The sequence below is a fragment of the Elephas maximus genome, chromosome 7, assembly GCF_024166365.1.
Source record: "Elephas maximus indicus isolate mEleMax1 chromosome 7, mEleMax1 primary haplotype, whole genome shotgun sequence".
In the NCBI taxonomy this organism is placed as follows: domain Eukaryota; kingdom Metazoa; phylum Chordata; class Mammalia; order Proboscidea; family Elephantidae; genus Elephas; species Elephas maximus.
In genome coordinates this window covers 131,932,337-132,003,701 of record NC_064825.1, presented here as the reverse complement: position 1 = coordinate 132,003,701, position 71,365 = coordinate 131,932,337, and the positions used below count along the sequence as shown (strand labels likewise).

Genomic DNA, 71,365 nt, shown 5'->3' with positions numbered 1-71,365 from the left:
GATTTCTTCGCTGATCTTCCATGGGTGTTAATTATGAATCTGAGTAGAATGAAAGCCTTGACAACTTCAATCTTTTCTCTGTTTATCATGATGTGGCCCATTGGTCCAGTTGTGAGGATTTTTGTTTTCTTTATGTTTTTTTATGTTGAGGTGTAATCCATACTGAAGGCTGTGGTCTTTGATCTTCATTAGTAAGTTCTTCAAGTCTTCTTCACTTTCAACAAGCAAGGTTGTGTCATCTTCATAACGCAGGTTGTTTACGAGTCTTCCTCCAATCCTGATGCCCTGTGCTTCTTTATATAGTCCAGCTTCTTGGATTATTTGCTCAGCATACAGATTGAATATGTATAGAAAAGATACAACCCTGACACACACCTTTCCTGACTTTAAAGCACACAGTATCTCCTTGTTCTGTCTGAACAACTGCCTCTTGATCTATGTACAGGTTCCTCATGAGCACAGGTAAGTGTTCTGGAATTCCCATTCTTCACTATGTTCTCCATAGTTTGTTATGGTCCACACAGTTGAATGCCTTTGCATAGTCATTAAAACCCAGGTAAACATCTTCTGATATAAGAAGAGGGATTTGGAGATTAAAAGCTTCTGCCAGCCTTCTTCCTTTCGGCTTACATTTTCGGCTTCTACCCAGTTATACCTTCCCGTCACATTGAATTTTGCATAATCAATAATTCTGAAGAAATGTGCAGAGGTGACATGAAATGAAGGCAGGTGCAAAAGTAATTCAAATGCATCTTTTCACTCATTGCTGCATTGCAGGGAAAAACCTGCTCGGAGAGCCGGATGCTGTTCCACGCGGTACCCTGGTCTCTTGGTGAATGTGTGAGGACATTCCGTCCTCGTCTGTAGGCCATTTCGCTGCATCGGGGCTGTGCTGCTACCAGGGTGGCCACTGAGAGGAGAAGAGGGAAGGGAAGGTCCCCAATCCTTATCCAGACACTGTAATTACTGAGATGAGGCTCAGCAAACATGCCTGGTAAGGCAGGTGCTTTGCAAACCCCCTCTGACAAAACCTTCTCACCCTCTCCATAAGACAAGCTGTGGGTATTTCTCTCCGTGCCTCTCTCCTGGAGGAGCCTGTGACCTGCACAGTGGCTATGCTGGTGGGGGGGTGGGGGGGTGGAGGAAGGGCCCCGAAGCTCCTTGCCACCTGTCCTCAGGGAGGAATGTATCACTCTCAGGGTACTTCTCAGAAATTCTCAAGGAGAATTTCTGGTGAATAATATTCTCTGCTTTGCTGTATAACACTGGGTTCCTGAGAGGAACTCCTCAGAACCCGTATATAAACATGTTTTAGTAAGGTACTGTGTAAATATCCTTGAGAGGGCAGTGCATACAGCCTTTCTGAAACTTACCTGACGGTGGCACCTATCTGTTTACAGAACCTCAAAGGATAAGGGTTCTGAAGAACACACTTTGGCAAAAGGTCACTACTCAGTCTTGGCATTCCAGAGAGCTCTGTCCCAAGAGCCCCCTGAATCCTACAACTGAACAAGCACCTGCAATCATATCATATCAAGGTGTCCTGTCTGTATCCCCACCCCACAGGCCAACCCCTTTCCATCCTTCACTTGGACTTTATCATCACACTCACTGTCATGCACTGAATTATGTCCCCCCAAAAATCTGTGTATCAACTTGGTTAGGCCACGATTCCCAGTATTGTGTGGTTGTCCTCCAGTTTGTGATTGTAATTTTATGTTAAGAGCATTAGGATGGGACTGTAACACCAGCCTTACCAGGTCACTTCCCTGATCCAGTGTAAAGGGAATTTCCCTGGAGTGTGGCCTGTACCACCTTTTATCTCTCAAGAGATAAAAGGAAAGGGAAGCAAGTGGAGAGTTGTGGACCTCATACCACCAAGAAAGCAGCACCAGGAGCAGAGCGCGTCCTTTGGATCCAGGGTCCCTGCGCCTGACAAACTCCTCGACCATGGAGGATTGAGGACAAGGACCTTCTTCCAGAGCTGACAGAGACAGGCAGCCTTCCCCTGGAGCCAACGCCCTGAATTTGGACTTTAGCCTACTTGACCGTGAGGAAATAAATTTCTCTTTGTTAAAGCCATCCACCTGTGGTATTTCTGTTATGGCAGCACTGGATGGCTAAGACACTCAGTAATGCCCCCGTTCTGCTAAACCGCTGCCCAAGCCGGGGCATCACGGTTTGGCTTTGTCTTATTTCCAGTTCTTTTTTGTTTAACTTCATATTTGAAATAATTACAGAAACATTGTGAGAATAATACCGGCGATACTCGTATAGCCGTTGCCGACTGGATTCGCCAACATTCATTTTGCCAATTTGCTCTTCTATTCTCAATCTCTCTACATGCACACACACGCACACACACACGTGTATATATATATATATATATATTTTTTTTTTCCTCTGAACCATTTGAAAGTAAGCTGCGGACAGCTTCTTTACCCCTAAATACCCCAGTGTGTGTCTTTTAAGAACAAGGGCATCTTCTCACAGAAAAATGACTAAACTCAGACATTTTAACACTGAAACACTAATGTTACTGAATACACAGTCTCTACTCAAAGGTTAGTCTGGAAGCTCAGCTGAAACCTGTCCTCCATGGGTGACCCTGCTGGTATCTGAATACCGGTGGCACAGCTTCCAGCATCACAGCAACATGCAAGCCCCCACAGTACGACAAACTGACAAACTAAGACAGACTAGGAAGCAGGACCCAGCAGTCTGCTTCTGAAAAGCATCAGCCAGTGAAAACCTTATGAATAGCGGCAGAACATTGTCTGATATAGTGCTGGAAGATGAGCCCCCCAGGTTGGAAGGCACTCAAAAGACGACTGGGGAAGAGCTGCCTCCTCAAAATAGAGTCCATCTGAATAACGTGGATGGAGTAAAGCTTCTGGGACCTTCATCTGCTGATGTTGTGTGACTCAAAATGAGAAGAAACAACTCCAGACATCCATTAATAATCAGAACCTGGGATGTACGAAGTATGAATCTAGGAAAATTGGAAATTGTCAAAAATGAAATGGACCGCATAAACATCAATATCCTAAGCATCAGTGAGCTAAAATGGACTGGTATTGGCCATTTTGAATCAGACAATCATATAGTCTGCTATGCTGGGAATGACAACTTGAAGAGCAATGGTATTACGTTCATCGTCAAAAAGAACGTTTCAAGAACTATCCTGAAGTACAACGCTGTCAGTGACAGGATAATATCCATACGCCTACAAGGAAGACCAGTTAATACGACTATTATTCACATTTACCCACCAATCGCTAGGACCAAAGATGAAGAAATAGAAAATTTTTATCAGCTGCTGCAGTCTGAAATTGATCGAACATGCAATCAAGATGCATTGATAATTACTGGCGATTGGAATGCGAAAGTTGGAAACAAAGGAGAAGGATCAGTAGTTGGAAAATACGGCCTTGGTGATAGAAACAATGCCAGAGATCGAATGATAGAATTTTGCAAGACCAACAACTTCTTCACTGCAAATACCTTCTTTCACCAACATAAACGGCAGCTATACACATGGACCTCGCCAGATGGAACACATGGAAATCAGATGGACTACAGTTGTGGAAAGAGACAATGGAAAAGCTCAATATCAGTCAGAACAAGGTCAGGGGCCAACTGTGGAAGAGACCATCAATTGCTCACATGCAAGTTCAAGCTGAAAGTGAAGAAAATCAGAGCAAGTCCATGAGAGCCAAAATATGACCTTGAGTATATCCCACCTGAATTTAGAGACCATCTGAAGAATAGATTTGATGCATTGAACACTAGTGACCAAAGACCAGACGAGTTGTGGAATGACATCAAGGACATCATCCATGAAGAACGTAAGAGGTCATTGAAAAGACACGAAAGAAAGAAAAGACCAAGACGGATGTCAGAAGAGACTCTGAAACTTGCTCTTGAACATCGAGCCGCTAAAGCAAAAGGAAGAATTGATGAAGTAAAAGAACTGAACAGAATATTTCAAAGGGCGGCTCTAGAAGACAAAGTAAAGTATTATAATGACATGTGCACAAAGAGCTGGAGATGGAAAACCAAAAGGGAAGAACAGGCCAAGCATTTCTCAAGATGGAAAAACTAAAGAAAAAATTCAAGCCTTGAGTTGCAATAGTGAAGGATTCCATGGGGAAAATATTAAATGATGCAGGAAGCATCAAAAGAAGATGGAAGGAATACACAGTCATTATACCAAAAAGAATTAGTCGATATTCAACCATTTCAAGAGGTGACATATGATCAGGAACCAAGGATACTGAAGGAAGAAGTCCAAGCTGCTCTGAAGGCATTGGCGAAAAACAAGGCTCCAGGAGTTGATGGAATATCAATTGAGATGTTTCAACAAACAGATGCAGCGCAGGAGGTGCTCACTCGTCTATGCCAAGAAATGTGGAAGACAGCTTCCTGGCCAACTGACTGGAAGAGATCTGCATTTATTCTTATTCCCAAGAAAGGTGATCCAACCAAATGTGGAAATTATAGAACAATATCATTAATATCACACACAAGCAAAATTTTGCTGAAGATCATTCAAAAGTGGCTGCAGCAGTATATGGACAGGGAACTGGCAGAAATTCAGGCCGGTTTCGGAAGAAGACATGGAACCAGGGATATCATTGCTGATGTCAGATGGATCTTGGCTGAAAGCAGAGAATACCAGAAGGATGTTTACCTGTGTTTTGTTCACTATGCAAAGGCATTCGACTATGTGGATCATAACAAAGTATGGAGAACACTGCGAAGAATGGGAATTCCAGAACACTTAATTGTGCTCATGAGGAACCTTTACATAGATCAAGAGGCAGTTGTTCGGACAGAACAAGGGGATACCGAATGGTTTGAAGTTGGGAAAGATGTGTGTCTGGGTTGTATTCTTCCACCTTACCTATTCAATCTGTATGCTGAGCAAATAATCTGAGAAGCTGGACTATATGAAGAAGAACGGGGCATCAGGACTGGAGAAAGACTCATTAACAACCTGCATTATGCAGATGACACAACCTGAAGATCAAAGACCACAGCCTTCAGTATGGATTGTACCTCAACATAAAGAAAACAAAAATCCTCACAACGGGACCAATGAGCAACATCATGATAAACAGAGAAAAGATTGAAGTTGTCAAGGATTTCATTTTACTTGGATCCACAATCAACAGCCATGGAAGCAGCAGGCAAGAAATCAAAAGACGCATTGCATTGGGTAAATCTGCTGCAAAGGACCTCTTTAAAGTGTTGAAGAGCAAAGATGTCACCCTGAAGACTAAGATGCGCCTGACCCAAGCCATGGTATTTTCAATCACCTCATACGCATGTGAAAGCTGGGCAATGCATAAGGAAGACCGAAGAAGAACTGGCACCTTTGAATTGTGATGTTGGCGAAGAATGTTGAATATACCACGGACTGCCAAAAGAACAAACAAATCTGTCTTGGAGGAAGTGCAGCCAGAATGCTCCTTAGAAGCAGGGCTGGCGAGTCTGCGTCTTACATACTTCGGACATGTTGTCAGGAGGGATCAGTCCCCGGAGAAGGACATGATGCTTGGCAGAGTACAGGGTCAGTGGAAAAGAGGGAGACCCTCAACGAGGTGGATTGACACAGTGGCTGCAACAATGAGCTCAAGCATAACAACAATCGTAAGGATGGCGCAGGACCGGGCAGTGTTTCGTTCTGTTGTGCAGAGAGTCGCTATGAGTCGGAACCGACTCGACGGCACCTAACAACAAAATAACAACAACTCAAAGGTTGCCAATTTTTTGCAACGTTTTTGTTTCAAAATACGGTCAGTCGTTTCATTTAACACCAACCAAAACCCACTGCCGTGTAGTGGATTCCAACTGATGGTGACCCTATAGGACAGAGTGGAACTGCCCCATAGAGTTTCACAGGAGTGACTGGTAGATTTGACCTGCCAAACTTTTGGTTAGCAGCCTAAGCTCTTAGCCACTGTCCTACCAGCGCTTCATTCATTTAGCGCCAGGTCTCTTTAATTTCGTTGATTCTGAACAGCTCGAAGTGCAAACCGATTCCAAGAGGGCATTGAGAAGCGAGCAGGGTGGAGAAGCCCTGGAGTCCGGCTGCCTCTTCTGCTTCCCAAGAAAAGGAGAGATTTTCACACCAGGATACAGAGAGAGGAGGCCAGGCCCACTTCACCCTGTCAGCTGTCTGGAGCTTGGCAGGACAGTTCATCTCTGAGCCTGTAAAATAGGGGTGAGAATTTCAACTCTGAAGGAGAATGGATGGGTTGGTCCAGAGGGTGCTCCACAGATCAGTGTTCCCTTTCTTGGCCCTAGGAGGGAGGTTGGGCTCCTTCCAGAATCAGTTCCCAAGACTCTAAGTGCAAGCGCATTGCATTGGGCAAATCTACTGCAAAAGTTGTTGAAAAGCAAAGAAGTCACCTCGAAGACTAAGATGTACTGACCCAGGCCACGGTGTTTTCATTTGCCTCACATCCATGCAAAAACTGGAAGACGAATAAGGAAGACCGAAGAAAAATTGATGCCTTTGATTGGTAGTGCTGGCAAAGAATATTGAATATACCGTGGACTCCCAAAAGAATGAACAAATGTCTTGGAAGGAGTATAGCCAGAATGCTCCTTAGAAGCAAGGATGGCGAGACTACGTCGCACATACTTAGGACGTGTTATCAGGAGGGACCAGTCCCTGGAGAAGGACATCATGCTTGGTCAGCAAAAAAGAGGAAGACCCTCAACAAGGTGGATTGACACAGTGGCTGCAACAATGGGCTCAACCATAAACAATGATTGTGAGGATGGCTCAGGACCAGGCAGTGTTTCGTTCTGTTGTACGTGGGGTCACTATGAGTAGGAACCAACTCAACAGCACCTAACAACAGCAAGTGCAAGTGGGTGTAGCAGGCTTGGGCTCTCTTCGGGTGCTCTTTGCCGTCATGCTTTCCTTACCCCTTCTTTCCTTCAAAACATATACAGTCACCAGGAGTGGGGAAGGGCTTCTAGAAGGGCTTCATACCCAAACCCCAGAGCTGCCTTCGCCACTGAGAAGCAACTTCTCTAACCTCCTTGGCTTCAGTGCTGCCATCTTGAAATGAGGCATTGGTGGAAATGGTTAAACTGACCATTGTGAGGATGAGACAGAGTGTACAGGGCCAGCACTGTGCCCCCCACCCACACCCAGGCCTCTGGGCCCCAGTTCTGCAGAGCCAAACAGTCCAGGACAAGACGATCTGCTTAAGTCAAGGGCATGACACTCGAAGCCACTAGAAGAAACTCCTTTCTCAGGCCTCCAGCAAGAGCAGTGACCTTGGGCATGGGTACGAGGTGGGTGGATGGGGAGGGGTGCCCGGGTTGAAGCCTAGGCCTGTGGAGTGCTTTTGGGAGCTTCCTGATGCTAGCCCAGTGGATCCCATAGCCAAGGCTGACCATTGTCTGGAGAATCCTTATCGGTAAAGGTAGATGGCCCTTTACACAGACATCTGCCAATGGGTCCCAGTCTGGATCTTGGGTTTCCACAGGAGGCGAAGGCTGGCATTGGGAGATGGGGCCACACCAGAGGGGCAGGCTCTGTTTACACACAGCTGGCCAGGCGCGTCCCCCACGAGATCATGTGTCCATGTGCACAGGTGGCTGGGTGGCTGCACAGTGGCTCACAGACTGCTCCCACCCTCACCACTTTCTTTCTCCCTCCGTCTACCCTTTCCTCCCTCCTCCCTTCCTTCCTTCTTTCCTTTTCTCCCCTTTCTCTCCCTTCCTTCCCTTCTTCTGTCCTCCTTTCTCTCTTTCCTTCCTTCCCTCCTTTCTCCCTTCTTCTTTCTCGCCTCCTTCTATCTTTCCTTCCTTCTCTCCTCCCTTCCTTCTTTTGTTCTTTTTTTCCCTTCCACCCTCTCTTAGTTCCCTTCCTTTCTTCCTTCCTTCCTTCCTTTCTTCCATCAGAAGTCTAGTGCCTTCTCTGCTCCAGACCTCTGCTAGGCTCCCACATTTTAACAGTGAATAAGTCTCTATTTCAGTCCTCAGGTAGCTCACAGACCAGAAGAAGATTCACTCGGGCAATCACAGTGCAAGACAACAGGTGAGGTGACAGGGGAGACAAAGGGAACATGGGAGCTCGCAGGATGCCATCAAATCAGAAGTCAGGGCCGGCTTCTTGCAGGAAGGGGCATAACCCTAACAGCAGGCATGGGACTCTATGTGTGATTGGTGGTGTTCAATGTACATTTTGGGATTGATCAAACCTCTCTCTTGCCATGGTGAGATGCCACATTACAGCCTCCAGAATGGTGATAATTAAAAAGACCGACCATGTTCTGGAAAAGATGTAGAGCAACTGAAACTCTCACACACTGCTGGTGGGAGTGAAAATTGGTACAACCACGTTGGAAAACTGTAAGGCAATTTCTGACAGAGTTCAACATATAGCGACCCTTTTTACCCATTGCCATTGGGTAAATTCTGACTCACGGCGACCCTGTGTGTGTCACAGTAGAACTGTGCTCCATGGGATTCTCGGTGGCTGAGTTTTCAGAAGTAGATTGCCAGCCCTTACTTCTGAGCCATCTCCAGGTGGACTCAAATTTCCAATCTTCGGTGAGCAGTCAAGCATGTTAACAATTTGTGCCATCCGGGGATTCCTATCTGAACTCACAATACCCTTTTTTCGGGGGGGGGGGGCACACCTATCAGCATTTCCTAGAACACATGCTGTGTAGAAAGAAATGCCTCGTTTATTATGCAGCCATTAAAATTGTCATCAAGGAGAGTATGCAATGAAATGGAAAATAGTATTTTTAATATAATGTCAAATGGAAAAACAGCAAAGTGGGCACCTGGTAAAGACTGTTAATTGATCATTGTCATCTAATTTGCCTTCCTTGCATATCAACTAATACTAAAATAAAGGAATTTTTAAAAGATACGATGCCAAAAGGATACAGAGAAAAAAAAAGGCAACCACAGCAACCAAATTTTAGAAGGGAGAAGAGGAATGACTGAAAACCCTGACTTAGCAGAATGACCTGAGAGAGCTGAATCTCCTGGTGACAAGAGGGGAAGTGGAGGGAGGAGGAGCTTATTTACACAGCAGAATCCTCAAGGAATCTTCTGGAACAGGAGTGAAGAGGCTGCCACAATAAGGACGAGTAGGCAAAACCTTTTGAGATGCAATTACAGCCCCAGACCCCTATCCATCCCCCCACAATGAGAGGCCACCCCCTCCCTATTTGGTTAAAGAAGAGAAGTTTATCTTCTGCAGAAGATAATATGGCAGGTTTATGGACTGAGGGATCCCAGGTACAGTTGAGGGGGAGGGGGATTAAGTGATCCTGTGCATCCTGCCACCTCCCCTCCTTTAGCTCCCAGAACCCGGGCAGCCAGACCCCCTCCTCCAGGCAGGCCACTAGAAGACTGCTTCCAGACCTGCTCTAGCCCAAGAGGAAATGCCTGTGCATATTGACATCAGGAGAACTTCCACTACCCCCCCACCAAAAAAAAAAAAAAAAACCCAGATCATTGCCCAATGAAGCACATGGTAGTCAAGCTCCACTCTTAAACTTCCAGTCTTCAATCCCCCACTCAGCCATGAGCTGACAACCAGGGGTTACCAGATGTCCATGTAGAGCCTTAGACATGGAAGACAGAAGCCTAGAGAACCAACAGGGAAACTCATCTTGGAGGAAACAGGGATGCTCAGGGAAAAGAAAACTTTAACAAATGTATCAACAAAAACAAGCTCTCATCAATATCCTCAGAGAGACATGACATCACATCGAGAATAAGAACAGAGTGCATCAAAAAGGAACATTCAGAGGGCAAAAAAGCGCTCCTAACTGCAAAAGTAAATATCACAGCAGAAGTTAAAAACTCTATAGAAAAGTTAAAAAATAAAGTTGAGAAAATACCTTAATAAGTAAAGGAAAAAGATTAGGAGAGAGAGGGAAAGGGACAGGAAGGGAGAGAGACAAGGAAGGATGAACAAAGAGAAGGAGAAAGTTCAAGCAAAAGAAAGAATCAACACAGAAGATCCAACATCCAGACGGCAAGAGTCGCTGATGTATAAAACAGAAGAACGGAGTGGAAGAAATCAGGGAAATAATTCAAGGCAGTTTTCCACCACTGAAAGACATGGGTTCCAGATTGAAGAGGCACAACAAACACCCAACGTGGCGGATAAATACAGATCTATACCATGGTATACCATGGTACATCATTGTGAACTTTTAATACCCTTGGTACAAAAAGAAGATTCTACAAGCTTCCAGAGAGAAAAACCAGATAATATAAAAAGGGTTAGTTATCGGAATGGCTTCAGAATTATCAAAAACAAAACTGGAAACAAGAAAAGAGTGGATCAACGCTTTCAAACTTCTGAAGGAAAATTATTTCCTACCTAAAATTCTATATCCAGCCAAATTATCGCTCAAGTATAAGGGTGGAATAAAGAGTATTTCAGACACACGAGGTCTCAAAAACAGTTACCCACCAGCCACTTTTCTCAAGACTCTACTGAAGGATTTGTGATGCCAGATGAGAAAATAAACCGAGAAAGAGAAGACTTGAGATACAGGAAGTGGTCATCCAACATGAGCAGAGTGAAGGAAGTCCCCAGGAAGACTGATGAGGGGGATCCCAGATGACTCAACACAGCACCACAGTCCTGATGACAGCCCTGTGACTCAGGGACAGACGGAAGGAAGGCTGTGATCATCAAGAGTTCTGCTGCCAGTGTACCCTCTTGAACCTAAGGTCAGATGCTGGGGCGACACTCCTGTTTTCACTTGGCTTTTTTTAACTTGACCAGATGCTAATGAAATTCCCACTCTTCCTCCACGCTCAGCTGCCTCGACCAGTTCAGAACCCTCATTTCATCCCACAGAAGTGTTCTGCTTTGACCTTTGCCTGAGAGGTGAAAGTAGACACCAGTGAGCGGAGAAGCAGGTGACACACAGCAACCTGCTCTCTCTGGCCACACTCTCACTGTTCGTCTCGTGCCTGGTCCATGCCTCAGTCCTGCCTGGTATCCCCACTGTGGTGAGACTCGTGTTTGCAGGACTCAGTCGTGACTCTGCCCACTGGCAAGGGCAGGAAGGGTTTGGGCAAACTTGGGCAGCCGATCCCAGGCTGCAACCCACAGATTCTGTTTCACTTACGTTTATAATTTATATTTTCCTGAGAACCATCAACCAATGGTAACAATATTGTCCTTTCCTTCCTTAACTTGGTTTGTGCTTCCTGCTCTATTTTTGGAACTCAACAATGTATTTAGAAAAGGGCGGATTTAGAGGAAGACGTGGAGCTGGGGAGATCACTGCTGATGTCAGACAGATCCTGGCTGAAAGCAGAGAATACCAGAAGGATGTTTACCTGTGCTTTATTGACTATGCAAAGGCATTCGACTGTGTGGATCATAACAAATTATGGAGAACACTGCAGAGAATGGGAATTCCAGAACACTTAATTGTGCTCATGAGGAATCTGTACATGGAGCAAGAGGCAGTCATTCAAATAGAACAAGGGGACACTGGAAGGGTGTGCATCAGGTTGTGCCCTTTCACCATACCTATTCAACCCGTATGCTGAGCAGATAATTTGATAAACTGGACTGTATGAAGAAGAACGGGGCATCAGGATTGGAGGAGGACTCATTAACAACCTGCGTTATGCAGATGACACAACCTTGCTTGCTGAAAGTGAAGAGGACTTGAAGCACTTACTAATGAAGATCAAAGACCAGCCTTCAGTACGGGTTACACCTCAACATAAAGAAAACAAAAATCCTCACAACTGGACCAATGAGCAACATCGTGATAAACGGAGAAAAGATTGAAGTTGTCAAGGATTTCATTTTAGTTGGATCCAGGATCGACAACTCATGGAAGCAGCAGTCAAGAAATCAAAAGATGCATTGCCTTGTGCAAATTGGCTGCAAAGTGTTGAAAAGCCGTACCTTGGGGACTAAGGTGCGCCTGACCCAAGCCGTGGTGTTTTCATTTGCCTCTTATGCGTGCAAAAGCTGGACAGTGAATAAGGAAGACCGAAGAAGAACTGACCCCTTTGAATCGTGGTGTGGGCAAAGAATATTAAATATACCATGGCCTGCCAAAAGAAGGAACAAATCTGTCTTGGAAGAAGTACAACCAGAATGCGCCTTAGAAGCAAGGGCGGCGAGACTGCGTCTTACATACTTTGGACATGCTGTCAGGAGGGATCAGTCCCTGGAGAAGGACATCATGCTTGGTAAAGTGGAGCATCAGCCTGCAGGACCAGGCAGAGTTTCGTTCTCTTGTGCTTTAAGGAGCAGAAATTTAAATTTAAAGTGGGTGGCTTTAACAAACAAATTTATTTTCTCGCAGTTCAGGAGGCTAGAAGTGCCAGTTCAGGGCCCTGGCTCTAGGGAAAGCTCTCTATGTCGGCTCTGGTGGAAGGTCCTCTTCTCAGCTTCTCTAGTGTTCTCAGCGTTCCTTGGAGATCTCCACGTGGCGTCTGCCTTTCCCGGTTTGTGCCGCTTCTCTGTGTCTAATCTACTCTTTTTAAGTCGAAAGTGACTAGGTTTAAGACATGCCCTACATGGTTATGGCTTCATTAACATAACAAAGAAAACTCTATTCCCAGGTGGGATTACATCAATAGGTACCAAAAAAATCTAACCAAACCCTCCCCTCCCCACCCTGTTGCCATTGAGTGGATATTGCCTCACAGAGTAGAGCTGTCCCATGGGGTTTCCAAGGAGCAACTGGTGGATTCAAACTGCCAACCTTTTGGCCAGCAGCTGAGCTCTTAACTATGGCTTCACCAGGGCTCCTCCACAGGTACAGCGGTTCGGATTTACAATGCACATTTTGGGGGACACAATTCAATCCATCCCAGGGGGCAGCTGCTTCAGCTCTGAGGCCCAGGATGGAGGTACGATGCCTGCCCGCAGGGAGTTTGCGAAGATAACATGGACAGACCCACAGACACCCTAGGAAAGGTGCCTGGCCTTTATCAACTCTCAGGAAGCCTGGGGCCTGGTGACTGCCCTCAGATGCGGAGGCCAAGTCTGTGTCTGGCTCTGGGGATGACCTTTAACCCCTCAGCACTCACACCTTCCTCACCTGGGCTGGAGCGAGCACCTGCTGAAGTGCCTGTGGGCGGAGCTGAGGGCTCAGCCAGCAGCGGGGCACACAGTCAGACCCTGACTGAACAGGACCTCTAGGGCTCGTCTGAGCCCCACAGGGCTGAGCCCGGGGACTGCCTGCCCAGCCATCAGCCCAACTCACCCTGTCTGCTCACCCCGGGAGGTTGGACTAGGAGAAATGAACCCACGCAGGGACCAGCCTAGAGACCCCGCCTCAGGGAACAGCGGGAGGAGTGGGCTGTGTTCTAGTTGGTGAGTCAGACAATATAAGGAAGGAGAGGAGGAAGGGAAAAAGGAATGAAGGGAGGGAGGAAAGGAGGGAGGGAAGAAAAGAGGAGAGAAAGAGGAAGGAAAGGGAAGAAGGGAGGAAAGATGATGGAACAGAGAAAGAGAAAGAAAGGAAGAGCAAGGAAAAGGGGGCAAAAGTGGGGGAGGGAAGTAAGAGGAGAGAGAGGAAGGAAGGAAGAGGGAAGGGGGGAGGGAAGTAACATCACAAATTCTATGATGAAAAGTGTTGTTGTTGTTGGGTGTCTTCGAGTTGATTCCACTCATAGTAACCCCAAGAGACAGAGTAGAACTGCCCAATAGGGTTTCCTAGGCTGTAATCTTTACGGAAACAAACTGCAACATCTTTCTCCCAAAGTGTGGCTGGTGGGTTCGAACCACCGACCTTCAGTTAACATCAGAGTCCTTAACCACTGCACCACCAAAAGTAAAGGTTAAATAAGAAGGTCAAGGGGACAGAGTGGCCAGCCAGGCCGGTGGACATGGGGGCAGTGGGTACCTGCATGACAGGAGGGTGCTCCCAGCGGGTGACACTGAGCAGACACTGGGATGAACTGAGCAAGCAGCAACTTGGGTATCTCAGTGGTTTGCTCTCAGCTCCAGGCCGCAGGGAGCTGCGTTCCCCAGGCCCCCCTGCCCCTGGTCCTGCGCAGGTTCAGGCAGCGGGTGGCCCTGGTGGAGGAGGGCGGGCAGGGGGACGCTGAAGCCCAGGTACGTCTCCCTGCCATCTGCTTGCCATGGTGCCCCCAGAAGGAGATGTCTCCACCATGCCCCAGCTCCTACCAGGACGCCCCCCTCCCAATGTCCCTCCAGCTGGGGGACTGGCAGGGGTGCCGGGTCCTTGCAGGTGCTCATCTCTGGGGGCTGGGAGCCGAGGAAAGGTGGCTCTGGAAACCACCATCACACAAATGCCCTAGGTAAGGCAAGCGCCATTTCTCCCTGGTTATGTCTTCTCTCCCCTCCTTCCAGACCTCACACGGTTTTTCTTCAGCTCAGCCTCCTCCGCTCCCTGCAGCTCCCCAAACAAGATGCAGCTCCTGGCTGATCTGTGAGTTGCCCGTGGGCAACGGGCAGAGGCCTGGGTGGTGCAAACAGTGGATATGCCACGCTCAGCTGCTCACTAAAAGGGTGATGCTTTGAGTCCACCCGGAGGAGCCTCGGAAGAAAGCCCTCGAGATCCACTTTCAAAAAATCAGCCTTTGAAAATCCTGTGTAGCATGGTTTTACTCTGACACTCATGGGGTCACCGTAAATCAGAATTGACTTGCCAGCAACTGGTTTTGGCACCCTCGAAATCACTCTTCCGAGGGCGTTCTCAAGCACTGACATCTTCCTTTTCTGCTTTTCCAAGCCAGACTTCTGGTGAAAAAGGGCCCTGCCACCTGATTGCATGGTGAAAGAGTCTAGTCAGAGAACCCCCGTTCTCCCCGAGACACTCCCAGCCTCCTGAGGCTGGGCGGAGGCAGAGAGGGCCTGGGGGCACATCTGCCTTTGCTTAGATCCATGGCCCACCCACAGTGCCTTCCTTGGGACACACCCATGGAGTCAGGGACCCCCTCTGCCGCAGAGATGGGACCCTGCTGATTGCCACCATCCCTCCCAGTGACTCCTGGTGAAACCCTGAGTCACTTACCAATGGCTGCTGGGATTATACTAGAGAAAAATAACCAGTAAGATACACATACAGATACAGTCAGGCAGACCCCAGCTTACGAAGGGGTCCTGTTCCGAGCCCTGCGTTGTAAGTCCGTCCTGACGAAAGTCGAATACCTCTTTTTTTTTTTTTTACTTTTCATCGTTATTGCTTTTTATTACCAGTACCTTTATAAATCTGATCTTCAAACATCTTCGAGCAAACATCTGAGAATGACAATGTTGGCAAATTACGCGGTGCAGCACTGTACCCAGTACACATTAGTAATGATAAGACGTACAGAAAAAAAAAAAACAGGTGGTCCTAAGTGCAGTTGGTCAAAACTCAAATACTCTGTAAGCTGGGAACCACCTGTAGATAGATTTATTTTCAGAAATTGGCTCTTGATTTTGGGGTGCTGGCAAGTCTAAAATCCCTGCATCAGGTGGCAGGCAGGATATTCCCGCAGGCTTTTGTCCCAAAATTCGTAGGTCAGCCAGTGGGAAGACAGAAGAGTGAGGGAGTTCAGGGAAGTGTCTACTGTTCGTCTGGAGGCAGAATACACCCTAGGGAAATGCCCTTTTTGCTCTTTAGGGCCTTCAACTGAGGGGACGAGGCCCACCCACATTGCTCTGCTTTACTTGAGGCCGACGATCTAATCACGCGGGACTATCCCATGACAGAGTCTAGACTGGTGTTTGACCAAACAACAGGCCACCACAGCCCAACCAAACGGACATACAAAATTAACCTTCACATTTACTATCTCTGAGAAACCAGCATGTTTTCTCCTACTAGCCGGTGAGAACTCTAAGCCCTTCCTTCTTTCCCTTCTCACTTTGGCCACCAGGAATCTGCAGCTCGGCTACAGCCGCCGTGGAGGGCGTCACAGGCAGCACTGGCATCCTGACCCGACTTGTCCCTAGATTCCCCTTCCCCATTAGCTTCTATTTTCCCCTGAACCAGACTTTTCATTCTTAGGTATATGTTACTCTTTGTATGTTTTTTCTGGAAAGTTCTGGAAGCTAATGGTGGACAGCCAGGCCAGCACCACACATCCTGGGCCCAGCCAGCCTGCCATGAGACTGCCATCACACAGCTGTCCTCCCAGCCATGGTCAGCATTTGCCGAATACTTCGGGACCAGGGGATGCTGTGGAGACAGCCTGGAAGGATGGCTTCCGAGGGCTCCCCGTGGAACCTGCTGTCACCGATATCAAGACCATCCTGAGGGATTTCACAAACAGCCAGAGACAGCTCACACGAGCCCAGGAGCCCAGGACCCTGGGGAAATGTCATCACCACCCTCTCCCACGCCGGCTCCAGCAATGAGCAGTCAGCTGGCTGCAAACTCCAGGGAGTAGATGCTTTCCAGAAGCCGCATCCCAAAACTCAAACACCCATGAGGGACGCTCCCCTACACATCCCACCGGCACACCTGCCCCGGCCCAGCCCACCCCTTCCCTGCCCTGCGGTCAACGAGGAGAAGGGGAAGAGGGTGGGAGTCAGGGAAAGGACCGTCCTTCTCTGCCTGGTGCCCCTGCTAGTTTCTGTCCCACTGAGAGCATAACAGGAACGGCTACAGGCTGGAGGGACGTGTCTTCCTGCCTGGTAGCGCATGTGTCTTACTGTTGCCGTTAGCTGCTGTGAAGCCTCCCCGATTCGTGGCTACCCCATGCACGATGGAATGAAACACTGCCCAGTCCTGCGCCATCCCCATGGTCGGTTGCAGTAGGAGCGTTGTGATCCACAGGGTTTTCACTGGCTAATTTTCAGAAGTCGATTGCCAGGCCTTTCTTCCTAGTCCATCTCAGTCTGGACGCTCCACTGAGGTCTTCACCCTCAGTGACCCGGCTGGTATTTGCAACCCCAGTGGCATAGCTTCCAGCATCACAGCAGCTGCATACAAGCCACCACAGCGGGACAGACTGACGGCCGGGTGGTGGTCGTGTTGCCTAGTCTGTGCTTATTTCGACTGGAGGTGGAGGAAGGGTTGGCATGGTGGGACAGGACCTATTGTCTCTCACTGGGGCAGGAATGAGTATGTCTGCACTGCCCAAGGATGCAGGGATTCTTATCATCTATTGTTCTCAGCTTTGCAGCCTCAGCCAAATTTTTAAGACAACCAGAAAAGTCCCATCCAACACGCTATGACACACTTCCCCTGGGGAGCTTTAGGGACTTCCTACAAAGAACAAAAACCCTGATACAACCCTAATGCACGGGGTCTGTGTGGGCAGGCTCTGTGCGAAGTGCTTTGCGGAAGACCGTGGGTCTAGGCCACTTGCCCACGTCACACGGAGCCGAGGGGCTGGGCTTCAAGCCCAGGGGATGGCTGTCTCAGGACACACACGTGGAGCCAGCACCTCCCCACAGCTGGATCTGCCAGAGTTCGGATCTCTGCTCTTACCTGTGGACTGGTCTTTCCTTGGCTGTGACTGACTCCATTTCACTTTTAGGGGGTTCTGACAAGCCCAGGAGATATCGGTAGTGCTGGCTGCTAGTTGTTGTTACTAGTCGCTGTCAAGTCGGTTCCAACTCATAGTGACCCTATGCTCAACAGAACAAAACATTGCCTGGTCCTGAGCCATTGTCACCATCTTTGGTATGTTTGAGGCCACCATTGCTGCTGCTGTTACTGCTGTCACGCGCCTTTGAGTCAGTTCCGACTCACAGTGGCCCCGTGTATAACAGACCGAAACACTGCCCGGTCCCGCGCCATCCTCACAGTCATTGCTATGCCTGAGCTCATTGTTGCAGCCACTGTGTCAATCCATCTGCTTGAGGGTCTTCCTCTTTTTCACTGACCCTCTACTTTACCAAGCATGATGTCCTTTTCCAGGGACTGGTCCCTCCTGCTAACATGTCCAAAGTATGCGAGATGAAGGCTCGCCATCTTCGCTTCTAAGGTGCATTCTGAAGGTACTTCTTCCAAGACAGGTTTGTTTTTTCTTCTGGAAGTCCATGGTGTATTCAATATTCTTCTCCAACACCATAATTCAAAGACATCAGTTCTTCAGCCTTCCTTTTTTGTTTTCCAGCTTTCACATGCATATGATTTGACTGAAAACACCATGGCTTGGGTCAGGTGCACCTTAGTCCTGAAAGTGACATCTTTGCTTTTTAACACTTCAAAGAGATCTTTTGGCAGCAGATATACCCAATGCAATGCATTGCAGCTACTAATTCTTAAAAGACCCTGAACAAGTAACCCTAAACCCAACAGCCAATTCAATGGGCCTGACTCAAAGGGGTATGAATAGCGAACGCTTGTGGAGTTAGACCATACAAGTATATCCCCCAGGAACTAGGTAAGCATTTGACTGCAGTGAATTTTTTAATTTTTCTAACAGCTGTAAGAGTTAAATGCTTGTACCCATTTTACAGATGGGAAAACTGAGGGCCCAGGGAGTTCCAGTCACTTGCCTGGAGCAACTAGCAGAGCTAGGATTTGAACCAGGTGGTCTGCTCTTAGCCACTGGGCTGCCTTGTCCTAGCCGTTGTTCTTCTTTTTACTTTTTAATCTTTATTAAGGAATAATTCACATGAAATACAATTCACCAATTCTAAGTGGACACCATCATGACTTTTCCCTATTCTCCCTACCCCCACTCCCTTGTATCCACCATCATCTTGATGGATTTACCTATTCCAGATATATAAATACAATTGTACAATATTTGTCCTTCTTTGTATGACTTCTTTTACTCAGCATCATGTTTTCAAGGTTCATTTATGTGGTGGTGTGAATAAGGACCTTATTTCTCTTTAAGGTTGAGTAATATTCCATTGTATGAAGGGACCACATTTTGTTTATCCATTCAGCCGTTGATGGGCACTTGGGTTGTGTCTACCTTTTGGATCTTGGGAATAGTGCTGCAGTGAACGTTGGTGTGCTTGTGTCTGTTTGTGTCCCTGCTTTCAAGCCTTTTGGGCACATACCTAGGAGTGGAATTGCTGGGTCATATGGCATTTCTGGAAACCCTGGTGGTGTAGTGGTTAAGTGCTATGGCTGCTAACCAAAAGGTCGGCAGTTCGAATTCACCAGGCGCTCCTTGAAAACTCTATGGGGCAGTTCTACTCTGTCCTATAGGGTCTCTGTAAGTCGGAATTGACTCGAGGGCAGTGGGGTTTTTATAGCATTTCTGTGTTTAACATTTAGAAATCACCAAGCAGTTTCCCACAGCAGCTGCCCCATCTTGTATTCCCACTAGCAGTGGACGAGTGTTATCATTTCCCCATACCATAACCAGCACCTGTTGTCTTCCATTTCCTGTTGTTGTTTTATAATAGCCGTCCTGGTGGGAATGAGTGGTGGTTTTAATCTGTATTTCCGTGATGATGAAGAGTGTTGAGCATCTTCCCACACACTTGTTGGTCATTTGTGTATCTTCTTTGGAGAAATGTCTATTCATTTCTTTTGCCCATTTTTTAGTTGAGTTGTTTGTCTTTTTGTTGTTGAGTGTGTCTTTCCGTTGTTGAGGTTTAAGCGTTCTTTATCAATTCCGGGTTCCAAACCCTTATCTTAACAAAAATCCTCACAACTGGGCCAGTAAGCAACATCATGATAAATGGAGAAAATATTTAAGTTGTCAAGAATTTCGTTTTACTCGGATCCACAATCAACACCCACGGAAGCAGCAGTCAAGAAATCAAAAGACGTATTGCATTGAGCAAATCTACTGCAAAAGACCTCTTTAAAGTGTTTGAGGACTAAGGTGCACCTGACCCAACCCAGGGTATTTTCAATCACTTCATATGCATGGAAAGGCTGGAAAACAAAAAAGGAAGACCGAAGAAAAACTGAAGCCTTTGCATTATGGCATTGGCAAAGAATATTGAATATACCATAGAGTGCCAGAAGAACAAACAATCTCTCTTGGAAGAAGTACAGCCAGAATGCTCCTTAAAAGCAAGGATGGTGTCTTTGTCATTTAGTGCCACCATAACAGAAATACCACAAGCGGATGGTGTCTTAGTCACCCAGTACTCCTATAACAGAAATACCACAAGTGGATGGCTTTAACAAACAGAAATTTATTTTCTCACAGTCTAGTAGGTTACAAGTCCAAATTCAGGGTGTCAGCTCCAGGTGAAGGCTTTCTCTCTGTGCCGGCTCTGGAGGAAGGTCCTTGTCATCAATCTTCCCCTGGTCAAGGAGCTTCACAGGCGCAGGGACCCTGTGTCCAGAGGATGTGCTCTGCTCCTGGTGAGGCTTTCTTGGTGGTATGAGGTCCCCAACTCTCTGCTTGCTTCCCTTTCCTTTCAACTATTGAGAGATGAAAGGTGGTACAGGCCACACCCCAGCGAAACTCCCTTTACACTGGATCAGAGAAGTGATCTGACAATCCCACCCTAATCCTCTCAATGTAAAATTACAATCACAAACTGGAGGACAACCACACAATACTGGGAATCATGGCCTAACCAAGTTGATACACACATTTTTGGGGGGACATAATTCAATCCATGACAGATGGCAAGACTTCATCTCACGCATTTTAGACATGTTATCAGGAGGGACCAACCCCTGGAAAGGGACACCATGCTTGGTAAAATAGAGGCAAAAAAGAGGAAGACCCTTGGCTTGATGGATTGACATCGTGGCTGCAACAATGGGCTCAAACGTAGCAACAATTATGAAGATGGGACAGGACAGGGCAGTGTTTTGTTCTGTTGTCCATTGGGTCACTATGAGTGAGAAATGACTCGATGGCACCTGATAACAACAAACTTTTATCTGATATATGGTTTCCAAATATTTCCTCTCATTCGGTAGTTTGTCTCTTTATTTTCTAGATAATGACCCTTGAAGCACAAAGTTTATCTGCTTTTTCTCTTCTTGCTCGCCTTTTGGTGAAGTTTTACCCCTATGCTTTCTTCTAAGAGTTTTGTAGTCTTAGCATTTATATTTAGGTCATTGATGCATTTTGGGTTAATTTTTGTATATGCCGTGAGGTAGGGGTCTAGCTTCATTCTTTCGCATGTGGAGATCCAGGTATTCCAGCACCATTTGTTGAAGAGGTTATTCTATCCACTTGAATAGATGTGGCACCCTTGTCAAAATTCAATTACCAGCTGTTGTCCTTTGATGCCCCCATCATCAAATGTGCCCCCAGATGACATCAGGAGCAGGTCTAGTGACTTCTGACTACCTTCAGAGGTTGCAGGTGCTCAGGCTCTGCCTCTCTGTCCTGGGGTGTATGGGTAGGTTCTCTGGTGGTCCCATGTGAGGCCCTCCGTCCTTCATGTCTCCAGAGGCAGAGGGTCTCCCTGGCTGACCCCTGCCCAGCCCTCTTAATATCTTCCCCTAGCACTCTCAGGGTCTCTTCCAGCTAGAATGATCTCAGCTGCAGATGGGGGCCCATATGTGAGGCTCACACTGAATCACCTTCTATGACATCATCCACTGGGCCCAGGGAAAGCTCCCCCATCCTGACCCTGCTGCATCTGGCAGTATGGGTTACCTGGGTTGTAGCCCTCACTTTGCCACACCATACCATGCTGCCAAGGGTTCCTTCCACTTTCAGAGTGCTCCAGGTGAGAGGCAGGCACTGTCTACCTTGCCAGGTACATCCCCAAACTCCAGAGAACTCAGGCCAGACCTTCCCAGGGACTCTTTCCAGAACCCAACTCCACAATGCACCCCCAGTCTCCATTATTGGTTTTTTCGGGTGGGCCACCCCCTCACCTGGCTGGAGGGAGTCAGCCAGGAGGGCAGCTGTCCTCACACTTGAAGGATTCTGAAAGCAGATTCCTAGGCCCCAGCCCAGACTTTCTAAGCAGGGAGTCTGAGCTGGGGCAGATGCTGCTGGTCAGGGGACCACACTCTGAGAACCACTGCCCGGGGCCAAGAACTCTAATTCAGAGGCTCATGTCAATCCCTCATTTTCATTTCTGGTCTTTGCCTGTATGGAACCAAATGTAGACGGAGTGGGGTGGAGGTGTCGACAGCACCTCTTTAGAATGATGGGGGAAACTTGCTGGTCTCTTTGGGGCTTCAGCTGTTGTTTTGAGGCAACATAAAGGGTTTCATCCAACAGCCTGTTGGAGAGGTTCGTAGAGAAGTGATTTGCCCACACGCAGTGCACACAGGCACAGCTGGGAATGAGCCCATGTGCCCTCTTCCTGCCCCGTGATGCTCTAAGACAAGGAAGATCCTGCTTCAGGCCCAGCTGGCTCCAGGAGATCTGTGGCAGAACAGGGAGCACTTTATCTCACTCTCCCTTCTTCCCTGGGAGTCCAGGTTTCTGGTTCTATTCAGCTATAGGGGAGGAGATGTGGGGAAGGAAGTTGGGAAATGTTTTCATTCTTCAGTGGCCCCCAAAGTACTTCACGGAACTGCGTTGAATTCTAGCCTCACCCCATTCTAGCCAGGTGACCTTGAGCAAGTCACATAAATTCCCTGGGTCCTGATTCCAGCACCTGTCATCCGGAGGGAGTACACCTTCCCCAGTGGGCTGAGGAAACAGAAACGCTCGGTAGCCCCCTTCTCTTCCACGCTAACCCCATTCCACATGTGACCTAACCAACATGAGGGGCCATCGGAGGCCAGGACTGTCTTGTCCACCCAGTTCACCCTGTGCCTAGCCCAACAGGTCAGGCGTGAGCGAGGGGAAGCCAGGCGCCCTGCACCAGCACCATCCAGCATGGGACCCTGACTGCCAGAGAGACCGCAGCCCGAGCCTTGGACCTTGTACTGTATCCCCAGCCCTCCCTGATGCCCCTCCAAGCGGCTGAGGCTCCTTCAGTAGGCACATCTGGCTTAAAAAGGAAATGGGCTCCTTCATGACTTAACTCTCCTTATTTTTAGCACCAGTGACTCATCTCCACCGTGCTCCATGGCTGTGCTCCAGCTGGCTGGTGGAGGCCACGCCTGTTCTCGGGCCAAGCAGGGACAGGAGGGCAGAAGGGTTGGGGCTGCTCCCCTACAGCTCTGCAGCTGGCATGTGGCTGTGATGTGGGAACCCAGTCCCTCCATGTGGCTTCAAGCAAGTACAGGATCTTTTCCCACCGACCCCTTTCACTCTCATAACTGGTAGTACATCAGGTATACTGTTCTTGTTGGCCCTGCCAGTTTAGGTGGGTTTCCTGTTTTTTCTATAGTGAACATGTATTTTAAAAAAAAGAAAGAAAGAAACAAGCAGGCTATACATACCAGTTTCAGAATGCCCGGGGCAGACCCGTCTCCTGGCTGCAGCAGAGGGTGGCATCTGTCTCGTCCCATCTAGGGACGTTCTGTGTTTCGTTCTGTTGTGCATCGGGTCACTATGAGCCGGAGCCAACTTGACGGCACCTAACAACAGCGACAACTTGTTTCTTTATTTCTTTTTTAAAAAATGCATGTTCACTATAGAAAAAAATAGAAAATCCACCCAAACTGGCATGGGACAATAAGAACAGCACATATACCTGCCACCGATTATGAAAGGGAAAGCAGTGAGTAGGAGAACATACTGTATTTGCTTGAAACGCATGAAGTTGCTCTGAATAAGACCCAGGAAACAATAACATGGGCTGCACCTGCGGAAAGGAATTAGTTGAGTGGGGCTGGGGGAAGGCGGGCTCGTTTTCCAGGACATGTCCTTCTGAGGCTTTGGGGGCGGGTGGAGGGGGGGAGAGAAGGAGGAGGAGGAGTTGAGAGGAAGAGAAGGAGGAGAAAAATAACTTGACCATTCCCTCAGATGCATTTCCAAAGGCAGTCGAAAAAAGCTACATCTAATTGCAACACAACTCAATAAAACAGCAATGACTGCTGTACGGCTGACTCCTTTGCCTTTTTTGAAAAAAAAAAAAGAGAAGACTTTAACGTCGTCCTATTTCTTCTCAATCGCTTTGTTTAGATTTTCTATCTCTTTTTATAAATTGTTATGTTTTCAAATTATTAAAATTGTTTCTATAGAGTTGAGCCAGTTTCTTGTGGTTATTAGAATCCCCTAGGTCTCTGTAAGGAGCTCCGATGGTGCGGTGGTTAAGCACTCAGCTGCTAACCGAAAGGTCAGTGGTTCAAACCCATGAGATGCTCCATGGGAGAAAAGACCCAGCAATCTGCTCCCATAAAGATGCCAGTCTAGGAAACCCTATGGTGCAGAAGTGACTTGATGGCACACAACATCATCTTTGTAGTTGTTTTCCCCGTAGACTTTATATGTTTTCTTCTCCTTCTTTCTTGAATAGGTTAGGATGGTGGTGTCCTTTTTATTGTTTTTTCTTCCCCTCCACCAAAACAAAAACATGAGAATATTACTAGCTGATTTTGTCACTTTTTAATTCATTAACTTCCTCTCTTTATTTCTTCCTTCTGTTTTTCTAGTCTTTTTTTCTTTTTTAATTTATTAAATTTTTATAAATTTAAATTTATTAATTCATCTTTTTTTTCTTTCTTTTTTGTCAATGTAAATATGTAAGGTGTCTTAGTTATCTAGTGGTGCATAACAGAAATACCACAGTGGATGGCTTTAACAAACAGAAATTTATTCTTTCACAGTCTAGGAGGCTACAAGTCCGTATTCAGTGTGTCAGCTCCAGTGGAAGGCTCAGAAGGCTCTCTCTCTCTCTCTCTCTGTCAACTCTGAAGGAAGCCTTGTCATCAATCTTCCCCTGGTCTAGGATCGTCTCAGTGCAGGAATGACCGGTCCAAAGGACAGGCTCTGCTCCAGGTCCCGCTTTCTTGGTGCTATGAGGTCCCCTTGTCTCTCTGCTTGCTTGTCTCTTTTATATCTCAAAAGAGATTGACTTAAGACACAACCTGATCTTGTAGATTGAGTCCAGCCTCATTAACATATAACTTCACTAATCTCACCTCATTAACATCATAGAGATCAGGGTTTACAACACATAGGAAAATCATATCAGGTGACAAAATGATGGACAATCACACAATGCTGGGAATCATGGACTAGCCAAGCTGACACACATTTTTGCAGGGGACACAATTCAATACGCAATGTAAGGCTATGACTTTTCCTTTAGAATTGCTTTAGCTGCATCTCACATGTTCTGGTATGCAGCAGTTACATTACCACCTAAGAACCCTCCTCTGGGAAACTCTCTTCTGTGTTCCCATAGCACCCTGTGCATTCACCCTCCAGAGCACTTTTACCACATATGAAGATCCAGCACGGCACTGTCCAATATAAAAATAATGCAAGCGACATGAGTAATTTTAAATTTTCTAGTAGCCACATTAAAACAACCAAAAGAAGTAGGTGAAAGTGATTTAATAATATATTTTATTTAACTCAACGTGCCCAAAATATTATAATTTCAGTGCATGATCAATACAAAATAATTAGTGAGAGATTTGGCATTCTTTTTCTCTACCAAGTCTTCAAAATCAGGCATCTATTCTACATATACAGCATATCTCAATTTGCACTGGCTCCATTTTCAGTGCTCAGTAACCACATGTGCCTAATATCTGTTTCCAGATCTCTCTGCCTGCTACTCTTACCTCCCAGACCGCAAGCTACCTGAGGGCAGGCACCTTGTCTTATTCAACATTGTATTCATGGTGCCTCCTGCATGATAAGCTCTCAGTGAGTGCTTGCTGACTTCGTGACCTCATCTACCCATCCAAGTAGCCATCTGCTGGCCATCACAAGCCTCTATGTTCCACTCACTCTATGTATCCACTATTCACTCTCTGGAGTCCCTGAGTGGTGCAAACAGTGAATGTGCTCAGCTGCTAACCAAAAGGTTGGAGGCTTGGGTCCACCCAGAGGAACCTCAGAAGAAAGGCCTGACAATCTACTTCTGTAAAGCCAGCCATTGAAAACCCTACAGAGCACAGATCTACTCTGATACATGTGGGGTCACCATGAATTGGAATCAACTTGATGGCAACAGGTTATTCACTGTCTCCCTTCCATGTGCTAAAGCCTGTATCTGTTACTACCATCTGAGCAGAGGGGTATCCCTGTGGGTTTCTAAGATGCGAAATGTCGGTCTTGGTTTTACATGTTCTTACTGGAACAAATTCTAAGAGGCCCCAAGGAGCCATGGGAGGCCTTGGGAAGCCTGACTCCAGGTGGGGCTGTGGAAGAATGTTTAGCATGGCTGCTACTCCTGAAGGGCAGACGAGGGCAAAAACAGCATGTAGGATGCCACAAAAGACAGTCTCCCAAATACCCAAAATAGTGGCCAAGATAAAAATCGTGATTGCAAAAAATGGCCAATGGGCCGGTAGTGGAGACTTCTATTTGCCTATTCGATATCTATTTTGCCCCTCTTCCTTTGTAACAGAAGCCTGACGTTATTCAGGGTGGCAAGAAGCCCAACTAACAAACATCGTTCTTCAGCCTCCTCAGCATCTAGGCGTGGCCATGTGACACAGTTCTGGTCTATAAGACATAAAACTGAGGGCTACTGGGAAATCTTTGCTTTCCTAACATAGACACCACCCCCTCTCTATCACTTTTTCCTTTCTCTTCCTGCCTGGAACTCATGCAAGATGCTTGGAGTAGCAGTACCCTTCTTGTGACCATCAAGACCAATGCTACACGCTAGGAGGGCAGAATAGAAATGCATAGGGGTCTGAGTCCTTGGTAATGTCATGGAATTTTCATACCACAACCTTGGAGTGCCAAACATCAGGCTTCTTGCTACGTGGAGAAGAAAAAGGAAAGGAGAAGAAACTATCTCTCTTTTAAATCACTGCCTACTTGTTGGTTACTTGCAGCTGAATACAATTGCTTCCTGACATAGGCCAGGTGGTACAAGTGGTTAGGCACGCAACTGCCAACCAAAAGTTGGTGACCTGGTTTGCCAGGACTAAGGGGTTTCCTAGGACCTGGGACTTTGAGTTTTAAAACCAGGGAAGTCCCGGGCAAATGGGAATGGTTGACTGCCCGACCTTGATCAGGACACATTATGACAACAAGTGTGATTTTCCTTCCTTAAAGAGAGCGACAAAATCACACGCAATCATTTTAAAGACGGTTGGACGTCTTCCTTAAAGAGCAATGTGAATGGTCCCTCCCTACCCAACCTTACGATCCGGCGAGAGTGTCCCGACAGGCCCCCTTGCCGACACCATGGCCATTGTCCTTGACACAGGGGGCCTGACTCTTGCCTGCTGTCTGGCCCTGGAATAAAACAATGGCTCAGAGAAGAGCTGTTCCAACAGCCCTAGAAAATCGCAACAGGCACGGTGACCCTGCCCTGGACAGACTTCCTAAGCTGTCATTAATAAGAAGGAACGCTTATCCGAACCACCTTCAATAGTCCCCTGGACCCTACCCCATCAAAACCTCTCTCTCCAGCGGTCCAGGAGAGGTACAGTTCCACCTCCTGCTGTCAGCTGCTTCCGTTGACCAGGTCCCTGGTTCCTGCCCTCCCTTCTTCCCTGGAACACAGCAGCTCCTGTGGGAGCAAAATAAGGCCTTCTCGGCATAGCTGAGTTCACTGGGTGCCACAAACACAGCACCAGCTGCGTCCTGGCTCCCGCCTGTGGCCCATTCAGCCACAGATGCTGCAAACGCGTGGCCCTGGCTAAGATGTCCCCAGTGCCCACCGCCAAGTGTCTACTTGCATGGGTCAGCGACCCCAGCTCCCTAATGGCCACGTATGGCTAGGAAAGGACGTCATGGTTGGCAAAGTGGACAGTCAGCAAAAATGAGGGAAGCCCTCCGTGAGATGGATTGACGTACTAGCTGCCACAATGGACTCAAACATGCCAACGGTCATGAAGACGACTCAGGACAGGGCAACATTTTGTTCTGTCGTACAGGGGTCGCCATGAGTCAGAGCCCGCTTGATGGAACCTAGCAACAACAACGGCCACCTAAGACTCTACTTCTGATTGACGCGCCAACTCTTCGGGGAATTCACCAGGGTCGCCAACTCTTTGCAAGGTTCATGTCTGGGTGACTTGTCTCGGGTGCCCTGAGCCATCCACCTCTTCCATGTTTGTTCCAAAGAGAAAGGTGCTGCTCATGCCCTTGCAGTGGCCTTCCGGGGACTTTTTGTCTCGGTCCATGTCTCCCTTTGGAGATGTCCCCAAGCATTGCTTCCATCTAGTGGTTCCACACAGAGGTACCAGCCCTGGCTGTGGCTCAGCATCTCTTAGAGGGTCCTAGGATATACAGATGCCCTGGGCCTTCCCTCCGCCCAGCAGGGACTATGACACAGTGGGTCTGGGGTGGGGCTTGGACATCATATTTGCTTAAATCTCCCCAGGTGATTCGCACCTGCGGCCAAGGCGAGAACCACTGTCCTAGTATAGACCTGCTCATTCACTCAGGGAGTGAATCTCAGCTAATGCGATGGGGAGGTGGCTGGGTTCCTGGACCCAGATCAAGTTTGCTGCCCTGTCCAGCCCTGTCCCTCTTCTCTAGCATGTCCCTGATGCACACTTAAACACCCTGTGGAGCACAAGGGCCTGGGTGTCTTGGCTTCTCCCTCGTGTCCAACAGTTTGCAGATCTCAGGGAGCTCTCCCAGCCCACCGTATTTGACCCTCATCATAACCTTCTGAGGGAGGGAGTATTGTGCCCATTTTACAGATGGGAAACTAAGGTTCAGGCAGGTAGAGTTTTCTCAGGATCAGCCGGACTGGAATTTGGGTCTCCCAAGGCTATCTTTGGACTCTACCTAGGGATTTGCCCTAGGGACCAGGCAGCTGTCTGCACTTGCTCTCTGGCCCCTGGGGAGGGAGGACATTTGCAGTGATGACAGAGACTAGAGGAGGCAGGTATAGCTTTGGGCAGCAGGGCTCCTATATCCCTGAGGCCCCTCTGCCCAGCCTGTATGGCTCCCCCGGCCCCTCTTTGCGGCCCCTCTTTGCGATTCCCAAGAATGTATTTATAAAGAATGGGAGGCAAGACCGATCCTCAGGGTCACTCCAACAGGAGACCCCAGAAGCTGGGGGACTGAGAGGCAGTGGGGTCCCTCTGTCCCCACACGTGGGTGGCCACCCCCACTGGGCACCCCTGGTCAGTCTGGGTAAGTGTGTTCCAACCAGGCCTCTCTGTGCCTACGGGTAGCTGTCTCAGGGATGGGAATCAAAGACCACTGGCTTCACACTCACCCCATCCCTGCAGGCCGAGACCCAGGCAGGACCTCCCACCTCGGGCAGGCCGGGCCCTGGGGCTAGCCCTCTCATCCCTCCCCGGTGGCCCTAGTCCTCCTTGGGCTTGCGTGGGAGCTGCCGGGCCAGTCTGTAGTCAATGAAGGCCCCAAGGCAGGACCACAGGAGGAAGCGAGCCAACAAGATAGCCACCAGCAGGAGTATGAGAGGGTCAGGGCCCGCACTGCCCCCAAACCCCGAGGCCATGCCCAAGACAGGGGGCGTGTAGCTGGCAGCCTGGGAACCCAGAACTCAGTCCAGCCTGTGGCCTGCAAGGCCCCCACGAACTTAGAGGGGTGGACCCCGAGGTGCCCCCAGCCACCCAGCAGCCCAGCCAGACTGCAATCCAGGGACCCCTGGCATGTGAGGGGACAGGCCGGGGACGGCTAACAGCCCCTCGGTCGAGAGGCCTGTGGACTATTCATCCAGATGAACGGCTCTCGGGGCGACAATGGCCGCATTGTGGCAGCGGGGGGACGCGAGGCTGCGGGCCGGCCGCCTCTCCCGGCTCCTCCTGCCCGCCAGCGCTGACGTAATCCCCGACACCTCCGGCCGGCAGCTGCTGGGCGAAGCTGGCCACCTTCTCCAGGGCTCTTTCAGCAGCCTGCGCCGTCTCTTCCGGCCCGGCAGACAATCGGGCTCTTTCTCTCCCCAATTAGCTATCACTTCTGGAGGCCGGCGCTGTCCAAGCAGCCTCCACAGGCTGGGCAGCAGCAGCAGGCCTGGTGGGCGGGGGGCTGTGCAAAAGAAAAGGGAAAGAGGGGGCACCACCAGTCAGCCCAGAGCCCAGAGGCGACCCGGGATGCACCCGGGAGCAATGGGCAGCGCTGACCTGGCCGACGGACAGCTCAGTGCTCACCAGGAAGAACCTGAACCCAGGGAGGACAGGCACCCTAGAAGGGGCCAGCCCCCTGCCCGCCTCCCAGCCCCGGCAGAGGCCTTGGATGAGAGCCCCGGACCCAAGCTCGGGCAGAGCACTCCACAGGGTCCCATCACACCCTCACAGCTGCCTAAGCCTGAAGCGAGGTCCCACCTGTCCTGGCTGTGTGGCCTTGGCAGGTTGTGCAACCTCTCTGGGCCTCGGATTCTTTACTGGGGCCATCCTGAGGACCAAGATAGGGAGGGTGTTTATCTCGTCCATGCCTAGCAAGTGCCTGGTGTGGGAGCACTCCCAGAAAAAGACGACAAAGATGATGCCCAGAGAAGCGCCCCCACACCATTTGTTAGATGACAGCATGTGCCCACCCTCCTCTGCACCCTCACACTTGTGTGTACAAGCACATATGCACACACACACGTGAACATAAGCAAACACATGCATGCACACATGTGCAACACAGACATAGATATGCACACATATGTACATGGGCAAACATGCACATATACACAGGCATTCACACAGGTACACACTCATGCAGGACGTGCACATGGACACATGCTTGCACACATGTCCGTATACCACATAGATTCATGCACACATACGCCTTATCTACAAAGTGGCCAGCTTTCCCAGCAGGTTCGTTGTAAGGAATAAATGCAAGGGGTTGGCCCCATGAAGTGAGACGTGGTGGGTGATGACGGTGCCGGCTTGTCGTCTTCACGGTAATGACCACAGCGAGCGCGCGTCATGCATTCACCATGTGCTGGGCGACGCCAAGCTCTCTTCTGCATCACACCTTCGAGCCCTCACCTTGGGAACGTACACGTCACCTAAGCTGACACATGCCACCTCAAAAACGCACTGTGCTCTGCTTGGCTCCGGATGGCAATGTCTTTCCGTGCTGCACACGTCAGCTCTGTCCCCGAGATGGGCCGGGCCAAGTCACCCACTCCATCTGCTGGCGTGATTCTCAGACCACGTTTTGCCCAGAGCATATTTTCCACACACAGAGATTGGAAGACCACTTCAAACGTATGTGAGGATGTAGATATTAGGAGCCCATCAAAAAGTCAGCAATCAAATAAAGCCTCTCACAAAGCAGTGATTACTCAGCAGGGCTTCCGGAAAGTTGCAAAAATCCCTCAGTCGTTTCCAAGAGAAACCACCTGTACAGGGGGCAGGGGTCTCAAGGGAGGAAGCGACAAGGAGCCCTGGAGAGAGAAACAGGCTGATTCCTAAGGGGCATTCACTCACCTGAGAGGTCGACATCTCCAGGTTGGGGCGTCTTGGGGAGCCCGAGCCACCAGCTCCAATCAGGCCAGAGCCGTCCTCACCCTCACAGCCCGCAGTGCTCCACCTGGCCAGGTGGGAACAAGGTGGCCTTGACAAAACCCTCTGTGTTTGCCAAGCGCACAATCAGACACGCAAAGTCAACAGCCCCGCTCATGTGGTGTACACGCACGTGAGATGATCCAGGGTCATGGCAGCAGGCCCCTGCTCACCTGGACGACCCCGAGCTCCATGAGTCAGCAAAGATGGAGGTCAGCGCGCCCTTCAGAAGAGGAAGGAGCTGCGGCAACTCCCAGGGCCGACGTCTCCTGAGAAGGATCTATGTGGAACCTGTACTTGGGGGACCTAGGGGGGCGAGGTGACCATTGCCTACATGGAAGACATAATCAAGGGTTAACTAAAGCACAGCCAACACGCCATCACTCACCTGCATTGGCTCATGCGGGGCCCACGTCACCCGTGAAGTCAGTGTTCCAGTGTACGCTACTTCACGGGAGGAAACTCCCCAGTCACCCTCTCAGCAGCAGCGATGGCGCATCTGGGGACACGGTCAGTGCCCCATCTGCCTCCTCAGATCCTCTCACCAGTGTCTATGCGCCCCGGGGTGGCGTAAACAGTTTACGCTCGACTGCTAACCGAAAGACTGGAGGTTCGAACCCGCCCAGTGGCACCAAGGTAGAAAGGCCTGGCAATCTGCTTCCATAAAGACCGCAGTCAAAAAAAATCTTGTGGAGCAGTACTCCTCTGTAACACATGGGGTCGCCATGAGTAGGAATCAACTCGATGGCAACTAACAACAACAACTAACTTAAAAGTTGACAGAACCCACCCAGGAGTCCCACAGAAGAAAGGCCTGGTGACCTGCTTCCATAAAGAGTACAGCCGAGAAACCCCTCATGGAGCAGTTGCACGCTATAACGCATGATTCTGCCATGAGTCAAAATCAACAAACACTGGGCCGCTAACTGAAAGGTCGGCAGTTGGAACCCAGCCACCCCGTGGGAGGAAGATGTGGCAGTCAGCTTCCGTAAAAATTAGAGCCTTGGAAACCATATGGGGCGGTTCTACTCTGTCGTCCTACAGAGTCACTATGAGTTGGAATCAACTCGACGGCAACCAGTTTGGTTTTTCCCACCCCTCACCCCACCCCGTTTCTCCCAGGTGCACCCTTGTCCTCAATCACCTGTCAAGGATGGTGAGCACCTCTATCAGCAATTTCTGGAATGTTTGTTCCCCCCCGCCCCGTCATGGATTGAATTGTGTCCCCCCCAAAATATGTGTCAATTTGGTTAGGCATGATTCCCAGTATTGTGTGGTTGTCCTCCATTTTGTGATTTTCCTATGTGTTATAAATCATGATTTCTGCCTGCGATTACAGAGGACTAGGGTGGACTGTAACACCCTTGCTCAGGTCACATCCCTGATCCAGTGCACAGGGAGTTTCCCTGGGGTGTGGCCTGCACCACCTTTTATCTTACAAGAGATAAAAGGAAAGGGAACCAAGCAGAGAGTGGGGACCTCATACCACTGCGAAAGTAGTGCCAGGAGCGGAGCACATCCTTTAGACCCAGGGTTCCTGCACGGAGAAGCTCCTAGTCCAGAGGAAGATTGATGACAAGGACCTTCCTCCAGAGCTAACACAGAGAGAAAGCCTTCCGCTGGAGCCGACACCCTGAATTTGCACTTGTAGCCTACTAGACTGTGAGAGAATAAATTTCTTTCCGTTAAAGCCATCCACCTGTGGTATTTCTGGTATAGCCACACTAGATGACTAAGACAGTCTCCTAACAAAATATCACAGAGTAGAAGGTTTAAAGCACTCACATTCTTTCTGTCACAGTTCTGGGAGCTACAAGTCCGACTTCACGGCATTGGCAGGACTAAGCTCTCTCTCGGCTCTAGGAGAAGATCCTTCCTTGTGTCTCTCAGATTCTGACAGCCCCAGGAGTCTCTTGGCATTCCTTGGCTTGGAGACGTATCTTCACAGAGCATCTGTCTACCCCCTCTGTGGCCCTGCCTTCATATCTTTTCTTGCCTTTTATGAGACACCACTCATGTGGGATCAGGACGCACCCCACTCTGGTAAACCCTACTCTGGTAGAAACCCTGGTGGCTTAGTGGTTAAGTGCTATGGCTGCTAACCAGAGGGTCAGAAGTTTGAATCCACCAGGTGCTCCTTGGAAGTCTATGGGGCAGTTCTACTCTGTCCTATACGGTCGCTATGAGTCAGAATTGACTCAACGGCACTGGGTTTGGTTTTTTGGTTTCTACTCTGGTGTGGCTTAACTGATAATATCTTCAAAGATAGGCCGTATTTACTAAACAAGGTCACATTCACAGATGTACGGCTCAGGACTTCAGCATATCTTTTGGGGGACATAATTCAACTTATTCATCACTCATCTGTCATATGTGGCTTGCGTGAGGCTGTGATGCTGGGAGCTATGCCACTGATATTTCAGATTCCAGTAGGGCCATCCACGGGGGACAGGTTGGACCCACACCTGGATCCACAATCAACGCCCATGGAAGCGGCAGCCAAGAAATCAAATGATACACTGCTTTGGGCAAATTGGCTGTAAAAGACCTCTTTAAAGTGTTAAAAAGCAAAAATGTCGCCATGAAGACTAAGGTGTGCCTGACCCAAGTCATGGTGTTTTCAGTCACCTCAAATGCATGCAGGAGCTGGACAACGAATAAAGAAGAATTGAAGCCTTTGAATTGTGGCGTTGGTGAAGAATACTGAATATATCCAATGGATGAACAAATCTGTCTTGGAAGAAGTACCACCAGAATGGTCCTTAGAAGCGAGGATGGCAAGACCACATCTCACACACTTTGGACATGTTATGGGGGGACTAGTCCCTGGAGAAGGACATCGTGCTTGGTAAAGTACAGGGTCAGCAAAAAGAGGAAGACGCTCAACGAGATGTATTGACACAGTGGCTGCAACAATGGGCTCAAGCATAACAACAATGGTGAGGATGGCGCAGGACGGGGCAGAGTTTTGTTCTGTTGTGCACAGGGTCGCTATGAATCAGGACCAACTCGACGGCACCTAACAACAATTCAATAACCGTGAGTGAAATCTTTCCACAGGTGAGATCCACGGAGAAGGGTGGGGGAGGCAAAAGCAGCTCAAGGCCATGCGGGGAAAAAGCCCGGTCCCCCCCAGGACATGATGGGTGACAGCCCCAGGAAGGACCCTCAAGGACTCCATTCCAGTTGCCACTGATGAGCCATTGCCAAGCTGGGTCTCCATCAAAGTGTCACTGCCGCGCTCTGGGCCTCAGCTTCTTCATCTGTAAAACAGGATAATAGACTTCCCTCCCCTTCTTGTGCAAGCAAGGCTGGCATAAGAGTGCCTTGCAGAGGGAAAAGCCCCGCTGAGGTGTCACAAGGAGCAAGTAAACTGCCCTGCCTCAAACGCAGGATCTGCACCCCGGACCCAGTGGCCCAAGTGCAGCTCTGCCACCCAGGGGCTCTCGGTCATTCACCCAGGGGGCCTCGATCATCTTGGCTTTGCTTTTTACTTACATCATAGCACTGACATCATCTGGAATCTTTTATGGACTTCTATATTTCTAGAATGTAAGCTCTCACCTAATCCCCCAGAGCTCAGGCTAGCTCCTGGTACCTAGCAGGCACTCGGTAAGAATTCACTGTGGAGGCAGCGGTGGTTCAGTGGTGGAACTTTTGCAATCCGTGACAGAGACCCAGGTTTGATTCCCAGCCAAGGCGCTTCATCCACAGCCGCCACCCATCTGTCCCGAGAGGCTTTCATGTTGCTATGAAGCTGAACGGGTTTCAGCAGAGCTTCCAGGTAAAGGCGGACTAGGGAGAAAGTCCAGGTGATCTACTTCCGAAAATCGTCCCGTGAAAACCCCCACGGATCACAACAGTCCAGTCTGAAACATCATGGGGATGGTGCAGGACTGGGCACTGTTTCGTTCTGCTGTGCGTGGGGTCACCGTGAGTGGGGCACTGACTCGAAGGCAGCAACAACAACAAAGAATTCATTGCATGGGCCAGGGATGAGAGATCAAATTAGAGGAAGCACATCTTTGAATTAGACCTGATTCTGCCAAAATTGTAAGACCACCAGCTACAACTATGCTAATACTGAGACGTTCTCAGAAGCAGTGGGGTCTTACCGAAAATCCTTCTTATGTTTCAAGTTGCAAAAGCAAGTAAGACATGCTTGTCATTAAAAAAGGGTGGTGGGGAGCCAAACACTGCCGAAATTGCAGAAGTGTGTGTTAGGAGAGCATGACGTCAGCTCCTGTCTCTGCCACGACACAGCCCAAGACCCTGCAGACAGTGGAGGCTTTGCGGTTAGCACCCTCTGAAGGCTGGCAGCCGACCCTATCTCTGCCCCTGAGCATATTGCATCTCAAAGCCGCAGACAGCCTAAATGTCCATCAACAGATGAATGGATAAACAAAATGTGGTGTATACACACAACAGAATACTGTGTTGTTAGCTAGAGTTGAGTTGGTTCCAACTCACAGCGACCCCACATACAACAGAACAAAACACTGCCTGGTCCCGCACCATCCTCACAGTTGTTGCTATATTTGAGTCCGTTGTTGCAGCCACTATGTTAGTCCATCTCCTCGAGGGTCTTTCTGTCTTTCATTGACCCTCTACTTTACGAAGAATGATGTCCTTTTCCATGGACTGGTCCCTCCTGATAACATGTCCAAAGTATGTGAGATGAAGTCTGGCCGTCCTTGCTTCTAAGGAAAATTCTGATTGTACTTCCTCCAAGTCAGATTTGTTCATTCTTCTGGCAGTCCATGGTATATTTAATATTCTTTGCCAAGACCATAACTAAAAGGCATCAATTCTTCTTCAGTCTTTCTTATGCATTGTCCAGCTTTCGCATGCATACGAGACGATTCAAAATACCATTGCTTGGGCCAGGCACAACTTAGTCCTCAAAGTGACGTCTTTGCTTTTTAACACTCTAAAGAGGTCTTTTACAGCCGATTTGCCCAATGCAATGTGTCCTTTGATTTCTTGACTGCTACTTCCATGGCAGAAACCCTGGTGGCGTCGTGATTAAGCGCTACGGCTGTTAACCAAGAGGTCGGCAGTTCAAATCCACCAGGTGCTCCTTGGAAACTCTACAGGGCAGCTCTACTCTGTCCTATAGGGTCACTACGAGTTGGAATCGATTCGAGGGCAGGGGTTTTTTTGTTGTTGTTTGTTTGCTTCCATGGCTGTTGATTGTGGATCCAGGTAAAATGAAATCCTTGACAACTTTAATCTTTTCTCTGTTTATCACGATGTCACTTATTGGTCCAGTTGTGAGGATTTTTGTTTTTTGTTTTGTTTTTTATGTTGAGGTATAATCGCTGCTGAAGGCTGTGTTCTTTGATCTTCTTCAGTAAGTGCTTCAAGTCTTCTTCACTTTCAGCAAGCAAGATTGAGTCGCCTGCATATCGCAGGTTGTTAACGAGTCTTCCTCCAGGCCTGATGCCCCATTCTTGTTCATATAGTCAAGTTTCTCAGATTGTTTGCTCAGCATACAGATTGAATAGGTATGGTGAAAGGACACAGCCCTGACACACCTGTCCTGACTTTAAACCACACAGTATCCCCTTGTTCTGTTCTAACAACTGTCCCTTGATCTATGTACAGGTTCCTCATGAGCACAATTAAGTGTTCTGGAATTCCCATTCTTTGCAGTGTTATCCATAATTCATTATGATCCACACAGTTAAATGCCTTTGCATAGTCAATAAAACACAGGTAAATATCTTTCTGGTGTTCTCTGCCTTCAGCCAACATCCACCTGACATCAGCAATAGTATCCCTGGTCCACGTCCTCTTCTGAATCCAGCTTGAATTTCTGGCAGTTCTCTGTTAATGTCCTGCTGCAACCGTTTTTGAATGATTTCCAGCAAACTTTTACCTGTGTGTGATATTAATGATATTGTTCGATAATTTCATTGTGATCATTAAGGTTGTGTGTCAACTTGGTTGGGCAATGATTCTCAGCTGTTTGTCAGTTATGATGTAGTTTGGCAGTCGTATGATGTGATCACTTCCATGATGAAATTTGATACAGTGTGATCACCTCCATGATGGGATCTGCTGTGAGTGGCCAATCAGTTGAAAGGGAATTTCACTGGGGGGTGTGGCCTGCATCCAAAGTAGGTGGACTCTCTGCCGAGGTTCGCTGGCTTTTGCTCCCTGTGGATCCTGCAGCTGGCTCCTGTCACCTGACCTCTGGTTCCTCCGACTTGAGTTAGCACCTTACCTACCGTCTTGCCTGCTGATCTTGGGCTTCATCGGTTTTCACAGCCTGAGAGCAAGATTCCTGTTGTCTGACAAGCCAATCTTGGGTTCGCCAGCCCCTATGGCTACGTGAATCAGGAGAAGCCTCCAGCCTGACCCAAGGACTTGGGACATTCCAGCCTCTACAATCACATGAGCCATTTCCTTGATATAAATCTCTTTCTATATATATTTTTTCTGGTTTTGTTTTTCTAGAGAACCTAGCCTAAGACACTCATTCTATTGGATCGCCTTTCTTCGGAATGGGCACAAATATGGATCTCTTCCAGTCCTTGGCCAGGTAGGTATCTTCTAAATTTCTTGGCATAGACGAGTGAGCGCTTCTAGTACCATGTCCACTCGTAGAAACATCTCAGTCAGTATTACATCAATTCCTGGAGCCTTGCTTTTTGCCTATGTCTTCAGTGAAGCTAGGACTTCTTCCTTCAATACCATCAGTTCTTGATTGTATACTACTTCCTGAGATGGTTGAACGTTGACCAATTCTTTCTGGTATAGAGACTCTGTGTATTCCTTCATCTTCTTTGGATGCTTTCTGTGTCATTTAATATTTTCCCCATAGAATCCTTCACTATTGCAACTCAAGGCTTGAATTTTTTCTTCAGTTCTTTCAGCTTGAGAAACGCTGAGAGTGTTCTTCCCTTTTGGTTTTCTGTCTCCAGGTCTTTGTACATTTCATTATAATACTTTGTCCTCTCCAACCGCCCTTTGAAATCTTCTGTTCAGCTCTTTTACGTCATCATTTTTTCTTCTTGCTTTAGCTACTCGATATTCAAGAGCAAGTTTCAGAGTCTCTTCTGACATCCATTTTGGTCTTTTCTTTCTTTCCTGTCTTTTTTATGAGCCCTCTCCAATGGGATACTACTCAACCACAAAGAGAAATGAAGTCCTGATACATGCTGTGGCGTGGATGAGCCTTGAAATAACCATGCTGAGTGAGATAAGTCAGCCACGAAAGGATAAATACTGTATGACCCCGGTTAGATGAAATATCTAAAATAGGCAAGTGTACGAAGACCAGAGTTTACTAGTGGTTACCAAGGGGAGGAGGGAGGAGAAAGGAAGATTCAATGCTTAGAGAACATGGAGCTCCTGTTAAAAATGATGCTGTAATTTGGAAACAGGTAAGAGTGGTTGTTAGAGACCCTGTATCTCAGAAGAAAGGCCTGGCAATCTACTTGTGAAAAATCAGCCATCGAAAACCCTGTGGAGCACAGTTCTACTCGGACACGCGTGGGGTTGCCGTGAGCTGGACTCGGCAGCTGGTTTTCAGGGTGACGGTTGGACGATATGATGAACATAATTGATGTCACTGAGATGGATATGTGAAGACTGTGGAAATGTCAGCTGTTTTCTTACATATTATTTCCCACAAGATTTAAAAAAAAAAAAAATCCAGCCCAGCCAGCACAGACCGCTGGAATGAACAGAACGTGCTTGCAAACTGCCTTTCTACTCAACTGCCCTTACTCCCAGACGGACGAAAATTAATTTTCTTTCTTCTCTCGCCACAAAAGCAGATTAAAATCCCAAACAGTGGGACAAGTGGAGAAAAGTGAAGGGCTTCCTCGTCGAGCGAGCCCCCTCCTCGGCCGGTCTCTCTCGAGAACAAGGGATGGCCCCAGCTATTTGAAATGTTCTGCTGCTGGGATAAAGCCCGACCCGGGAGAATGCACTGGAGAAAAATTACACCGCTCTACTTCCAACAGTTGAAAGCTGGTATGTAACTTTGCTCGGGGTGATCAAACAGCTAGTCAAGGGCGCTGTCAGGAAGAGAATGAAATTCCAAATAAATTAGCCATGTCCAAGAAGCCAGTACAACACCGGATTAAGACTCACAAAGAAAACACAATTTATTCAGCCTACCTTGTCAGAATTCTTAATAACCTCCCCGAGTTTTTCTCACCTCGGCCTCGGCGTCCCTGGACAAGGAAAGACAAAGTGACCCAGGCTTTGAACGTGGGGTTAAAAATACTTACATGTGCCGTGTATATATATGAGTAGGGTCTCCCTAAGCAAGTGTTTGCAGAATTGTTTTTATGAACATTTCAGCCGAGACCCCACCTAATTATGCAGGAAGGGCAAGCTGCTGCCTAGCGGGGGAAACATATGGGCCTCCCTCACGTCTGAATGACTGAGTTCAGACATTAGAATACGGGACGTGGGGCCAAAGAGAGGAATATTAACAATTTCGGCTTCACTCTTTGGGGTTTCAGGGAAACTGGTATCTTGCTGGACTTGCTGCCGAGCTCCAAACTAGATGAAGCGTGTCCCGGAAGGTGCCCGGGAAGGGTGTCTGAACCTGGACATCATTTTATTTTGTCAGGCCACAGGGAGGTGAGAGGGAACTGTACCCCTTTGCAAATACGAACTGTCCTCTGGGACAACCCATTAATATATTCAGCGGCCCTAAAAACAAGACCTTTTTTTTTTTTTTTTTAATCAATGAACCCAGACGGCATTCACGGCTCCCCCCACGGAGGGAGGCTCTTTGAAAGAGTCAGTAGGCAGAAGTTTGCCTTGGCTTTCGAGGAGGCACCTTTGAAGGCGGCTGGGCCTCCTCCCAGCAAGCAAGGGAGCCGTCTTAGGCTGCGGTGATGTATTTGGGTCGCCTAAAGACCCCAGCGAGAGCATGGGACCTTTTCTTTCTCCACGGAGAGGGGGGCGAGGGCAGCAGGGGGAAGGGCATTTGCTTTGCAAGAGAAGAAACCAGCAGGAATTTTGAGAGGAACCGGGAGGAAGAGACTGGGCCATTACTCTCACGTGGAATGAATGTCAAGGTGCTTTGGAAATACTCAAAATATTTTCCCAGAAATTAAAAAGAAGATGACCTAACAGTACTAAAAAAAAGAAAAAAAGAGATGAAGGAAATGCACCGAGCTGGCGGGGAGGAAACGTCGGCAGCTTCCCAAGCATGATAGCCTCAATTCTCTCTCTCTCCCTCTCTCTTAGTTTTTAAATGAAAAAGGGAGGCGGACGATGGATGCTGAGGATTTGGGGGACACATTTGAGGGCCTGCCATGTACACACAAAGAGTCCCACAGTGGCGCAAACAGTTAAGCACTCGGCTACTAACTGAAAGGTTGGTGGTTCAAATCCACTCAGAGGCACCTTGGAAGAAGACCTGGTAATCTATTTCCAAAAGATCGCAGCCATTGAAAACCCTGTGGAACACAGTTCTGCTCTGACCCACGTGGGGTTGCCATGACTTGAAATCAACTTGATGAGAATTGGTTTCTTTTGTTTTGTTGCGTTTTAATGTACTACACGCAAAGTGATTTTTTTTTTTTTTTTTTTTGAAGAGTAAATAAGAATGTTCCTCAGAAAAGGACCCACACCTGAGTGTTACGGGTTGAACTGCATCTCCCAGAAAGTCTGCTGAAGTCCTAACCCCTGCACTGGTGAGCATAGCCTTGTGTGGAATAGGGTCTTTCTTTGCAGATGTTATCGGTTAAATTAGTGAAGTCGTAGCAGGCTAGGGCAGGTCATAACCCTAATCTCTCCCAAGTGGCGTCTCATAAAAGCCAAGAACAGGCATGGAAACAGAGTCACACACGGGGGAAGACAGACACCACGTGACACCGGAGGCAGCTGCACCTACAAGCGGCAAAGGACGCCAAGGACCGCCGGCCGCCGCCAGAAGCTGCGAGAGAGGCGTAGGCGGGAGAGGCGTGGGCCGGTTCCTCTCTCAAAGCCCCAGGAGGAGTCAACGTGGCCGATACCCTGATTTGGACTTCTAACCTCCAGACTGTGAGGAAATAAATTTCTGTTCTTTAAGGCCACCCACCTTGCGCTGTTTTGTTATGGTGGCCCCAGGAGACTGAGACACAGAAGATGACTTTCAGAATTGGATTGAGCCTTGAGCCACAAGAAGGTGCCCCATTGTCACCAAACAAGTGCCATGAGAGAACCACCTGTCACCCACAAACACCATATTCTCACAGCCACCTGAGGAGTTTGTGTCCAGTGCCTCCTGGGAGTCACCATTGTCACCAGTGGGTAGTTCTCATGGTCAGGGCTTGGTCAGTTATCAGGAACGGGAAGCCACCTGGGCTAGCTCAGGCAAAGGAAGGAAGCCATACGCTGGCCATAGGCTGCCTTACGGAGAGCAAGCTAGAACACCACTGAGAGCCACAGCGACTGGGGTCACTTCTCCCTCGGAGGCCACCAACCTCTAGGCCCGGCTTCTTCATCTCTTTCTCCCTGCTCACTGGCTTCCTCAGCTCTGCACAGGTCTGCCCCATGATGGCTGTCCCTGAAAGGCACCCTCAGCCTCTGCATCAACACCACCCATAAATAAGTCCAGCCTACAGTCCACTAGTTCAAGAAAGGGAATCTGAATGGCCCAGCACCCTCTGGATTTGCCACGCCAGTGAGGTGATCAGCACCGGTCCAGTCAGCTGAGGGCTGTGCTGCAGATACGGCTGCAGGGGCTCAGAGAAGGTGGATGAGGACCTGGGCAAATGTAGACCAGTGCGTGCACACACACACCACACCATACACACATATACCCACACACACTGTACCATAGATACACATACACCACACAGCATACACACATACCACACACACACATACACACCACACACATACACACATATACACACATACACACACACCACACCACAGATATATACACACATATACACACACTTATATACGCACCACCACACATACACACACACCCCATACATACACATATACACACACCGCACGCATACACACATACCCCCACACATATACACATACACACACCACAGGTACACATATACACACACCACACACATACACACCCCACACATACACACACACACATACACACATACCACACTGCACACACATTCCCACTGAATGTCGTTTTACGTTTCTTTTAGTCGGTGATGAACGCACTTCCTGGGCTATTAATAACAATGACCACAACAATAACAACCCAATATATATTTGCAAAGCACGTGAGAGCTGACAAAGCACTTCCCTCGTCCCTATTTCACTAAGGACATGGGCCTGTGAGGAAGGCAGGGCTGGGAGTTTTGGCTTCATTTCCAAGATGAGCAAACTGAGACTTCAAGAACTGGGATGTATTTATTGCCCGAGACCACAAACACTGCAACTATCCAGGAAGCCAGGACTCCGAGGCTCCTTTCATTTGTCCTCGTGGCAAAATGGTCCTGAGCAAAGCACAGAGGGCCCCTGTGTGAAGGTCCGGAGCTTGGCTTCACCAGACGTCCTGGTTTCCTTCCTTGTGCCCACTTCCCAACAGGAAGACTCTCTGCTCGGCCATGTTGAACTCAGGGGTGGCCATGTGACTCGCCTTGGCCAAAGAAATGAGAGAGGAAGTGAGGGCAGTTCTTGGCAGCTGCACTGAGAGCCAGGGTGTGGCTTCCCATGTCCCCGTTTTCTCTTCCACAAGAAGAGTGATCTTCCAGATAGAGGCTCCCTGGCAGCCTGGGTCTTGGAGCGAAGAGGGCACAGAGTAGAGCCTAAGTCAGCACAACTGGGGCCCGCGCCATGACAGGGAAGCAAGCCTGTGTTGCCATAAGCCACTGAGACGGGGCCGCTTGTTCCCTCGCCGTAATCTAGCCTAGCCTGTCCAACACACTCACGTGCAATTGCAGATCTCACTCCAAATTGGGGATCTTTCCAAATGAACATTACTATTCAAAACCCAACCGTCCCCTTTGCTCCCTGGGTGGCAAAAATGGTTTACACTCGACTACTAACCAAAAGGTTGGCGCTTTGAACCCACCCGGCAGTGCCGCAGAATCCTGTGTGAGGCAAGAGTCTCCAGTATGAACTTGGAAAATCTGGCTATCTCCATCAAGGAGACTGCCGAGAGGAGTTTGTGTTTTCCGTCCTCCTTTCCGACGTTTGTCACCCAGGTAATCTGAAATCACTCATTGGTTAGGCTAAGCCCGGATGGTGTGTCTAAGGTGTCCATGTAAACTGGCGCAATAACGTCCCTTTCCGTGACAGTTCTCACGAGACAAGGAGGGCTCCCCAGCCAAGCTGTGTTGCGTAAGGCTGTGAGAATGGTTTTCTGTCAGGATATGAACCTATTTGATCACAATAGAAAGTCTGTGAGACCCGGGATGCTTCCGGCTCCAAAAATCTCTTTGGTTTTGTTGTATTCCGGGATTTGTTTCAGGAGCAGGAGGGGAGCTAGGAGGAGAAGAAAAGGAAACCGGGGATTAAGATAACTTTCCGAAGGGCAGCCCATCACTCAGCCAGATGATATTTCCTTGAGGCAGCGTCTGAGTTCTTCCTGAGACTGCGGCTGCCCAAACCTGCTGAAGCTTGAGGTCCATCTGGGCCGTGGGATTGATGACAAGTGGTCAGGAGGTTAGAGGGGCCTGAGAGGGTCTGAGTGCCACTGCACCCCAAAGCCAATGGCGAGAGCCAGAGGCACTGACAGCAGTCGGAGTGGGGGGCAGAGTGGTGGCCCACAGTTTAACCGGTTCTCCCAAAGACATGCTGGGTGAGGACAGCCAGTCTCTGAGACTCACAGGTCCAGGAGGGTCCTACCCCGCCGAGAACTGGTTCTTTTGGGTACAGTCGCACCCACACTGAGAACCACTGACTTGCTCTGCCTCAGTCTCTGCCTCCTCTGAGTGGGCACTTGGAGAGATACCATGCCACAGAGCCACACAAAGGCCAAGAGCTACTTCGGTCACTGCTGCTTTGCCAATGAGCACTAAAGGCGGTGGCTTCTGCCTGCCCACTTCCCCTGCCATCTGGCTCCTGATGGGTGAGGCTTTTCCCCTCCGGACTCTTTACGTAGCACTGCCAGGTTAATCTTTGTGAAACGCCATGCACACAACCCGCCACACACACACACAAGCACACTCACACACTCTTACACTCACATGCACACTCACACAAACTTACACACATTTACTCTAACACACACTCATATGATCACACACACTAGCACACACGCACACACATATGCTCACACTCACACACGTGCCCACACACTTAAACATACTCACACATACACTCACACACATGCTCATACGCACTCACACTAGCACACTTACACATTCTCTCACATGCACACTCACCAAACTCACACACAATCACACTAACACACACCCACAATCCCACACACTTGCATCCTCACACACACTCATATTCACAGCTCATGCACACGCTAGCCACTTACACATGTTTGCACATTCACATGCTCACATATGCTCTCGCACACATGTGCACACTCACTCACACACACACATACCTTCGGCAAACCCTTCAAGAATAACCCTGAGCACCTCCCACGCTCTCAGGTCCCTTGAGAGCCCTTTGTTGCACTCTTGCACTTCATCTCCCCAGCATCGCCAGGCAGCAACGATCTCCGTCTCTGTGCAGTGATAGGTGACTGGGACCCTCCTCCCCGCCTTCCACGCCCTTCCCTTCCCTAGAAGCCAGGGTCATGCCCACCCTCATCCCTGCTCCCGAGAAGCCTGCCCGACTAACGCTTTGTCCGTGGAGTCCACCCTCCCCAGTGGCCCCTCAGTAAACCTTGACATATGCCCTCTTGTGCTGTGTCCATTCCTGTGGCCTGTAGGGTCTCAGGCCAGGTGTGAGCCCTGTGGAGAAGGCCTCCTGCACCCTCGTGCCCCATGCCTGGGCCGGTGGCACAGTGTGAAGATGAGGTTAATGATACAGTTATCCCACCATCAAGAGACTCGCCAGCAGAAGGCGACTAACATTTTTTCAGTAACTCCTCCATCCGGGAATAAGGAGGGCCCACATTTACCAGGCATGGGCAGGTGCAGGCAGGTATGGGCTTGGCGCTCGGCACACATCATCTCGCTGACACCTGCCATGACTCCTGGAGGGAGGTGCCTTGAGTAGCGCCATGGGACAGATGAAGAGACTCAGCAAGGTGAGATAACTGTCCGGGGTCACACATCCTAACGTGTGGGAGCCAGGACTCAGACCTGTCTGTATCGGTTTCCTAGAGCTGCTGTAACAAAAGACCACAAGCTGGGTGGCTTGAAACAACAGAAATGCACTCCCTTACAGTTCTGGAGGCCAGAACTCAGAATTCAGGGTGTCAGCAGGGCCACGTTCTCTCCAAACACTCTGGGGGAGGATCCTTTCTTACCTCTCCCGGCTTCTGGTAGCCGCAGGCATTCCTTGGCTTGCAGCTGCAGCACAACTCTATAACTGCTTGGCCATCTTCCCTCTGTGTGTGTCTTTGTGCCTCTTCTCTTTTATAGTACACCACTCAGATTGGATTCCAGAACAAGAGAGACTAGGAAGAAAGGCCTGGAGATCTACGTACTTCTGAAAATCAGCCAGTGAAAACCCTCTGAGTCACAACGGCCCAACCCGCAGCAGATCATGGGGACAGCACAGGACTGGGCAGCGTTTTGTTCCGTTGGGCATAGGCTCACCATGAATCCGGGGTTTTAGGGTCACCATGAACCGGGGGCTTTAGGGTCACCATGAATCGGGAGCCAACTTCAAAGCACCTAGAAACAACAACAGATTGGGTTAGGACCCACCCTCCTCCAGTGTGACCTCATGTTAACCTAACCGATAACATCGTCAAAGGTCCTATTTCCAAACAAGGTCACGTTCACACGGACAGGGGTTAGGACTAAAGCATAAATTTGGGGGGACACGAATCAAGCCCGAACACCAGTTGTCTGACTCCAGTGTTTGCCAGCCTGAGGGCCCCACTCCCTGGTGATGGCTGCCCTGCTTGCTCCCAAATGCCTTCACTCCATGCCTCAAAGTGTTTGTACACAGCAGATATTGGAGCCCTCGCCCATGGCTGATGGGAACATAAAATGGTGCAGCTGCGGTAGAAGACAGTCTGGCAGTTCTTGAAATGATTACACATAGAGTTACCATATGACCCAGCAATTCTGCTCTTGGGTGTGTACCCAAGAGAAGTCAAAACGTATGTCCACACAGAAACTTGTACGTGAATGCTCATAGCAGTATTATTCATTATAGCCAAAAAGTAGAAACAACCCAAATGTCCCTCAGCTAAAGAATGGATAGATAAAATGTGGTCTATACATACAAGAGGATACTGATTGGTTTAAAGTCAGGAAAGGTGTGTGTCAGGGTTGTATCCTTTCACCATACCTACTCAATCTATATGCTGAGCAAATAATCCGAGAAGCTGGACTATATGCAGAAGAAAGGGGCATCAGGATTGGAGGAAGACTCATTAACAACCCGCATTATGCAGATGACACAATCTTGCTTGCTGAAAGTGAAGAAGACTTGAAGCACTTACTAATGAAGATCAAAGACCACAGCCTTCAGTATGGATTACACCTCAACATAAAGGAAACAAAAATCCTCACAACTAGACCAACGAGCAAGATCATGATAAATGGAGAAAAGATTGAAGTTGTCAAGGATTTCATTTTACTTGGATCCACAATCAACATCCATGGAAGCAGCAGCCAAGAAATCAAAAGATGCATTGCATTGGGTAGATCTGCTGCAAAGGACCTCTTTAAAGTGTTGAAGAACAAAGATGTCACCCTGAAGACTAAGGGGCGCCTGACCCAGGCCATGGTATTTTCAATCACATCATATGCATGTGAAAGCTGGACAATGAATAAGGAAGACCGAAGAAGAATTGAAGCCGTTGAATTGTGGTGCTGGCGAAGAATATTGAATATACCACGGACAGCCAAAAGAACGAACAAATCTGTCTTAGAAGAAGTACAACCAGAATGCTCCTTAGTAGCAAGGATGGCGAGACTGCGTCTTACATACTTTGGACATGTTGTCAGGAGGAATCAGTCCCTGGAGAAGGACATCATGCTTGGCAGAGTACAGGGTCAGTGGAAAAGAGGAAGACCCTCAACGAGGTGGATTGACACAGTGGCTGCAACTATGAGCTCAAGCATAACAACGACTGTAAGGATGGCGCAGGGCCGGGCAGTGTTTCATTCTGTTGTGCATAGGGTCGCTGTGAGTCGGAACCGACTTGACGGCACCTAACAACAACAACATACATACAACAGAATAGTAGTCAGCTACAAAAAGGAACGGCGTTCTGATACATTTTACAACACGGATGAATCTTGAAGGTATTACTCTAAGTGAAAGAAGCTAGGCACAAAAGACCACGTGTTGGATGATCCCATTTATATCAAATGTCTAGAAAAAAGAAATCTATAGAAACAGAAAGTAGATTAGTGGTTGCCTAGGGCTTGGGGAAGGATGAAGGGGTAGAGATGTGATAGCTGGAGTGTGTAGTTTCTTTTTAAGATGATGAAAATACTCTAAAATTGATTGTGGAGATGGTTACACAACTCTGTGGCTATACAAAAAAATTTTCAAATTTAACAATTTAAATGGGAGGGTTGTATGTTATGTGAATTATATCTCAATAAAGTTGTGAAAATAACAATTTACGAGTATCAAAGACAAATATTTGTACAAAAGCCAGTACATACTCAGCACACCTGGTCCCCATATCAGGTCTCTGAAATTCCCAGAGTCCCAAATCTAGGAAAAGATACAAGTGGTACTGAAACAAGATCAACGGGAACACGTCAGTGACAAGGGCCAAGTCGTCTACCTTAGAAGCTAAACCACTTGGAAGGCTAAGAGAGGAGGAAGCAAGATAGAGTTGGAAAATTTAGACCAGCACAGAATCCATTCTTGTATTAACATAATCCCTCTCCCATCTTTCCTGTGTGAATATTTCCTGAGCACCCACAGTGCTAAGCCCAGAAAACAGCAAACACGGCTAGTTCTCATGGGTCTGACAGTCCCTCAGAGCAGAGAGACTTTGCACTTACCCAATCCCAGCTCTGCCATCGACTCCCCAGGTGCCCTTGAGCAAGTTGTCAACCTCTCTGGGGCCTCAGTTTCCTCCTCTGTAAAATGGGGGTGATTTGGAGCAGTGATTCTCATCCAGGGATGGTTTTGCCCCCCAGGAGACATTTGGCAATATCTGGAGATGTTTTTGGTTGTCGTGACTAATGCAGGGTGGGGGTTGCTATTGGCATCTAGTGGGTAGAGGCCAGGGACGCTACTAAACATCCTACAATGCGCAAGACAACTGCAAATCCCATCCTAAATGTCAGCTTTGTCACGGTGGAGAAACCCTGGTTGGTGAGACCACACATGTAGAGGCCTCAGCACCATGCCTGCTCCACGGACAGCCCTCGACAAGGGTGTGTCCTCTCTCCTAACCTGGGTGGCAAATAAACACATGAAGAAGATGTTCAACATCATGTGATATTAGGGAAATGCAAGTTAAAACCACTACACTCACTAAAATGGCTAAAAGTTAAAAACGGACAATACCAAGTATTGGCAAAGATACAGAGCACCCAGAATTCTCGTACATTGCTGGTGGAATGCAGAAAGGTACAGTCACTTTGGGAAAAAAACTTGGCACTTTCTTACAAAGTTGAATATACACTCACCACACAGTCCAGCAATCCCACTTCTAGTGTTTACTGAAGAGAAACGAAAACGTACGTCCACACGCATACCTGGATGCAAACGTTCATAGCAGTTCTGTTCGTGATAGCCACAACTGGAAACAACTCCAAGTCCACCAGCCAGTGATGGAAAAGCGGATTGTGGAGTATTTACACAATTGATCCTTCATGCAATGTTTGACCATAAAAAAAAAGCTAACCACAGGTACCCAGAACAACATGGACGGATCACAAATGCGTCGCACTAAGTGACAAGCACTTACTGAAGATCGAAGACCACAGCCTTCAGTATGGATTACCCCTCAACATAAAGAAAATTAAAATCCTCGCAACTGGACCAATAAGCAGCATCATGATAAACAGAGAAAAGATTGAAATTGTCCAGGATTTCGTTTTACTTACATTCACAGTCAACGCCCCTGGAAGCAGCAGTCAAGAAATCAAACGACACATTGCATTATTGGGCAAATCTGCTGAAGAGACCTCTCTAAAGTGTTCAAAAGCAAAAATGTCGCTTTAAGGACTAAGGCGTGGCTGACCCAAGCAGTGATGTTTCCGATCACCTCATATGTATTCGAAATCTGGACAATGAATAAGGAAGACCGAAGAAGAATTGATGCCTTTGAGTTATGGCTTGGCGAAGAATATTGACTATACCATGGGCTGCCTGAGGAAGGAACAAATATTTCTCGGAAGAAGTACAGCCAGAATCCTCCTTAGAAGCTGGGATGGCGAGACTTCATCTCACATAATTTGAACATGCTATCAGGAGGGACCAGTCCCTGGAGAAGGACATCAAGCTTGGGAAAGTAGACGGTCAGCAAAAGAGGTGGGTTGACACAGTGGCTGCAACAATGGGCTGAAGCATAACAACGATTGTGAGGATGGCGCAAGGCCAGGCAGGGTTTCGTTCTGTTGTGCACGGGGTTGCTATGCGTTGGAACCGACTCAACGGCACCTAACAACAACAACAAGTGATAAGAGCCATACACAAAAGGCTACGTGCCATATGATTTCACTTCTATGACATTCTGGATAAGGCAAGAGCCTAAGGACAAAACAGATCAGTGGTTGCCACCGGCTGCTGGCTGCAAAGGGACAGCCCAAGGAAAGTGCCAGGGTAAGGAGACGTTCTTCTGTGTCATGGCTCTGGTGGTGGGTGCACAACTTATACCTTTATCAAAACTCCTCAGACTATACCCTTAAAAAGAGTGGATTTCTCTGCAATGCTAATTATGCCTCAATAACCAGTTGCCTTCAAGTCGATTCTGACCCACAGGGACCCCACGTGTGTCAGAGTAGAGCTGCACTCCACGGGGTTTCCATTGGCTGACTTTTCAGAAGTAGATAGCCAGGCCTTTCTCCCGAGGTGCCTCGGGGTGGACTGGAACCTCCAACCTTTCAGTCAGCAGCTGACTGAGCACATTTACTGTTTGCGCCACCCAGGGACTCCTACACCTCAATAGCCACCCTCCCAAATAAAATCGTCATCCTCTTCATTAAAAATAATAGAGATGGAGAAAGAGACAGCACCGATCCCATGTGGCAGAGCACTGCAAACAGCTGGCATGCAGTGTCCCCTGTGGCCATCTATCCAGGGCTCCCTGTATTCTCTCCATGTCACAGATGAGCAAACTGAGGCCTGGAGGAGTGAAGTCACCCAGCCTCCCAGCGAGGGTGTAATGGCGTGGGGGCTTCTACTCAAGCCTGAGGGCATAGTCCACACCCGGAACTGCTAAGGGGGAGTCCTTGAGGATGGCGGAGCCAGCCTCCCCATCAGCGTTTCCAGAGGGACAGCCGAGGCTCCAGGGACCTGGCTTGCCCACAACACCTACTCTCCGACAGGGACCTTGAGACTACGAAGGGCCCCCAGATGTGAGCATGGATGGGGGGCTGGCCTCTGCCTGCAGGAAGCCCATGGCTTCATCTGATTCCAGTTCGTGCCCAGGTCATGCGGCCACCTGGACACAGCTCCTAGTCGCCCCTCAACTCCCCTCTGGGAGCTTCTGAAGTCCCCAGGGATGACGGAGGTGGGGGGGTAGGAGCAAGAGGAGGAAGGGGGAGGGGGACTCATGCCACATCCAGGCCCAAGGGAGAAGGAGTACCCCTCTGCCCCCCAGGGAGGCTCCGAGCTGCCGGAGCTGATGAATCTACCCTTTCCAAGCTGGGAACCCCTGACTCCGCCTGCATTCCGCAGCGAGGCAAGGGGTCAGCAGGAAGGGGTCAAGGTGGGGGTGGGTCGCGAGCCCCAGTCCTTCCTGGGTTTGCTGAAGGGGCATTTGCAGACCCTCCGCCCTCCTAGCTGTGACCAGGCAGTCCTGGGAGTCCGAAATTGCACGTGGTGCGAGCACCTGGCGGAGAGCGCAGAAACGCGGTGCGCCTGCAGAGCGCGCCCCCTGGGGGCAGGAACGCGCCGGTCCTCCGCCCTGGGACCTGGCCTGGGCACCTGGGAGCCTCGTTCCGCCCTGCAGACGGGCGGCTCCTCCTCCCCGAACGCCCCGCCCCGCTCGCTGGGCCCCTTGCGGTGGAATCCATTCCCACTCAGCGACCCCAAGTGTCAGAGCAGAACTGCCCCATACAGTTTCCTAGGCTGTAATCTTCATGGAAGCAGATCGCCAGGTCTTTCTCTTGCAGAGCGGCTGGTGGGTTCGAACCGCCGGCCATTAGGTTGCAGCCGAGCCGCTGCGCCGCCAGGGCGCCTGCACACAGTAGGTGCTCGTAAACCCTTCCCATCGGGCCAGCTGGTCTGCTGCTGTGGGGCCGGCCTGGCCCTGTGCCTTTGGCTCTGCCTGGCATTTGTCACTCCCTCCCCGGAGCTGGGCGGGGAATGTCCTCTCCTGTAATCTGCCCTGAGCGCCTTCCCCCTGGCCGCCCTGCGCAAACAGCCTCGCTCCAGCCGCCACCCACCCGACTCCAGGCTCCCGATATGAATGCCGAGCTTAGGTTTTCTCGTCACCACGTTCATTTTTCAAATCGCAATCCTGTTACCAAGCACGCTGGCACCTGGGCCTGGCTCCGCCACCGCTTGGCGGGACCCTCCAGCGGCTGGCAGTGACGGATGTGTGCCCCCGGCACCCCCCCCCCGCCCGCCCAACCGCCGCCGCGAAGCCTGATAACTGCACGAGCCAGCCCCTGGCAGCTGCCAGGCCTGGGTGCCAAGACGCAGAGCGGGCTTTTCCCAGCGCCTGCCGGGCTGGGCAGCCTCCTGGCCCGGTGGGGGCTGAGCAGCAAAGCAGGCCCGGGGCTGCGAGGCTCCATGTGGTTTCCCACCCACCTGGCTTCCCCCCACCTCTGCCCCCATCACCAAAGAAATCACTTAGGGAGGAGGACTTAAGAAGGGGTGCAGTGGCTCCAGGGCCCCGGAGGGCTCAGCCATCAGAAAGGCGACCCCACTCATGGGATCCATGGGGAAACTGAGGCCAGAGCCAGGACTAAAGGGGGTTTGGGCTATGAGAAGAGACATGTAGAGTGTGGAGCCAGACACACTGGGTTCAAGTTCCACCTCTGCCTCTTGCTACTTCTGCACCTCCAGGCAGGTTACTTAACCTCACTGTGCATCAGTCTGCCCATCCATAAAGTGGGGCTGTGCAGCACCTGCTTCTCAGATTGTTGCCAGGGTGATAGGAGTTAATCTGTGCACGGGGTGAAGCAAGGCCCAGCGGCAGAGGGAGGGCTGAGCAGAGCTGGGCCCGGGACCAGCCCCCACCTCACAGACTCAGCAACTGGTCAGAGCATGGGACACAGTTGGGAGTGGTAGGGGTCCCAGGCAGCCCCTAGGCCCACCTCCGTGCCCCCTGGATGCAGCGCTCCAAATGGATGTCCTTGTGTTGTGCCCCAACCCCAAAAGGGCCAGAGTCAGACCCTGTGGCAGGGAAGAGGCAGTGCTGGGTAGAAAAGACCGGCAGGACCTGCACCTACATCGTTCATTCTCCAGGCCACTGTTAAGTGCCATCTGTATGCCAGCCCCGGTAGCACAGTGGTTAAGAGCTACTGCTGCTAACCAAGAGGTCAGCAGTTCAAATCCACCACCCATTCCCTGGAAACCCTATGGGACAGTTCTACTCTGTCCTATAGGGTCGCTATGAGTCAAAATCGACTCCAAGGGAACAGTTTGGTTTTTGGTTTACAGTATGCCAGCCGTTGTCTTCGTGCTGCTGGGCCTCCCAGGAAACGCTTCAATCCCTGATTTGGAGGGCATTTGCTGCTGGTACAAGAAGCAGAAGCTGAACTCGAGGGGACTTCCGAGTTCTCTGAACAAGCCCAGAGGGGGCGTGACCAGCCAAAGCCACCCAGACCCCAATCCAGGTGTGTCCTTCATGCCACACCTCAGCCAGTCTCGATAGGAATGTCCCCTCCCCACTAGCCTCTCTTGAAGCCTGAAACCTCATCTCCTCACACCTTGCAGGGCCCCTTAAACCTGCAAACAGAAGGTGGACCATGTGGTCATGAACACCCGCTACTCTGGTCGCTATGAGTCGGAATCGACTCGATGGCGCTGGGTTTTTTTTAACAGATGAGTACAGGTGAGCCAAGGCCACCCAGCAAAGACAGGCAGAGGGAGCGAGACGCTGCACCAATAAGATTTGATAAGAGAAATGACCTGTCACCAAACGCTGCTGTAACAGAAATACCACAAAACCAAAAGGTCACCAGTTCGAATCCACCAGCTTCTCCTTGGAAACCCTACGGGGCACTTCTACTCCGTCCTATGGGCTCACTGTGAGTCGGAATTGACTTGAGGGCAGCGGGTTTGGTTTTGGCTTTTTGAGTGTCAAGTACACACGGGATCCTGGGAAATTCATGCCACAAAAGAATACAAAATACCTTGTCAGTAATTTTTAGGTTGATCGCATGCTGGGAGAATATTTTAGATAGACTGAGTTAAATAAAAAGTTACAGAAATTAACTTAACCCATTTCTTTTTGCTTTTTTTTTTTAATGTGGCTACTAAAACATTTACAATTCCCCATGTGATTCGCATAGTGTTTCTAATAGCTGGGCTGGTCTGGAGAGAAAAGAAGGCACCTCTCGGCACCCAGAGGGAATGGCAGCAGGAGAGACCTGGGAAGGCTCAGCCCGGGCTCCTGAGCCCTCACCGACTTGCTCCTTTTGTACAAACTGTAAAGGTAATAACACCGAGCGATAGCAGCACCATCACCGAGCACCTGGCTTTGTGGTAAGTGCTCAGGCTGTCCTGCAGGCCCCAAGCACCCCAGTGACAGAGGTTCCATTGACCCCTCTCAGGGCCCAGAGAGATAGAGTAACTTGCCCCAAGTCACACAGCAAGCCACCTAGGGACCTCTAATCTCATAGTGTCCCCAGGCACTGCAAAGAGTTAAGGTGTTCAGCTGCTCACCAAAAAGTTGGAGGTTCGAGCCCACTCAGAGATGCCTCAGAAGAAAGGCTTGGCAATCTCCTTCCAAAAAAAATCAGCCATGGAAAACTTTGTGGAGCACAGGTCTACTCCGACACACCTGGGGTCACCATTAGTTGGAATTGACTCAAAGCCAAGAGGATTTTAATCTAATAGCATTTGTATAAGGTAAAGGTATGGGGGATGCCAGTCCTCAGTGTCCCCTCCCCCCCCCCCCCCCGCAGCCACTCGGCCACTCTCTGCCCTGGATTATCCAGCTACCATCTGCCAAAACCAACAGCAAATCCAGCCCCAGGACACCCTCCTGGGCTGCTCCCTGCAGGAAGTGGGGGAAGGGCGAGAGCAGAGGAGCAAGACAAAGGGGATCCCAGAGTCTTCTGAGGGGGGAGAGAAGCCCAGGAAGGGAAGTGTGAGCTGACTGGGGTGGGAGGGGTGAGGGCTGAGGCCAGGGGACTTTGCCTGCACAGGAAGGGGCTGAGAGAGGACAGGGGGATGATCGGGGACCCCCCCCCCCGCCCCCCGTATGTGCTCGCACACACACACTGTCTCATTCAGCAAAGGCTCTGTGCTCAGCACTGGGTTACAGCAGTGGGTGGACCCCCGCCCTGACCCCACGGAGCCGGCATCCAGCAGGTTCAGGTCCCAGCCGGGGCCCAGCCAGTGACCTTGGGCTCATGGGGGGCGCAGAAGCCGGCGTGGGTGCCACCCCATAGATGACAGCACCCTGGGGCTCTCAGCCAGGGTTCTGGGGTGTTCTGGCTTGTGGAGGCGATTCAGGGGCCCCTGCAGTGGGGGCCCGCAAAGCCAGCTCTGAGCGTTGCCCCCGCCCTCGTCCACAATGGACCAGAGCGTCCTTCTCTGCTTGCAGAGATCACGGTCATGCAGCCGACTCCACTGGCTGCAGAGCCACCCCTGTATTCATAGCTGAGGACGCCCCACCAAGCCTGGGAGGTGGTTTCCAGGATCACCAGGTGCTCCCCAACTGCCCCTCACGCCACCACGGGTTGGCCACCAGGACAAAATGAAAGGAACCCCTCCACAAAGGCCATGCCTGCTGAGCCACCCAGAGCCACTCTCAGCAGGGCCTCCGGGGATCCGAATGGAGCAGCATGCTGTCTCGTGGAGAGGCACGAGGAGAGAGGGGTGGGAGGGCCTTTGGGGGCCCCACACCCCTGAGCGCAGGCTGGGCGGGCTCGGGGTGCAGAGCGGGGCTGTCACCGCCCACGCGGGAGCCGCTGCAGGGCGTGGGCCGGAATGTTTGCAGGACACATAGCGGAGCGGTGAGTCAGCCGGAGCCGAGGAGGCGGCTCGGTGGGCGCCCAGGCAGGGAGCCGGCAGGGCCTTCCACGAAGAACTAGGGTAAACAGGAGCCTGGGGCGTGGATGTCAACGCCCACAGCCCAGCCCGAGATGGCTGAGCAGGGGCAGCGAGGACGCCAGCACAGCGGACAAGGCACTTGCCCAAGGTCACTCAGGGACTCGGAGCCGGGCACTGGACTCCCCACACAGTGCTCCCCACTGCCAAGAGTACCCCGTCAGGGCCTGGCTCCTGTGTAAACTGACCTTTGTACCTCAAACGGCATTGTCACCACTCAGGAGGGCTGGCGGCTCAGAAGCTGTGTCACACGGCAGGAAGGTGCACACCAGGTGTGGGGTGAGAAAAAGCTGGTTAAGACCTGGCCTTGCCCCCATCTGGCGGTGGGCCCTGGCGGAAGGCACTTACCAGTTCTGATCCTCAGCGTCCCCACCTGGAAAATGGCACAATAATTTCCACGACCCCAAGCCTACATGGATCACATGAGATAAGCAAAAAGCACCTACTATGTGCCAGGCACTGTGCAAGGGCTTACACAAGTCACTGGACTTAAGAGGCGGCTGCCACCACCTTCTCTGTGCTATGGACACAGACCTGACCCACGGAGACTGAGAAAGTGACAGCCAGGGCACCCAGGCTTGGCCCCTCTGGGATCAGCACAGTGGTTGCGCTGGGCCCAGTCTGCAGACCCCAGGATCAGGACCCCGGCTCCGGCCCGCTTCTAGCCGCTCGACTGGAGGTAGGAGGGTGAGAGCAAGCCTTCAGGGCAGAGAAGGGTCTGGTCAGGGGCTCCATGGGGGGAAGAAGGACAGCTGAACCGCAGGCCTGCTTTCCAAACGAACACTGAGATGGAATGCCTGCGGGTTCTGAAGTCCCAGAGACCAGGTTCAGATCACAGTGGGCCTTAGCTGGGGAAGTCCCGTCACCTCCCCAAGCCTCAGTTTCCTCCTTGCTAAAGGGGGGGAGGGTGGCCACTCCTCAGGGTGGCTGTGAGGCTTAGAGAGAAGAGCTGACGTGTGCCTGGCACAGAGGAGACACTCGATAAGTGATCGCTGTTAGCACTGCCGCAATAAATGTGAAAGTAGCACGCACCAGGGGTTGTTGTAATTTAAAGAGCTTTACTGTGTGACAATACACGCATGCACACACACACAAACACATGTGTACATACATACATGAACATATGTGTACTTTTACACACACCTATATACACATGTATGCAAGTTTACATGTACATGTGGCCATGTGTGTGAACACGTATGGGCATACATGCGCACACACATGCTCATGCATACACAAACTTACCCTTTCACATACAAACACACTTACATGCGTAGACACACAAGTACACATGCACTCATGGCCACACCTACACACACGCATGCCCAAACAGGTGTGTGCGTGCACAAGCACACATGAACACACATGAGCGTGCATACTCACATGCACTGCACACACACACATTGTCTCTCTCACACACACAGGCACACACACTGTGTACCTTCACCTAAATCTTGAGTCTCACTGTTCACTGTGCTCACAGTGGGGTCACTGTAGGTTCTGGGGGCCAAGGGCACCCGGCGGGGGGACAGGTGAGCTGAAGATGTTCAAATCACACAGAGCAGGTGTCTGACACTGGTCGAGGGAGCCAAGCACGATCCCACCTCCCCTGACCTGCCCATAAGAAGGGGAGTCAGGGACAGGAAGAATCAACCCCACCCCCGACCAGAGGAGTGGCTGCCCCGGAGCAGGCAGCATATGGGTGGGTGATGGGAGATCCATCCACCTCCGCAGGGCTCTGGGAAGAGCAGAAAGGGGCCAGCACCCCAGGTCCGCCCTGCCCCAGAACACAGTCCTCCATCTGCTCCGAGTTTGGGAAAATCCATCTTAGTCTCCATGGTGAACTCCTACCTACCCCTCAAAGCCTCAAAGCCACCTCCTCCAAGGAGCCTTCCCTGATCTCCCTTCTCCACCTCAAGTCCAAGCAGAACCAGTGCTGCACCCTTGTGCATCCTGGGCCTGTGCTTCTACCGCTCGGAGTCCCGGCCATCTGCTCAGTAGGCGCCAGGACGGCCATGTCTCCCAGGTCACGTTCCAGGTGGGCACCTGCCCCACAGGGTCAGGGTGTCCTGGTCAGGAGCTGAGCCCTAGTCGGTACAGCGGGGATGATGAAGCCTCCTCCTCGGGTTGTGGAGGAGGGGGGAGGACACCCGACGGAGGGCGCCAAGCTGGCGCTGGTGCACACTCGGTGTCGGCAGCTGCCACCTTCTCCACTCAACATCGGGCATCAGGTGTGGGCCCGGCGGGCCTCCTCCATCTCTGCATACCCACACTGGCACGTGGCCTCGCTCCTGGAGGGCTCCACATTTGAGTGGCTGCATGAGTGACTGGAGGCGGGGCACAAAGACTATCCTTCAGGCAGGTGGAGAAAAGAGGGAGGCAGGAGACACGCAGTCCCTTCCCAGACTTGCTGGTTTGGTGGAAAAGTCTCAAAAGCATTGAAGAGCATCCAGGAGAGGGTGGGAGGCTGAAGGGGAGGGGGCCCAGCCAGAAAGCAGCAAGGCCAAGACTGGCGAAGGTCAAGGCCAAGGGCGAGGGTGGGGGCAAGGGCAGGAGGCCAACATAGCCTGAGCCTGGAGCCAGGAGTCAAGAGCCACGGAGGGAGCTGTGTAGGCAAGAGGCTGCAGAAGCTCTGGGCATCCCAACCTGACACACGGATGTCCCTCAGTGTCCCTGAGAGAGGACAAAGATGACCGTGCAGCCAAGAGGCCAACAAAGACCGCCGGGGCCACACACAAAGCTAGCACCATCTAGTAGAGCCAGGAGAGACCCTGCGTAGCCCCTTGAGGCCTCTAGAGGTGGACGGGGTGCCTGGGAGAGGGAGGGATGGGGCAGGGACTGAGGCTCTGAGGACCTGGGCCAGCTTCCCCAGGCCATCTGGGGAAGCAGAGGTCACATGCTCACTCGAGGACCCTTTCTGCTCTTGTTCCCTGGAGGCAGAAGGAGGTCCCCATCGGCACCTGGACCATGTGAGCAAGGCTGACCACCACCACACCTGGGCAGTGCTGCTCGAAGCTCAAGGAGGCACCCCTTATGTGGCCCACTCGGCCAAGACTGGCAGGACAGGAAACTGAGTGAGGGCTGTTGTCAGCTCAAGGGCCAGGGCCAGGAGATGGGAGATGGGCCAGGACAAATGGCCACGTGACCTTAGACACATCACCTCACTGCTCACCCAACTAGGCAATGAAAATCACAAGACCTGCCTGCCCACCCCAGAGGGTGCCTTTGAGGATGGAGGAGATAAAATAGCTCTGAGATGGGTAAAATCCTACACAGCCACACAGTGTCTGTGGGCTCCGCGATGCCATTTCCCACACCACTGCCGGCAGCGGTCGGGGCTCTTTCTACCGTATGGGCCTGTGAGGTTCCATTTCAAACCTCCCCTACAGGTGAGGAAAAGAGGCAGGGGGTGGTCAAGGAACTTGATGTTCACAGAGCCAGCAAGTGGCAGAGTCAGGATTTGAACCCAGGACCCCCAAGGGTCACTGGGCATCCCACTGCCCAGGAGCAAGTCCTTGACCATTTCTGTGTCTGTCATCCAGTGGGCTCTCTTAGGGTGTCTCCAGCATGTGGCAGAATGCCTAATACATAGAAGGGGCTTGAGAAATATCAGGTGAAAGAATGAACTAATGGATGGATGAATTAATGAATGCCTGGATGAGCGACTGAGCAGAAGAATAAATGGGCCAATGTAGTTTGAGAACCAAAAAAACAAACCTGTTGCTGTCCAGTTGATTCCGACTCATAGCAACCCTATAGGACAGAGTAGAACTGCTCAATAGGGTTTCCAAGGAGCGGCTGGTGGATTTGAACTGCTGACCTTCAGGTTAGCAGCCGACCACTGCACCACCAGGGCTCTGTGGTTCGAGAAGTCCTCTAATTATCGTTAGTCCCTCTAATTCCTCAAGTATGAACCCCCAGCAGGCTCGTGCTAGGCCTCGCTCTCTCAATGCTGGGTGCGTGGAGAGGCTGACACACACGCACACGGCTCACCTGTCACTGTCAAGAGCCAGCCCAGTGGAAGCTCCATGGGCCTCGTTTTGATAGCTAGTGTGTCCTTTTCCACACCCTGGGCACCTTTGCTTCAAGAGGCAAGTGAGGCAAAGCCTCCTCCATTGCTCACGCTGCCAGAAAAGGACCCCCACAGACATCTCTCCAGCAAGCAGCCCCCGTGCCCGCCAGAGACCCAGGCCCAACATGGGCCGCCCGGCTCACAGGGCACCAAGGACTCTACTGACGCACCGCCCCGCCTCCAGCATGCCGGGGACCTAGTGGACAGGAGCGGGTGGTCACCCGACCAGGACAGCATCAGAGAGAATGGCAAATAGCAGCTGGACTCTGAGCTGTGCTCGTGGCCACCTTGTGGGCCTGACCTCTGCCCTGGCCTGTTGTGACACAGCCCTCGGCCTTCCTCATCTGGCCGGCTGCTGACCACTGCCCTAACTGCCTGGCTTCTGGAAGGTCCTCAGGTAGAGGGCGGGGGTGTGGCCAGGCTACCGCCTCATCCCCTACCCCAGCTGGAAGCCCACCAGTCCAAGACTAGGGACCCCTCAGAGGCACTGATAGGGTAACTTTGTACCTACAGGGGAGCAGCACCCCCATGATGTTCTGAATGTGGGACAGCAGTATCCTCACGCCAGACCACCAGATGCGTACATCATCCCCATTCTCCAGATGAGGAAACTGAGGCTCAGAGAGCTGAGGACCCTTGCTCAAGGTTACGCAGCTAACTGCGGCAGTTGGAAAGCAAAGCCAGGCCATGTTCTTCCCCTCGGAACATGCTGCCCCCTCTGGAGACCCAACCTGCTGACAACCTTCCTACCTGGGCTGCCCTCTCCCAGTATGCTCTGGGCTGAAAGCTCTAGTGTGGGCTTTGCTGACTGGTGCCTCTTCTATCCTGTGAGAATGTGGCCCCCAAGGACAAGGGCTTGGCCTGTTCTGTCCACAGTGGAGCCCAACACCCTGGTGTTGGAGGCATTCAGAAAGTGTTGCAGAATGACTGTTGAATGAATGAATTGTGGGTAAATGAATGAATGAGTGAGTGTGTGGTGAATGAATGAATTGTGGACAAATGAACAAGCGAGTGAATAAGTGAATGAATGGTGGGTGGGTAAGTAAATGAGTGAGTGTGTGGGTGGGTAAATAAATGAGTGGGTGGGTGGGAGAATGGGTGAATGGATGGATGGACGGACAGATGGACGGGTGGATGGATGGGCAAGTGAATGAATGCTTGGTTCTGTGGCTTAACGCCCAAAAGATATGTCTTAGTTATCTAGGGCAGCTATAAAAGAAATATCACATGTGGATGGTTTTGGTAGACAGAAATTTATTCTCTCAGTTTAGAAGGCTACAAATCCAAATTCAAGCTACCTGCTCCCAGGGAAGCCTTTCTCCCTCTGTTGGCTCTGGGGGAAGGTCCTTGTCATCAATCTTCCCCTGGCCTAGGAGCTTCTTAAAGAAGGAACCCTGGATCCGAAGGACACACTCCACTCCTGGCTCTTCTTGCTTGGTGATAGGAGGTCCCTCTCCTCTCTTCTCATCTCTCTCTTTCATATCTCAGAAGAGATTGACTCGAGAACAACCTAATCCTGTAGATTGAGTCCTGCCTCATTAACATCATACTCAGTGCCGTCAAGTCTGTTCTGACTCATAGTGACCCTATAGGACAGAGTAGAACTGCCCCATAGAGTTTCCAAGGAGCACCTGGTGGATTCAAACTGCCAACCCTTTGGTTAACAGCTGTAGTGCTTAACCACTACGCCACCAGGGTTTCCCATTGACATCATAGAGGTTAGGATTTAGAACACATAGGAAAATCACATCACAAAATGGAAGACAACCACACAACACTAGGGATTACAGCCTAGCCAAATTGACACACATTTGTGGAGGACACAATTCAATCCATAACAGGGTGTTAACACCCAAAAAGCCAGGCCCTGCCACCTCAGCACCCTACCACCTGCATCCACGTTTTGGGGGTTAAGAGCTCCCAAGGTCTCTTGACACTGGGTTCTTGCTCTGGGAGTTTGAATCTTCGTTCCACTGCTGGGTTATCTGACCTCATAAAAGTTACTTAACCCCTCGGCCTCCTCATCTGTGGAATAAGGGTCATGAAGCATCTACTGTGTAGGGCTATGGTGAGGACCAAATGAGCAAGAGCCATGCTGGACACAGCAGTGCTGACCACCACCCTCCTCCCCGGTCTGCATGCTGTCTCTTTGCCAGGATCTCAGACTTTCAGAGTTATCTTCCCCTGAGTCCAGCCCCTGTGCCCTCACCCCAGAGGTGCTGGCAGATTATCTGCCCCACGAAGTCCATGGCTAGCCCTCCCAGGCCGCTTATAAGCCCCTGAACTGCTCACTCTTCGTTTGCTTCAAGCTCATCCCTGTAACACCCATGGGAAGTTAAGAGCCCTCCCAAATACTCATGTTCTAAAGGATAGAAGCCTTTGCCAAATGTATCGGTGAGGACTAGATTTAATCATATACACATAACTTCCCTATCATGTAGAAGAAGTCTACATGTAGGCAGCCCAAGGTTCTAAGAAGTCAGCAGGGTCCCAGCCTCCTTTCAACTTGCCAATTCACCATCCCCCTTGGGTCTAACATGGCTGCAGAGGCTCCAGCCATCACACCCACAAAACAACCAGCCAGATGGAGGAAGGTAGGAAGAAAGAGGCATCCTGGAAGATTTGCTCTGCTTGGACCTCATTGGCCAGGATGGAATCACACAATCAGGGGAGATTGTGGCAATACCAAAAAAAAAAAAAAAAACCAAACCCTCTGTCATTGAGTTGATTCCGAATCATAGCGACCTTGTAGGATAGGGTAGAACTGCCCAATGGATTTTCCAAGATGTAATCTTTATGGAAACAGACTGCCACATCTTTCTTCCGTGCAGTGGCTGATGGGTTTGAACCGCTGACCTTTTGGTTAGCAGCTGAACAGTCAAACCATAGCGCCACCAGGGCTCCTTATTGTGGCAGTAATAACCCCTAATTTGTTCACGACTCCTGTATGTATGCCCCTGTATGCATGGCAATTTGTCTTCGTCACTCTTGTACCCCATTAATCTAGGCTTGCCCTGTCCTTGCTTTGTCCAGTAGGGTAACAGCAAAGATGATGTAAACAGAGGCTTGAAAAGCACTCAAGCATTGACACTGGCCCCCTTGTTGCCAAGAACCCTTCTGCCTCCACATGAACCAGCCCAAGCTGGTCTTTGGAGGATGAAAACCACTTGGAGAGAAGCATCAGCCATCCTGTATCCCCGCCGAGCCCCCAGCCATGTGAGTGAGGCCATCCTAGACCTGTCAACCCCAGTCAAGCCAGCCCAGATCAGAGACTGTCCAACCAGCTTGCAGAGCTGTGAGAAACAGTAACAGCTTGCTGTTTTAAGCCACAAAGCCACGGGGAGCTTTGTTATGCAGCAAACTCTAGCTGATACACTTACCTAGCTGCAACAGAGGCTGGGAAATAGAGTCTTTTAAGTGGGCTACAAAGCCCCCCACTGGACTTCGGGGTGTAAAAGGAAAGGGAGAGTAGACACCGGGACAGGTACGAAGCAGCCACAGCCACACCCACAAGGTCAGTTCCTGCTCTGGCCCTGCCCTCCCAAAGTCCTCCCCTACCTGCACGTCCAGCCACCAAGCCGAGAAATCGCATCCCTGCACCACCATGAGTTGAGACCGTTATGCAAGAGACCGCACAGCCCGCCTATGCCCACCTCAGGGTGCTCGGTCAAGAAGTAGCTTGTCTTCAGCGCCCCTGTGGTCTCTCCATCCTGGGCTCATTTCCCACACGCAGCTGTCTCCGGTGACCTGAGCCCACTGCCCCCAGCACGCCCGGCCCACCTGCCACCGACAGTCCGGTCTTTGGGCATCACAGGCACTCTCAACCTGTGCCATCCATTGACCAGCTCCTAGTGTCCTCCTAGGGGTCCCTGGGGGTACAAACAATAAATACATGTGGCTGGTAACTGAAAGTTTTGAGGTTCAAATTCACCCAGAGGTACCTCAGAAGAAAGGCCTGGCAATCTACTTCTAAAAAATCTGCCATTGAAAACCCGAAGGAGCACAGTTCTACTCTGACACACGTTGGGGCGCCGCGAGTCAGAGTCGACTTGGCAGCAACTGGTACTGGGGGTGTCGCCCCAACCCCACAGAAGTCTCCGCTGTGTTCTCCCCTCCCCACGGTGCCTGGCTCAGGGCCCAGCATCGGACAGGGACACAAAACTGGAAGCTGCCGCTGATGGTCTAATGATGTTAGTACAACCTAAACCAAACCAAACCCACTGCCGTCGAGTCAATTCCAACTCATAGGGACCCCACAGGACAGAGGAGAACTACTCCTGGGCAGCAGTCTTTAAGGAAGCAGACTGACACTTCTCTGTCCTGCAGAGCCACGGATGGGTTCGAACCACCAACCCTTCGATGAACAGCCGAACGTTTAAACGCTGCACAACCAGGGCTCCTCTGAGAACTGTGGACTGCGTTAATCATTGTGTCCAGCCCCCTTTCATCACCTAACCTACAGATCTTGGGACGAAAGCCTGCGGAGGTCTCTGGCCTGCTGCCTGAACTATGGGTTTTAGACCTGCCAGCCCCACCACTGTGTGAGCCAATCCCTTGGAGTAAATCTCTCAATAGAGAGAGACAGAGAGATGATAGAAATACCTGAGTGTGTATGTATCTAGGAGCCCTCACCGAGCAACGGTTAAGTGCTCGACTGCTAACCAAAAGGTTAGCAGTTCGAATCCACCAGGTGCTCCTCAGAAGCCCTGGGGCAGTTCTACTCTGTCCTACAGGGTCGTTATGAGTCGAAATCGATTCAACAGCAGAAGGTTTGGTTTTTGGGTTGGTGGTAATTAGTTACAGCAGCTGTTGTTCTTATTGTTAGGTGCTGTCAAGTCGGTTCCAACTCTTAGCGACCCCATGTACAACAGAACGAAGCACTGCCTGGTCCCGCACCGTCCTCATGCTCCTTGTCATGCTTGAGCCCGCTGTTGCAGCCACTGTGTCAGTCCTTCTCTTGGAGCATCTTCCTCTTTTTCGCTGACCTACTTTACTAAGCAGGAAGTCCTTCTCTGGGGACTGGGCCCTCCTGATAACGTGTCCAAAGTATCTGAGACCAAGTCTTGACATCCTTGCTTACAGAAGCTACTGGAAACTAATACACCTCCCACCTTAACTGTGTGGCCCATTCCTGTCATTGTCACTAAAAGAACCGGAGGGCACCCTGGGCCCAGAAGCCCCGCCACCAAGCCCAGTGGTCTGCAAGGCCTAGGCTCCGGATACTCAGCCCCAGGTGGAACTCAGCCAAGAAACAACCCACTGAGAGGCAGTGGGGCAGAAGTCTGCCTCCCAAAGCCCCAGTCTGCAACTCTGTGAAGTGAGGACAGCAAAGCCGCCTCCTTCGTGGGCTATAAGGAGGACGCTAGGTGTGACAGGCTTCGTAAACCGTAAAGTGCCCTTCCCGGTAAAGGGTTGCTGTGTTTTTGGTGAGTGCCATCAAGTCGATTTCGACTCATAGTGACCCCCGTGACAGAGTAGAACTGCCCCACAGAGCTTTCTAGGCTGTAATCTTAATGGGAGGTAGAGCCCAGAAAACCCTATGGGGCAGTTTTACGCTGTCACACGGGGCTGCTGTGAGTCGCAATGGACACGATGGCAGTGCATTTTTTTTTTTTTTTTTAATCTTTCCAGGAGCAGCTCACCAGGTCTTTATCCCACGGAGCCACTGAGCGGGCTCAACAATTTTTCAGTTAGCTACCGAGTGCTTAACCATTGTACCACCAGGGCTCCTTGGTTAAAAGGTGGGAGTTATTAAAAGGCATTTGGGTGCCCACCTCCTGAGTGTGATGGAACTTCTTCCCAGGAATGCCACGTGTGCAGGCGCAGGGGCCTGGTCAGGGGCCAGGGCCGGGAAGGTTCTACAGACCCAGGCGCCCCCGCCCAGGCAGCTCCTGCCTGCTGAGAGCAGCCCGCCTCCCCGGGGCAGGCAGGCGTCACATGGCGGAGGTGCCAAGCTGGTGAAAGGCCACCCTCCCGCCCCTGGCACCACCGCCCACTGCAAACGCCTGGCCGGGGTTGGTGCCAGCAGCTTTCGGAGCTGTCATGTGCCCGGCTGCGGGCGGCCGGCGGTCAAGGGCCCTGCCCTCCCTCCCCCCGACACACCTTTGATTCAGAGGAATGTGTGTGCTTTCTATTCCTTGAAGGGGAAAAACCTCTCTCTCGGCAGAATTCTTCCCGGGACCCTGGCTGTGGGCTGCTGGCGAGGGGTCCTGGGAAGGTCAGTCTCCCCTGGCCGAGGGGGCCCTCTGCAAGGACCCCGCCCCCACTGCCTTCCCACGGGGCCCCTAGAAACCACCAAGGCCGTTGTAGTCCCCCCTTGGTGGGAGGGCTGCCTGGACAGTGGTTAGATTCCACCTCTGAGGATTTAAATCCTGGGGGCCACCCTGTGCCTTAACAGGTGACCTTGGGCAAGGATTCTCTGTGCCTCAGTTTGATCACCCACAAAATGGGAAGACCAGTGTGCACACAGAGTTCACAAGGCTCTTCAGAGGACTGAAGGCCAGAAGACCAGGTTCTTCATCAGCGAAGCTGGACGCTTCGGAGAGTTTTTGCTTTCACGGAGCTGTTAGTGTCGGGGGTGGAAGGGGGGCAGCAGTGGCTCGGTGCTTTGTTCTTCCCTTTAACACACCTCATGTACAGCCACCGCCGGCCTGTCAGTGGAGGTTTGCGTGTTGCTGTGACACTGAACAGATTCCTAACACAGACTAGGAAGAAATGCCTGGTGATTTTTGAAAACCCTGTGGAATTGATATCAGGAAATGTACAGCTGGAAAATGTTGAATTGGCAAATCTTGGGCTATATATATTTGTTTAACCATTAAAAAAAAACCCTATGAATCACAAAAAGGAGCCCGGGTAGTGCAGTGGTTAAGTGCTTGGCTGCTAACTGAAAAGTCAGTAGTTCGAACCCACCAGCCATCCTGTGGGAGAAAGATGTGGCAGTCTACCTCCATAAAGATTACAGCCTTGGAAACCCTATGGGACAGGTCTACTCTGTCCTGTAGGATCGCTATAACAACGGCTTTAACAATGGCATCAGGACAGCAGGCGTTGACTGAAACTTTCAAGCTGACTGGGAAGTCTGCTCGCTCTAATCAAACGGGATAGTGTGCACTCATGAGATAGTGCACCTGGCTCAGGTGTGCCAGCACGTCGTGCTCGATAAACACTGGTGGGGGCGTGCCTGTTTCCTCCTAATTGCAACTTCGTGACCTTGGCCCTGTCACCGGCTGCTCTGCCCTTCAGTCTCAGCCAAACGTAGCCCGTCGCGGCCTCCTCTCAGTGCCCTTTGGAGGTGAGACACTCCATTTGGCCAGACCTGCCGCAGAGTAAGCGTCCGGGAAGGGTACTTCATTTACTCATTGTAAAATAATCCTACGTATGAACTTGGGGGAGGCTGCCCTTTGGCGTAAGCCTGTTTGTGTCCGTCATTTTTGCTCCTTACCGAAGTTTTGTGCGGACGGAAGGAACACACGTTTGGATCCGTATCAGCACCAACAATTCTCGGTGGAGGTCCCACATTTCCAATTAAAGGGGCTCCTGTACGAGGGGCAGATTTTGCTGTGGTCACAGAGGATGAGGCACAGTGCACGGACGTGCCTGCCCAGAGGAGGCTGAGAGAAGGAGGCAGCCCAGAGAGACCAGAGCCTGGTCCAAAGCCACCGGAAACAGGGCAGCAGAGGAGAACAAGAAGTGGGTGCTGACCCTCATCCTTCCCTGTCCAGTGTGAAGGATGAGGCGCTCAGCCCACCCCTCCTCCTCCCGCCCCACTCCCCCCACCTGGTCCCAGGCTTGCCTTTTTATCCCAGCATGTCCCCACAACCAGGGCCGCCCTAAAGCAGATGGTCTAGGATGACCTCTCACCCCTGAGCCCCCACAACAGTCAAACCCATTTGCTGAGGAGCCCCTGGGTGGCACAAAAGATTAACGCACTCGGCTGCTAACTGAAAGGTTGGAGGTTCAAACCCACCCAGCAGTGCCTCAGAAGAAAAGCCTGGCAATCTACGTCCAAAAAACCAGCCACTGAAAACTCTATTGAGAGCAGTTCTACTCTGACACACATGGGGTTGCTACGCGTCAGAGTCGACTCAAGGCAACTGGTTTTCCTGACAAGGTGCTGGGTGGGCACAGGCTCACTCGGTGCTGTGCTGTGGGCCCCGCCACCAGCACTGTGACATGGCCTGAGTCTGCAGATGAAGCAGCCACGGTGCAGAGAGGTCGGTCACTTGCTCAAGGCCACTCTGCCTGTGGGGCTGGGGTGCGACCTCTCGCTCTGCCTCACAGTGCCCCCTCGGCCAGCCCTCGGCTTCTCTGTCACCACGCGTGTGTGTCACACCAGTTTAGAACTGAGGATGGGTCTCAGCGCAGAGCTCAGAGCAGAGCTGGCTCACACTGCATTCAGCACCAGGGACACAGAAGTGGGCTGCGACTGCGTGTAACGGGGAAGGCAAGAACCATGGAAAGGGACTAACGTGTGAAAAGGGCAAGGCTGCGGTGATGGGTCAAATACCCATTGCCGTCGAGTCAATTCCGACTCATAGTGACCCTATAGGACAGAGCAGAACTGCCCCATAGAGTTCCCAAGGAGCACCTGGTGGATTCGAACTGATGACCTTAGGTTAGCAACCGTAGCTCTTAACCATTACATCACCAGGGTTTCCTGATGGGTCAAATAGGCCCCCCAAAAATGTATGCTGAAGTCCTAGCCCCTATACCTGTGAATGTGAACTTGTTAGAGATAGGATCTTTGCAGGGATGATTAGTTATAGTATCGTGAACAGGGTGAATTAGCCAGCGTCATGGATTGAATTGTGTCCCCCCAAAACGCACGTCAGCTTGGCTAGGCCATGATTCCCAGTATGGTGTGATTGTCCACCATTTTGTCATCTGATGTGATTTTCCTATGTGTCGTAAATCCTCTCTCTATGATGTTAATGAGGCAGGATTAGAGGTAGTTATGTTAATGAGGCAGGACTCAATCTACAAAGTTAGGTTGTGTTTTAAGTCAACCTCTCTTGAGATATAAAAGAAAAGCCAGCAGAGAGATGGGGGACCTCCTACCACCAAGAAACAAGAGCCAGGAGAATGATGCATCCTTTGGACCTGGGGTCCCTGCACCAAGAAGCTCCTAGACCAGGGGAAGATTGATGACAAGGACCTTCCTCCAGAGCTGATAGAGAGAGAAAGTCTTCCCCTGGAGCTGGTACCCTGAATGTGGTCTTCTAGCCTACGAGGCTGTGAAAGTATAAATTTCTCTTTGTTAAAGCCATCCACTTGTGGTATTTCTGTTATAGCAGCACTAGAGAACTAAGACAACCAGTAAGCATGGTATGTACTGGTTTACAGTAAGAAAAACCAGGTGAAATTTTCCACTATGGATTAGTAAGTAAGCACAATTAAGCATGTGGGTTCCTTGCTTGTTGGGTAATCCACCCCTGAACACGAGTCATACAGGAGCGGGGTGGGTCCCCATCCAATCTGAGCAATGTCCTTATAAGGAGGGAGGAGACACGGGCACAGAGAGGCGCAGAGAGAAGACAGCCATGTGAAGACAGAAGCAGAGTGGAGTGATGTGGCCATAAGCCAGGGAAAGCCTGGGGCCACCAGAAGCTGGATGGGGCAAGAAAGAGCCTTTGGAGAGAGCGTGGCCTTGCTGACACCCTGATTTCAGACTTCTAGCTTCCAGAACTGTGAAAGAAAAAATTTCTGTTGTCTTAAACCACTCCGTTTGCAGTCCTTTGTTATGGCAGTCCTAGGAGAAGTGAGTGGAGGCCTCTGGGCTGGCGAATGGGCTTTGCCCGGTGGGGATGGGGGGCAGCGATGCCCAGTCAATGTGTTCCCAGAGCCCCCTAGGATCAGGGGCCCTGTCAGGGAAATAGGGACCAAGCTGTACAAGGCCTTCTAGGATCAAGCCAGGAGTTAGGACCTTGCTCTTGTACTTTTATCCTGAGGAGCTAAAGAAAGTCCTAAGCCAAAAGGTGAATGAGGAAATTTGCCGTTTAGCAGGTTCTCCTGGAGGCCCCAGTGCCCAGGAGGAGAGGAGATGGGAGAGGGGGAGGGTGGACAGCCCGGAGAGGAGGCAAGGCTCTGCACTGTGCCGGGGTGGCTGAGGGATGAAGAACTTGTCCTAAGGACGTAGGTGGATACAGCGTGGATGAGTTGGGGGAAGAAGGGGAGCTCCAACACTGTAGACACATTTTTTTAATGCCCAACCTTTTGTCTCAGCAAGAAAAAGATGTTTCTACAAGATTGGAAAAAGTTTTGGTGAATGTATAAAATGATAATCTAATCATGAGTGCAGCTGCCCAACTCCCACCCCAGCTGACTGCTGAATGCTGAGCCCAGCTGACCACTCAACTCCCACCCCAGCAGACCACCCAACTCCCACCCCGGCTCACCACCCAACTCCCACCCCTACTGACTAGCCCAGTTGACCATTCAACTCCCACTCGATCTGCCCACCCAGCTACCATCCTATCTGACTGTCCAGCTACCACCCCCAATGACTGCCCAGCTCTGGGGTTCAAGAAGCCAATTTGAAAGACTTTCAACCCTACCAAAAGCTGCTCTTTGGCAGGCCCCTTTTGTAGGCAGAAAATATTGAAAACCTTGGTCTATGACAAAGACAGAATCATGTCCTAAGCTTGTGGCTGAGCAGTTGGGAAAAAGACGGCCAGGCCCCTGTAGCTGTACTGTACACAGTTTTCTTGCCTGGGAGGGACGTGCAAAACGGCAGGTGAAAAGTGAAACATTCACACCTTCTCAGGAGTGCATGCCCGCAGCCTCGGAAAGACAACTGAGGCAGACGGTTCACGGCATGGCCCAACTGCCAAAAAGGATAATTAAGCATTTATGCCGGAGCCCGAGGGAGCTGGGGAGGCCACGGCAAGGGCCACGGCCCTGGCATCAGGGGAATTTGCCCCACCCGCTGTAGGAAGGCCAGCCCAGCCATGGCCCAATGGGTCGGCGGAATCAGCACGCTGGACTAAGCTATCTTGGACCAGAATTTGGAATGCCACACGTAGCAAACAGTTAATGATCAACTGGTCACCCCTATCCAAAAGACCTAGAACTAATAGGGCTATAAAATGTGTAAAATATCTGCCCCTGACCAGACTAGACATGACAACCAGGGCAGTGAACACTTCTCGGTTTCCCCTTTCGATAACCTTGCGCTAGAAGGCAGGCCTGTGAGGATACATCCCCGTGGGAAAAATTTCCCTCAGCAGATCATTTATCTGGAAAAGATTCCCACACGCTCCGCTGCTCACATTCCCCCCCACACTGGCCAACCTCCCTTTCCTCTTGTGGCCATCACTGGAAGGGTACATATTCTTTCCCAAGATGCATATTATGGGAGGAACCCCGAGATTTTTTTTTTAACGGAGCGTGTCTTTGCCCCTTGGAGTAAAAAAAGGAAGGTGCTGGAGGAGTGGACAGCCATTTCATCCTCGCTGGCCTCCTAGCTATCCTGCCCTGACATCCAGAGAAAAACGCTCCCTGCAAGAGCTGCTGACTTTTGCCAATTTATATGCTAATTCCAGAAATG

General features: G+C 50.5%; 2 protein-coding genes and 1 long non-coding RNA gene across 3 annotated transcripts; 1 reads left to right on the top strand and 2 right to left on the bottom strand.

Moving 5' to 3' along the window:
- Positions 1–25,278: 25,278 nt before the first annotated feature.
- On the bottom strand, positions 25,279–29,721 carry SMIM38 (small integral membrane protein 38). The gene has a single exon (XM_049892739.1). The coding sequence runs from the start codon at positions 29,294–29,296 to the stop codon at positions 29,141–29,143; it is 156 nt and encodes a 51-aa protein (XP_049748696.1). The 5' UTR covers positions 29,297–29,721; the 3' UTR covers positions 25,279–29,140.
- LOC126080692 (uncharacterized) lies at positions 29,507–31,692 on the bottom strand. Its single transcript, XM_049891871.1, has 5 exons — positions 31,687–31,692; positions 31,472–31,578; positions 31,224–31,326; positions 30,123–30,192; positions 29,507–29,826 (listed from the first exon to the last, which is right to left on the bottom strand). Exons 1-5 carry the CDS (start codon positions 31,690–31,692, stop codon positions 29,507–29,509), a joined length of 606 nt encoding a protein of 201 aa, XP_049747828.1.
- An 18,345-nt stretch (positions 31,693–50,037) lies between these two features.
- LOC126079434 (uncharacterized) lies at positions 50,038–53,872 on the top strand. Its single transcript, XR_007518212.1, has 4 exons — positions 50,038–50,117; positions 50,624–50,872; positions 53,127–53,302; positions 53,511–53,872. It is a non-coding gene; the product is annotated as an uncharacterized LOC126079434 (long non-coding RNA).
- The last annotated feature ends 17,493 nt before the right edge of the window (positions 53,873–71,365 follow it).

Excerpts from the sequence above, each read along its gene's own strand:
- SMIM38 (XM_049892739.1), bottom strand. The coding sequence starts at position 29,296 with ATGGCCTCGGGGTTTGGGGGCAGTGCGGGCCCTGACCCTCTCATACTC.
- LOC126080692 (XM_049891871.1), bottom strand. Across the intron at positions 30,193-31,223 it reads TGGAGATGTCGACCTCTCAG|GATGGCCCCAGTAAAGAATC; the intron begins GTGAGTGAATGC and ends CTTGGTCCTCAG. Across the intron at positions 29,827-30,122 it reads AGGCCACACAGCCAGGACAG|CCCCCCGCCCACCAGGCCTG; the intron begins GTGGGACCTCGC and ends TCTTTTGCACAG.